Raw genomic sequence first — 65,989 nt, 5'->3', positions numbered from 1 at the left:
CAGTTGTCTATGCGAGAAATTACTAGAAACAATAAACGGCAGAAACGGTCAAACTACTACTACTCTAAACAAGTGTTTGAATGACTATACAGACAAAGCAGAATAATATAATAAGAAATCCTCAATCAGCAGAACGAGCTGTTTTTAATGTCTAAAAATTAATGTAAGTAAATGAGACTGGAAGTCTCAAGCCAAAAAATTCAAATGGTTGCACCCCCTTATACACGAAGAATAAGGTCAATAGACAGCACTGACAGAGCCCTACCTGCTGTTCTCCAGTATTTTTTAGAAAAATGTCCACCAAGGCTCTTGTGAGTCTCCCTCTTCTGCCTGCTCTCTCTCCATTACCTGAAAAAAAAACCTGACACAGACAAGGCCTAATTGCTATCTATACCAACCACCACTCCTGTATCTTGGAAGGACGTCTATACATGCACCTGTCCATCTGATTTAAAAAAAAGAAATTCCTGACCATCCAGTCATTGCTGAGGTGTGTGATTCTCTTCCTTTCTCCATGTGGTCCATTCCAATCTGCAAAATACAATAGAAAGATGTCAAGACATTAATTTATCTTAATAGCATTCTTTGGAAGTTTCATCTGCCACTGTAGATATCAGTTTACTTGCGTCTCCTGTGTCTTCCATGTCTCTCCTAGTGTGGTGTCTCCTGGTTCCTCGTCTGGACTTCATCCTGTTTGCCATCTTTGGTAACCGTCTCCAGTCTCCAAGCCTGCGCAGTCAAATATCCAGTTTATGTTTATAGACTATTATCATCTGCATCAATATACTCACCTGCTTATACTCACCTGCCATCCTGTAAATAAGCATTGTTTATATTACTCAGCTGAATCCCGTCTCTTCTGTGACACTTTGTAAAAATTTAAATATATAATTTTCATTCTTTTATAAAGTAAATTTGATTCAACTTAAAAAGTTAAGGGTGTATCTATTTTATTACGATGCACTTGTCATTACTGATGTGTGTTTCCCTGTTTCTCCACATCCTCCATGCCAATCTGTCAAAGAGAAAGATATCAGGTCTTCAATTAATCTTAATACATTTCTTTGTAAACTAACTCCATTGTTCAGTCTGTTCAAGAAGTTCTACCTGCTTCCTCAGCTCCAGGTCTTCCAGTACGGTCCCCCTTTGAGTCTCCTTCTTCTGCTCCACTCCAACCTGCAAAAGACAAAGACAGCCCCAACAAAACCCTCCCTGCTGTTCTCCAGCATTTTTTAGATAAATGTCCACCAATTCTCTTGTGCGTCTCCCTCTTCTGCCTGCTCTCCATTAGCTGAAAAAGGAAAAACCTGACACAGACAAGGCCTATTTAACTATCTGTACTAGTAGTTCTCAATATGTGGTACGTTGGCTTCCTTCTAGTGGTACGCGGAGGAATCACTGAATAATATTTAAAGATATATGATCACTCTGTTAACCTTTGACGCATACAATAACACCAATGTGATCAGCATTGGCTGCCCTCTGCACTGTATGATCACACCGTTGTGATTAGAATGTTTAGAGCATCACGTCATCAAAAATTGTGGAGCTCTTGAGCAGATACGTGCTTTGCAGACCAGTCCTGTTGGCATTTCAGTTACTGCAAACTCAGGAATTTCCCCACGCTGCATCATTGGTAAAATAATCATCACAAATGTGTTAACGTGTGTTCATAGTTAAAATAATGCGTGTTTTCTATATATAGCCTAAAGTCATTTGTTTTGTAAATAGCCTAGCGGTGTTGCTTTCGATTTAGTTTGTCACCTCAGATTTAAATGAATCTGGATGTGATTCAAATGGTGCGGGCTGCTTTGCCATGTTTGAAGTTTGGAGAAACACAAAAATGAAAGTTAGTCTCTGTCCGCACAGACGGAGCACCCGCTACCCCCAAAAACGGTGGTCAGGTGCACAGTTTACTTAAACTCCATGGTTTACTTAAGACATGATCTCAACTCCACCAATCTCTCATTTAAATGTGTAATTGTGACTCATATATTTAAAATATAAGTTAATGTTTAGATTTCAAGGGGGGGAGCGGGGATAGTTGTAACACTTCCAATCTCTACAACCAGGAACTAGTTACAAATCAGTTGATTCACTTCTCATATGCTCATATTAGTCCTCCTATCACATACGGAAATGTAGAGTCCTGTGACAGACACAGCAAAAACTACATTTCAGCTAAGAAAGTCTTATTTTTTACTTTATTTTTGAGATAGCAATGCCTGATTTATAGTTAAACCCATGTAATTTGTCTGTGTGTGTATATTTAATCCACATTGTTGGTGATAATGTTTTAGCTGTTAGCTGTAAGGAGAACAGATTCATGGCCACATAACGCTGGGTCAGTTGTAAAGACAAAACTCTTGCTAGTAACATCAGTGAAATGTTTCCACCAACCCCAAGCAGATTTAAAACTCTATTTATATGATTTAATGTAAGTATTTCAATAGCTCTTGAAAGAGAAAGAAATCAAATTAGTTTGAGTTCAGTGTTTGGCCTCTGTGGGCTCTTGAAGCCTGCACACACAAACAGTGTTCAATTGTTGAAGCTGATGCACATTCGCACATTTTATTCAGCTTTGTAACACAGAGACACACAAATTATAATAAAGGTTCAATGTTGAATAAAAAGCTTTCAAATCCATTCTTATTTTATAATGTTACATCCCACCCCGATGGAAATCATCATTTACATCTCACCGCGAGGTGTGTTACAACTAACCCAGACTGTGGGGTAAACATTTAACTCCAACCTACATTTCCAGGTTTTGATGAATATGGCCTACTATATGCTAATACTTTACCTTTAAATACTGCATTTTATTTATTTATTTATTTTTGAATAAATCTGCCTTGTTTTTGAACTGTGCAGAGCTGTAGCTGATTAATTAGCCCTACTACGCTACTATATTTCGATGCTAGTCATTAGGTGGTACTTGAAGAGACAAATTCTTTCTGAGGTGAAAAAGTTTTAGAACCACTGATCTATACCAAACACCTCCCTTTCATCTTGGAAGGACGTCGATCGATGCACCCGTCCATCTGGTTATTTAAAAAAAAAATTCCTGACCATCAATTTCCAGTCATTGCTGAGGTGTGTGATTCCCTTTTTTTCTCCATGTGGTCCATTCCAATCTGCAAAATACAATAGAAAGATGTCAAGTCATTAATTTATCTTAATACCATTCTTTGGGAGTTTCATCTACCATTGTCTCCAGTCTGGTTCTGTTGTAACACTAACAAGTAAAATTTCGCAGCTATAAATAAATACTCTACAAGATGACAATATATAAACTTAGAATATTTAAATGTGTTACAATCATTAGTGAAACTGTCAATAGAACAAATAATAATCAAAAGCTAAAAATGTTGAACAAGATGACAACATAAACTACAAATAAATAATACAACAGCAAGACAATATATCCAACAATAGATGTGCAGTAATTTTCAATGTGTTAAAGCTGACAGCATTCAAATACATTATAACAAATCAATTTATCTTATGATATAACAAATAACAATCTGCAAATGTTAAACAAGATAGCAATATACAAAAGAAGCATACAAACAAATAAACAAAAATATTGTCTCTATACCAACCTGACAACATAAAAAATGGCACTATTCAATTATAAATGGGCTACTAAAGAAGATAACAGAATGCACAAACTAAAAAATATATAAATACATATTCAAAATCCTAAAGTTGACAAGTTGTCAATCCAGCAATCTCCAACTCCAACCAACATTCATTACAATCTACAGTCTAACGTTAACCGAAAAAGACGTGGAAAACTAATATAATCATCTGAAATGATATGACCGAGAGAAATACTAAAATCTTTAGTGTCCTTCAGCAAAAGCACATCGAAACAATCAAATACAATAACCTAAAATTAAATTTTTATAAAGATTTTTACATACCGCTAATGTCAGCGATGGCCAAACACTTAATGCAGGTCACACTAGTTTCTCAACGTCATCAACGTTCTTTTTTAGAACCACGGACTATGGTAACCACAGCAACGCCACCTCAAAGTGCAGTGCGCGTTTGTTTAAATACTATTTTCCGTCTTATTTTTCAGGCATATAGTAATTTAATCCGTATCTAACCTGTATGTAATCTCTAAAAAATAAAATATGGTTCAGTTTAAGCTAACAGCGAACAATGTAGTCACAATTTTGTGTCTCAATTCCGCTTGGGTCAGTTGCTCCGATACGTCAACGCGGCCGCCATCTTAATCCGGTCATCAAGCTACATGGAGCTGCTGTTTTCTCGGAAATAAAATACAATAACGCTTATATTTGTTAATTATTAATTTATAGTGTGAAAACACTCCAGTTACCTAGAAGTAAGAAAGCTTAAACTTCTAATGTATATTTTATGGTATAAAGAGAGATGAATTATCAATAAATGAATCTGCTTTATCAAAAATAGTGCTGGATCTTTTTTCTTAGTTTTATAACAGTTAACAAAAACAGTTGATAAAAAGTAATAAATCAAACATTATTATATTAATACAGATTCTATACAATAATGTAGAATAAAATTATACACTATATCTGAAAAGATTAATTTATAATAGCAAATAGAATATGAAATAATATGTGTGTGCTATGCATAATCATAGTTCAAGTATGAATAATACTAAAACACAACTGCATACTCCACTGGCTAAAAGGAATACATAAAAGGTCATTTATTCCATTGGCAGTAAATGTTTTGCAGGTTATGGGTGAGCACTGGCGTGAAATTACAATGATTATGTATATATATCTTTACTTATTTATTTTTTTTAGGTCCGGGTGTGAATGAGTAAGGTGGAGTAAAATGTAATATGTATTTAATGATATGTACGCGTATGTATGCTGTATTGTATGTTATGTCAGTGTCAAATATGAATTTGGGCTCAGAACCTCTGTGCAGACAATAAAGTAAAATAAAAGTAAAGTGAATTATCTTAATAGTAGTGTAATTACAACAAAAGAAAACAAGCAGATAAATATTATGCAGCAGAATATAGACAATAACCAAGATTTGTGTGTAGTGAGTAATAATATGATAAAATAACTACAATATGCAGGTAGCAGCTGCAATAATAATAATAATAATAATAATAATAATAATAATAATAATAATAATAATAATAATAATAATAATAATAATAATAATAATAATAGAGGAATAAAATGAAACCTTCAGAAAGAATAAAGGGAACGGCTTGCAGTCGGTCCTACCGCTGTGTGGTGGCGCTGCAGTTCTGACTCCTCCCAGTGTGCACTGCGCAGTAGAAGAGAAGCGGCGCTCTGTTTCCGGGAGGTGGATCGGCTGCTGGGTGAAGCGCAACAGCTACATCCCACAAAACCATTTTAGTGTCAAAACAGATCAAAACAGGTAAGAAATGATCACATGTCCAAAAGCTGCCATTGTTAGTCCGTTATTAAATAAAGCACCCTGAGTTTTTACTGCTGAACGGCCTCTGATTGTAGCGTTTTCATATAGCAGGGTTGTGCTCGGGATTACACCGGCTCGTCATAATTTAACAATAAATACACGTTCTTACATTAGCATTACTGTGCAGTGTATTAATGAAGCCTACGAGTGTGTCTACAAACAACAAAATAGCATTGAGTTACTCGTAATATCAGTAAATATGTAAACCATGTATTACCGTGGTATTTTTAAAGATACAATGGTATTATATGATCTTGTGCTTCGTTACTAGTACTTTTTGTATAGTCAGTTGTGTGAAGATACACTCAAGTTAAGTCCAATGATTAGTACTCCTGTACTATAATTTATAATAAACCACATCTATGGGCCGTTTAAATATAATTATTAATACTGTTAAAACACTTAAAACATAACAAAAGTGTACGGATACCTAAAATGTCAGCCATGCAGCCAATAAAACAATTATAATAACAAATAAATGGTTGTTGTTGTTGTTATTTTCATTAATAATTACCAAGTAATAACAGAACTCATTGTTATTGTACATAACATTTTGTTATAAAAATAAACAATAATATAAATTTTGATAGTAATAATTTGTGATGAGATGTGACTGTGATGATGTCTGTATCTCAGGCTCTTCTAGAAAGAGGTGGTGTTGACGGGAAGTGATGTCAGGTCAGAAGCGCCCCAGTGATGCCGGCAGCTCTGCCACCCTCGGTGCTCCTCCAGAGAAGAAGAAGGGAGGTGAGGATGGAGAGGGTATGAGCACGGGATCAGGAGGAAGCACCGCTGTGGAAACCGTCATCAAACTGGGAGGAGGGGCCAACTTGGTGAGATGTTTTTTTTTTGTTTGTGATTTGAGCATGCTGTAAAAATTGTTGCTTCCTTAAAGGCACTGTATATAATTTTTTTACAGTAAAGGGCGCATATTCACAACAAACAAAGGTATATTTCGATGTTGCTGAGACTAAGTGTGGAATCGTGGAAGTTTTCATCTTCATTGCATTCTGCGGGTCTCCTGCAGAAATCATGCAAAGTATTCAAAACTTATTATCATGGTAGTATGAAGCAGAGTAAAGCTGAAAGCAGTCGAAGTGAAAGTAGATGCTGTATCAATTGCTATTTAGAGATGAGTGCGACGTGGCATGAAAGCAGTGGAGCTTTATTATGCCACAGACTCTTCTGGTTTTTCTAGTCGAGATCAAATGTGGACGAAGAAGCTAGGCTGCTTGATCATACTAAAGACCTTTTAGGGTTCTGTTATAATGCTGCTCTGTGCAGTCTAATAAAACACACAGCATATTAAAGTGCCTTTGGTGTTTTCTGTTTTCTCTAAACCAAACTAGAACTTGAGGATGTGTTTTCTGATGTACGTTAAAACTGCTTATTTCTCTGGATTTCAGCATACTTTTAAACATTTAGGATAATGTCAGTACACAAGTCAACAAAGTATAGAACGCTGTTCAGTGCTGTCCACAGGTTTGAAATATACTTGTGGTCGTAGCCGGATTGATTTTTTTGAATTTTTAACAATAATGTATTTATTATGACACTGTTATACACTTTTTCATCTGTTAAAGTAAAACAAAAAAGTTAAAATAAAAAAAAGAAATCCATAATTTCTGTTAATTTTATGCTATTCAGAAGCCATGTGCACACACTGACAGGTCAAATCTGCTTCTCTCTTTTAAGTTTAAAGCAAACTTGAATGCCAAAGCATTTTAGATATTTATATAAAATAGACTTTGTAATATATTAACATCATCAAATTAATAAAATAATAAGTAAATGAGAAATAAATGACAAGGGAATAAAATATAATATAATGTTCTAATATAATGTAAATATAATAAAATAATATGAACATAAAAAATATGATTAATTACAAGATTAAGACTTGTAGATTATTTAAATGGTGTACAGAGGTTAATCAGGCTAGCTCCTGATTACATCTGTGATCTTGTGACACTTTCTACTCCTGCTCGCAGTCTTCACTCAGCTTCGGGCCTTACCTTGTTCCAGCCACGCTGCAGACTTAACACCATGGGTGGTCGGGCTTTTTCATACCATGTGCCAAAATTTGGAATGCATTACCCATTACCATTAGGAATGCCGTGTCTCTGGACTGTTTAAAGAAGCTTCTTAAGGCTCACCTTTTTAGTAGTTTTTAATGTGTGATCTATTGTTATCTTACTTATTGTTATACTTTCCTATTTATTGTTTTTACTGTTTTATTGTTTTTTGCCTTGTACGTGTTTTGAGCTTGAGAAAAGTGCTTTACAAATAAAATGTATCATCATCATTATTATTATTATTATATTTTGCAGCGAGTTTAGACCAGTCATTGCAGTCATTTAGACATCTCTGAGTATATAGTAACGTTTTTTTCTGAATCGTTTAGATTAAAGAATCTATTATTTACTTTTTCTCTTGGTCTTGTGGCTGTGCGCACTGTCAGCAAGATTGTCAGTGGAAAGTAGTCTTTAATAATAGAGTAATGCAAAAACCCATATGAGCTTTAGAAAGCAAAAGTTGAATCCTGGACATTTTAGGAGATTTAGAAACCCAGGCTGGATGAATTTTCTAATTCCAAAAAGGCACATCTCTGTGGGTCAGCAGAGCATGTGTGACTTTCTGTGTGAGTGTTGACAGGTCTTGCTCACACAGAACGAAACGGGTAAACGAAAGATGATTTTCCACTACTTAATCGATTGCGGATGTTTGGTTATTGGGCGGATATAAAAAAAAGGGTAAAAGGATGTTAATAACAGTAAAAAAATGTTGGCCGTTACTTTACCTGGGCGGCCCAAATGAAGTCTATGTGTGGGAAGCACTGCTGTTCTAGTGCTTTATTGGATATTTTATTGAAAACATGTAACACATTGTGCCTTCCAATTTTACAAGTCGTTTCAACTTGCCTCACATTAAACTGACCTAAAATGCCAAGTTAAGTCTTATAACTAAAACTCCTTGTGAAATTTAAATTTGCTATGTTTATTTTGCTGGCACACATTGTTATTCTTTAGTTAATCCACTGCAAAAAAAGTTTTATCTTTAAGCAAAGTCTGAGCATTTGCTGCCATGTTTGGAGTGGCGGCCCTTCTCTGTTGACATCTTCAGCTACAATATTCTTAACCATGACCCTCTTACCGTTAGTTTTCCCTACTCAATAATCCATATAAGTTGGAAGAACATCAACATGTTGAAATAAAAGTCTTAGCAAATTTTTTAAAAATTACAATTATTTTTTAATCTATTAAGTATTTTTAGAAAGTTAAAATATTATAACATGTTATTTTATTATGACATGTTGTTATTATTAGTATTATTAGTATTATTATTATTATTATATATTATTTGAATTTTTATAATATAAAATTTGGTATAATTTTAATATTATTTTGCATAGCCATGTAATTATGTTATATTATTACATGTAGGGCTAGGCAATTAATTGAAAAGTAATCGAAATCGACATTCAGAACTTGAATGGTAATCCAGGTAGATTTTTCCAATTACTTTCCCTACCATGAATAGAGTCACATGACCCTGCTCTGCTAAGGCTGATATATACTTCCGCACCAAACGGACGGGTATGGTCCGGCGCAGCCTTCGCATACCCATTCACCTCTCAAAAAACATTACTACATGTCGAGCAAGTTCTGGTATTGGTTGTTTTGGTAGTAGTGACGAGCGTGGGCCGCATTACTTTGCACTACATTGAGGTTGATTGGAAGCTGCGCCAGAGATGCATTGAGACGGTTTATTTTCCAGTACATTCAAATGATTATTTACATTAAATTATTTGTTTACAGAAGATGGAAGTAATGCACCGTTTAAAATATTATTTACAGGACATACAAGAGTTATTCTATTTAGAAGGGATACTGCTTATTTTCTACTGTTAATATGAAAAACATTGAAAATAATTTATTTTGTTTCCAAAAGTGCAAGTTATTTGTTTTCAATGTATTTATTTACTTATTATAATAAGAAAAGTTCATTTTAGGCAGTGTGTGTTAATTTCAGGTGTTTAATGTTGACGTTCAATAAATAATCATAGATAGATAGTGTGTTTTTCCTTTATTTTAAAATCAAGTAATGCACCCTTCATGCAAAAATCTCCCACTAAATATGTGAGCATATTTACTGTACAAAACTTCTCTGTGAACTATGAGGGCAAAAAAATTAAATAAATCAATAAAATAATCGTTCATTAGTTGTAATCGAGGTAAAATGTTCAATTAATTGAGATTTTGATTTTAGGGATTTTCAGCCCTAATTACTTGGCTTATATGGGATTGTTTTAGGTCAGTTTAATGTAAATTGAAATGACTAGACTAGTAAAGTCAGTGTCTGGATTGTGGTTGTTAGTTCCTGCCTTTTGTTTTTGTTTTTTTCAACCCCTCATTGTTGGTCTTTGTATATTTCTCTCTAATGAATGTCTGTGTGAAAAATTCTAACTCTGTGGATTTCTGCATCCTGAATCTAGAAACGGATTCTTGAATCTAATTTCCACTGACAGTATGTTTTGTTTTTACAGGAAGAACAAGATATCAAAGCACTCCAGATTAAAAACAGGAAGTTGGGAGAGGCTCTGGACCAAAGACAGGTAATTACATTAAATATTCATTTAGTTCTGGCAAATTAAATGCAGTCTTGGTGAACATTAGAGGATTCTTTCTAAAATGTTAAAATATGTTATAGGTCCTGCAAAACATTACAAAGCATTACATGAAATTAAAGTGTACCATCTATATTTTATGGTCGCTATATTTACATGCAACCAAAAAACATTTTGTAATCGGGTTGATGGATCATTCAGGCTAATAATTATTAGGGATGCACTGAATTTTCAGTGAATCCCTAACTGTGCGTTCACACGGAAGGCGGCTAGAGTGTCAAAGTAGCCGGAAGTCATTCATATTTAATGAGAGCCAGCGAGGCGTGGCTTTAAAGTAAGTCAACCTTAAAAGTAATGAGCTATGACGTGGTTTGGTGGCAATCAATCGGAACATAGAAGTCCACCGCTTGAAAGGATTCCAGAGGACACAGTCCTGTGAACTTTGGTTCCGACCACAGTTGTTCCCAAGGGTTTTAGTGTTGCAGTCGCCAGATTTCTAATTATTTATGATGTTTTCTTACAGGGACTTTATTGTTTTTTTTTTATTTTTTATCGGGAATCTTATGCTAACTAACGACAGTACAAAACAGTGTTGCTGCTTCAGAATATTTCAGACATATGGACGTATTGGACAAGTGGAACAAAGCCACAGCACATGCAACAACTGGATTTTTTGTAGTTAAATAAATTTGATAAAAGGTGTGCAACATTTTCACACTAGAAAGCACGTTTATTATGTGGGAATATAAGTGATTTGCTGATATGCTGCAATGGCTCCTTTAAATACAAGATCAATGTAGCGAATTTTGATGCTGTCGGAGCTGTGAAACCAGACAGCGTTGTTGCCAGGGTGGCTAGAGCAAACTAGGACTTCAGATCCTTTGCGCTTCAATTGATAACCCATTGTTGCAGTGTGCTAAATACATATTTTTTTAGTTTGTAATTGATTTATTCTTTGAAACTGTAATATTAATTGATGCAATTGCAATACCTTGATTATAGTAAGGTTAGTACACAGTCATAGCCATAAATGCAATGTTACTAATAACTGCCATAATTTATTTCTGTGTTTCGTTTTTCCTCTTTTTCGATTTCAGCCAAGAATTTTCATTTCGGTGCTTCCCAAAAAATCATTCATGTAAGCACCTTAATTAAGCCGATTGAGCTTAATCCGAATGAAAATTGGACTGAATTGGAACTGGTGGTGTAGACAAAAAACATGGGACTCATTTAGAGTTTTTTTTTTCTGAGCATTTCAGTATCTGTACAGACTGTCAATCTAAATCTTAGCAATTAATGTAATTAAGTACATTAAATACTTGATTATGTTTATAATATTAGGTATTGAGGTACATGTGTATTCTGTTCAGGCTTTTATTTTTTAATTTATGTATTTAAAATATATATATATTTTTTTCTTTTCTCACTTAGATAAATGTAATTTCATCTTGTTTAGAGGGTAGGGGTGGGAATAATATTTGTTTTTAAATTTCTCTGAAAAATCACTTTGTCATCTGTAAAAGTTAAATAAACGGATTTAAAAAAAGATCACATCCTTTTTGAAGCTTGTGAGATGTAAATCTGGACATCAACCCAACCTATTTAATGTTTATGTGAATACTACGTTTACATTCAAAAATGGTTCTAGAAGCACTTGTACATGCACAAACTGTAATGTTTACATTTGTTGTTAATGTAGGTGATTGAGGATGAACTGAGGGAGCGAGTTGAGACATTGGAGACTCGACAGGCGACAGATGATGCAAGTTTGTTGATTCTAAACCGATACTGGAACCAGGTGAAAGTTTTTTTTTGTTATACACAGCTGACATGAAATACATTTCTATTTCTCTCAAACGATATGATTATTTGTTCCATCCTGCTTTTCCAGTTTGATGAAAACGTGCGATTATTCATACGTCGCTGTGACCAATCAGGAAGTGAGCCTGTGGAAAGCCAACCTCCTGAGGGGCGGAGCTTAAAACCTGGAACCCCAGAACCAGATGGAGACTCAAACCAGGAGCGAGCAAAAGACAGAGGTACTGACTTGTAGATGGAAATCAATTTATTGCACGAATCTGTCCGGCATTTTAAATTTATTGTATTTAAAGTGCTTTATTGAGCCCAGCTTTCCACATGGTAGAGTTTATTTGCTCAATTTCTCAAGTTTGTCTTGATTTCAGTATTGGCTTGTGGCTTCGAATAGGGCTGTGCAATTGATCTAAATTAAATTTCGATTATGATTTTGGTCTCCAACGATTATGAAATGCCATTGGTTATTGCGTCATATCCTGCTCCATTTCCAGCAGTCTATATTCCTGCTGCTGATTGCTTATAGTTATTATTCAATTCAAGCTTTTTTTACTTTGTTTTTGGTTATTCATTCTGCTATGGAAATGTATAGGTGTTATAGCAACCTTAAAAGTTATAGAAGAAGAAAAAAAATTATATCAGTTTTGTACTAATTGGCTTGCCTACTTATAATAGTGATTTACAATGTTGACTAAAATAATTGTGATCTATGTTTTATTTACATAATCAAGCAGTCCCAACACCGCAATCCATTAAAATAAGTCCTGATAGCCTCAACAAACTAACGAAGACTAACCATGTACCTTACACTTTTCGCTATTCAACGCACTCAAACGACCACTCCTCTGTCATTAAAAGCCAGATAAGCATGTTTGTGTGATCATTCTCTGGGTGAATACCTATTACACTATCCAAATTTTGATTGATGTCATATGGACTCGTAGTTTTTGAGAAAAGATGGGAAAAGTTCCGCATACGCATGAGTACGGAAGATGATAGGTATTAACGGTGTTCCGTACACTATTAAAATAATGTTCTGTACAGGGGGCATAACTTCAGTTCACTGCAAAAATGGACAGTGCTTTAAAGGACACCTATGGTGAAAAATCTAATTTTCAAGCCGTTTGGACAGACGTGTGTGTAGGTATAGTGCATAGATCATCAAATTGGGGTGATATAAACACACCCAGTCTTTTTTTTTTTTTCAATTCAACAATATAAAAACGGTGGACCATTTGGAGCGTTTTTTAGATCGACCGCAACTTGACGTAGGAGTGCGGTCCCCCCGCCCACCAATATTGTTCGACAGGCACACATTACCATATGCTCAGTTTGTTGTTTCACGTCCACCATTTTCAGCGTGTGAGTCAGCGTGTCACCAAAGGGACACACCCTTGCTCGATTTTTGAGCCCAACACAAGATCAACATTCACCACATGATCGCTCTCATCGGAATTATTGTTTGTAACTTTAGGTGGGTTTGTGAACGTGTACTTTTCATTACGTCTACTTTAAACTACAGCCGTTTGCGTTTCTCGCGGTCACAGAAGCTCCCTGTGATCTTAACTATGTGCAGCTGGAAAGTGCGAGCGCATTGCCTTATGTGTGGTTCCCTCCATTGGAAATAAAATAACGAACTTGCCTGCAGGTCGCACACCATAAGCGCCGCTCGGCGACGCACAGCATCGCGCCACTCAGCTCCATGCATTTTAGAATTCTAAACAGGTTTCAATCAGGGTACACACAACGGCGCTTCAAGTCAGCAGCTGTTCGCTGAGCCCAGCCACGACTCAGGACACTTCATATTTCTGCCGCGCCACAGAGTGCCATCTGAATAGTTTCAGTTTAAATAACATGCGAATGTGCGTGTTTGGTGTGCCGTATCGCGGCTCTGAGCAGCGCATCCGGTGCCTCAGTCAAAGTTAATTCATTGTGCGTGGTTATTAGTCTCGGTGTACAAGCTCTGCACTTTAAACTAGCACACAGTTGGCTGTAAAACTATATAAAGATACAAATGATTTTGTACTCTCTGCTTGGTCTGTGTCCAAGTCGTATCGTATGGCTGATTGCTGGTCCTCTCACTGATTTTGCTTCTCTCTGTCTGCCTGTCTGTTGCCAAACACAAAACGGGGGAGCTCTTGGCTCCGCCCCCTTGTTACGTTGGGCGGGAAGTCGAAACTAATTTTCATGTGAAGCAACACACCTCTAAAACAGCGACCTGTGTACATTCCCCCAAAATGACACTTTTTAACACATTATAATAAAAAAATCTGAATTGTGTTTTTTTACCGCACCTAAACTGGCACACTCAGAAGAGCCATAATATTAATATTAACTCTTAAAAAAGGGCTAAACTAGGTGCCCTTTAAGTCTTATTAAAAACCAATGTCAGAATATACTATTATTGTGTTTAACTTAAAGTTAATGTTATATTTAATAACTTCTTTTATGAAAGTTTGAAGTGATATAACTTTACAATAATACAATTTTTATTTCATGTTTATTTTATTACAGCATGAGAATTTAAAATATTAAAGCATTAAATTGATGCAAATTAACGCTAACTTGACTGACCTTTTATGAATATAAACATTCTTACTGCACAAAGATTATCCAAACAGGGTTTGCAGCCTGTCTCTCAGGCTCTCTCAGACAGAGAGTTGCGCCATGCAGTCATCACCCACAACTCATGATTAAATATCCCCATTTTAAAGCTTTTATTCAACAAAAGATCATTTATTTAGCAATTTGTGATAACATAATATTCATTTCATAAAGACTGTAATATTGTGTGTTTTGCATAAATTAAATGCAAATGCATGTTGTCGTTGCTCTAAATGTCTCCCTTCCTAAGCGACACTTGCCCCTTTAGCTTGACCACTGTCTATTTTCAAGCGCATTAGGTGGACGTAGCAAACTTACTGAATTTTTTCTGGAAACATATGGTAGGAGCGTCTCTTTTGTGCTCGGGGGTGAAAGAGTGAGAAATGAAGATTACACCGAAATATAGCTTTTCTATGATCCTTAAGTATTTGTCAGGGGTGTCAAACTCGGCTCCTGGAGGGCCGCAGCACTGCACAGTTTAAACCCAACCCTAGTCCAACATACATAGCTGTAGGTTTCAAACAAGACTGAAGGACTCAATTAGTTTGATTAGGTGTGTTTAATTAGGGTTGGAACCAAACTGTGCAGAGCTGCGGCTCTCCAGGAACTCAGTTTGATACTTGTGTTCTGTGTACAAAATGTTACTCATGACAGTATTTTACTAATAAGAAATAATATGCATTTTGTATAACCTCATCATAGAAACACACATTGTTACCAATTCTGCACAATCTTTGTGAAGCATACTAGAACAGCCCATGACTGTAATAAAACTTTTTCTTTTGTAATGTTTAATCCAGGCCAGCAGGGGGAGGGAGTTAGCTCTTTTCTGGCTATACTGGCCAGCAGCACCAGTGAGGAGATTGACGCAGAGCTGCAGGAGCGAGTGGAGTCCAGCTGCAAACAGGCCAGTCGCGTGGTGGAAATCTATGAGAATCTGAAGAACATGGTGGATCAGCTAAAGAAGGATCTGGAGTCTGGAACAGGTGACACTAACTAAGAACATCTACCACCATAGGGTAATCCAAAGCCTGCATTCTTCCCTCCTTACTGTGCGTTCACACCGAAGGCAGTGAGAGCGGCACAGGTCGCTCTGGCTGCCCTGGCGACAACGCAGTCTGCCTTCAGCTCCGGCAACGAGAGCATCAAAATGTACTACATTGATCTCGTATTTACAGGGACCATTGCAGCATATCAGTTACATTCCTGCATAAAACATCTTATCAAATTAACATCTTAAAAAAAACTTATCAAATTCATTTAACAATTGAAGATCAAGTTACATATGGTGTGGATTTGCTCCACTTGATTATATAATATGTCCATATGTCTGAAATATCCTGAAGCAGCAATACTGTTTTATACTGTCGCATGAGATTCCAGCTTAAATAAAATATATACAACATTAATGCTCATCAGTAACTCACCAGTAACTTATTTAATGCATGTTCCTATAAGAAAACATTGCAAATAATTGGAAATCCGGCGACTGCAATAATCCAACCCTTGGGAACAACTGTGGTTGGAACCAAAGTTCACAGTGACTGTGTTCTCTGGACTCCTCTGAAGCGGTGGACTTCTTCATTCTGATTGCTTGCCGCCAAACTGCATCATATCTCATTACCATAAAGTTAACTTGATTTCAACTTTCCTCTATGCCCACACCGGCGAAGACACGCCGCGCTGCTCCTCGCCACTTATCGCTGCCGGCTCTCATTGAAAATGAATGACTTCCGACTACTTTGACGCTCTCGCCGCTTTTGGTGCAAACGTACGGTTAGAGGAGTTGTTTAAGGCCTGCTGCTATAGCAAAGCATGCAGCATCCTGAAGGACTCATCCCATCCAGCATACCATCTATTTCAAAAGTTACCTTCGGGGAGACGAAACAGGACCATAAAAGCCAAAAACAAACAGACTAAAAAATAGTACATATCCAAGGGCTGTTGCAATAATGAATGGACATTAAATTGAGGGTGTTTCTGGCCAAATAATTTTACTCACTTTTTAACTTGCTGCTAGGAAATGCCCTTGCCACTTTATACGCACCTCATACGCATTTGTAGTATTGGATTGTTACTCCTTTTATAATTAATTATTGTTGCTATTTAATTTTTATCTCTTGTTATTGTTGTTGTTTTAGATAAATAGGACTGCACTGAAGGGAAGGGCAAACGTAAATTTCGTTGTATTTTGTACAATGACAATAAAGATTCTGATTCTAATTCTGAAATAATCTAAAATAAACAATTATTCAATATTTAATTCACATGTCCTGCAGATGGCGGTCTCTGGGACGTTGCCGTCCGCCTCAACACCCTCCTCACCAGTGTGAATGAGCGTCTCTGCCAGCTGACCGATGGCCTCCAGCAGAAACACAGTCACATGACCAGCGAGGTTGGTGGTGGTTGATTTGTTGACGTGTTTATGTGTTAACCTTGTTACTTTGAGTGCTCACAGTACATGTGTGTGTGTGTGTGTGTGTGTTTAGTCTCGTTCACTGGGCCGGGCGGCTAATCGTGCTGATAACAGGATCAGTGAACTGCAAGGGCTCATTGAGGAGCTGCAGTGGGACATGGAGAAGATCAGACGCCGCGAGAATCGGCTCAACACACACCTGGTGGAGGTGCTGGAAAGGGTAAGTGCGTTTTGCCCTACAAGGTCTATATGAAATGAAAATGGACCCTATTTAGCATCTTTAAGTGGGTGTTAAATGAAAATTCGAAAAAGTAAATAGGAAATTTGGTTATTTTTGTGTGTATTTTTGGTTTTCATGTGAACAATATATAGTTATATATGTTGTTATTTCTATAATAACTAGAGGTGTCAAAATAAAATGTTTCTTCGGGGCACCACAATGCAGACATGGACAATTTAATATCAGTTCAGTAATAGATTATAACCGGTACGGACATAATTTATCTCCTATGTTGCGGTATAATACTATAACAAAGGAGACGAGGGCGTGTAAATAAAACGCTCCAACTACTTAAAAAAAGCAGATAATTGTACACAATTCACTGTGTGTGAGTTTGCTGGACAGTCTTTTACTGACACTAAAGAAGGTACAGCACACAAGCCACTATTTACATTATGCAGGCCATTATGAAGGCAATGACCAATCATAGGAGTGTAAAAACTCACTTGACTATGCTCAAAAAGCAAACGGGATAATATTTACATTACTTTATTTGCTATAAATGCTTATGTTGTCTTTACATGTATTTGAGTTTTGTTTAAAACATTTAAAAAAGTGTTTTCTTTGAGCAGGTAAAATTAAAGGTATAGTTCATATATCTTACTGCTTGTATTAAATGACAAAATTGTATATACAAATAAATATATTTCTAGAGTTTAATACATTTTTTGTCTTGTGTTGTGAAAAAAAAAAAAAAAAAAAATTGTTTATGAAAAGCATCATCAATGCACCGTGATACACCGAAATATCGAATTGAACCGAACTGAACCATGAGACCCGTGTAGGTTCACACCCCTAATAATAATTATTTAAAAATAGTAATAATAATAATAATAATATATTTATATATTGGCCTGATCTGCGCTTGATGTTGGACTTGCATTCAAATTTCTCTATTTAGTCAACAACTGATGACTCAAACCAAATTCTTGTCCAGTTTGTTTTTGTAAATAATCAATTTGACTCATATATGCATTACAGTATAAAAATGTTGAATAGCCAAAAATATATTGTATCAGTCAGAATTTCTCTTTTATGGCAAAAATCATTAGAATGTTAAGATAATCTTCCCTGATTACACTTTGTTAATTTTCTTCTGTAAATATTACAAAACATAATTTTTTGATTTATGATGTTCATTGCTGAGTACATAATTTAGACAACTTTAAAGGTCATTTTTCTCAGTGTTCAGATTTTTCGAACCCTCAGATTACAGGTAGTTCATCATCTCGACACTATAAAGGATAGGATATTATCCTAACAAACCACATTAAAAGCTTGTACAGTATATTCAGACTCCAGATGTTGTATAAATCTCAATTTGTACAAATTTACCCGTATGACTGTTTTTTTAGTCCCAAGTGTCACTTATTTCCATTGAACTTATTTTGAAATTGGCTTGCTGCTACTCAAGGAAAAAAATAAATGTGAAGTGGTCCCTCGCTGTAACGTGGTTCACCTTTCACAGCCTTGCAGTTTCATAGATTTTTTTTTTGTGCAATTTGACATGCTTATTTTTATTTATTTTTTTTACAGCACATTGTGTTCTGATTGGCTGTAGATCTTTCTCAATCAATCTCCTATGTGTCTCCTGTACAGTACAGAATACGTTCAGCTTGCCAAATTAACATTAATCGTTGATCGCTAGCAGTGTAAGTTTCAACAAGGATGCATGCAACATCGGTTGTAACTGTCCGCAGCAAGAAAGCACCACGCCACAGAGCACCATCTGAATAATTTCATTTTAAATAGCATACGAATGTGAGCGTCTGTTGTGTGTCACTTCCAGCTGTGATGTGCGTGATGCATCTCTTAAGGATGGAGTCTGCTTTAGTTTTGTAGAGCAGTGACTGCAGGAAAAAGAACATTATGCTATATGCCAACATTTATCCGCACAAAAGCTAAAAAGCTTTATGAACCTTTTACTTACAGTGATGAATGTTTGCTCCTGACAACAGGTTTTGATCTTTGGTTTCGTTCTATTATACTGGACTTATTTTTCTACAAAAGTTTGAACTTTGAGAGCGTTTAAACAAGAGAGAAAAGTGTGAAAATGTTAATGCTTGTCTGAGAAAAGTGCATAAAGTGTGTAGTGAGGGGTTTTACAGCCTTAAAACATCTTTAATAATTGTAAAAAATAAAGCTAAAATAAAAATAAAGACTACTTCGTTGATTTTGCCTATCGTGGCTTATTTTTAGAACATAACTAATGCGAATAACGAGGAACCACTGTAAGTAAAAATCTTGTCTAATTAACAAAAGACTCTTCAAGTTTCTGTCTATACCATTATGCCAATAGTTCTCCAATAAAGCAGTAAAATGCTGGTGAAGTGACTTTGGAGATGCTGCTCAAATAGTGAGAAGGCAGAAACTGAAGATACCACACGCGTCAACGTGTTTAAGTGTGTAATAAAAAAATAAAATCAATTTTATTTTCAAGAAACATGTAAAACACAAATTTCATTGGATATTTCTTAACTTTTTAGGATTTTGCAAGTCCAATGGTTTATGAGATAAAAAAATAATAAATCTTTTACAAGATTTTTATGTATTTTCACAGTAAAAAAAGGAATTTAAGCTAACGGTGTGATAAGGAACAACATGTTCTAAGATGCTCAAGGGTGAACCTTCATTATAGTTTTGGTTGACTCTGACAGACATTTGTAATGGTAAACCTAAGATCTAAAATCTAATATCTAAAATCTAGAATTTTATTGTTTTATGATGTGTCAGAACTAATATTGTGCTTTTCTGTCATAACCAGGTGAACAGTAAAGGATACAAGGTGTGTGGTGAAGCAAGCAGTGTATGTGGAACCATCACTATCAACAAAAGAAAGGTAAATGAAACATTTGACATCAATGTTTGCTCTTAGTGGCAATGAATCTCACTGTAGTCACAAAGCAAGCAGCTTTATGTACACTTCTCTACGTCAGTACTAATAAAGTGTTTTATACTTTATGTAAACTCATCACAGCTACATTTATCTGTTTAAAAAGATGTAATAAAAGAGCGAAACTGAAATAATTGTTTTTGGAAACATTATCAGTGTTTCCACGGGTCTTGCCATTTTAAAAGGTCTATTCCAGAAATTGAATGTCAGGGAATTTGTAGATTTTTTTTTTTTTTTTTTTTGTCCAAGACATTGAATATCAATAGTGGTTGTCATGCACAATACTATTCATGTTTAAATCATTTTAATATTATACAAAGTGGCCTGTTTTTCGGTTCATTAGATGTCATGGAAAATCTAATTCTTAGTCAGTGAAAGTCAGGGATTTTTATATTTGGCTAAGATTGGGAACAGTCTCATATTTTTTGTTAACATTTTAAATAATTAATTTTATTTTATGGTTTATTTCTGAATTTTCAGATCTTTAAAAACTATTTTAATTTGCTTCATCATGCAAAAAATATATCTTATTATTATTATTATTATTATTATTAATTATATTATTAATTGAGCAGTTTAATATTTTATTAGAAATGTTGACGCCTTTTTCCCAGAAATGTTTGGTCGATGTAAAGTTCCAAAAACAGCATAAAGTAATTCTTAAATTGAAATATAGATCAACATAAAATCTTTAAAATGTATTGTTTCCTTGATGAATAGATGAATTATTATTATTTTTTAAGTGAATGATTTAAGCATGGTGTTTAATGATCTAAGCATGGTGTTTAAGCTTTTGATGTATAAAAATATAATGCATATCATGTAAAATATGTTTTGTTACATACATACTGTTTTTTTGCATATTTTATATGTCATCAAAGTTAAATAACATACTTTTGCAATATTTATTTAGATTGTTACCTTAAATAATAATACACAATAAATCCACTAAATCCTTTGGTCTCTTGTTAGTTTGAAGAGATGAACAGCGAATTGGAGGAAAACAGGGAGCTGGCCGAGAATCGGCTCAGTGAACTCCAGAAACTCCAGCAGGACCTGCAGACAGTTTACCAGGAGAATACTAACATGAAGGTAAAGTCTTTGGTAGCATATGCACCAATTGCTTTCACATCCATCTTTTGTTTTGGCAATAGCAGATTAAATCTGATATTTGGAATGGAAAATTACAAACCGAGCTGTCATATCTTGTCCTTGAAAGATCGCTTCTTGTCAGCTACTACTTGAGGGCACAAACACTCTGGAACAGAGAAAAAAACTCCCTTAGATTCAGGGAATGTACCACACATTATCCTAAAATGATTATTATTATCCTAAATGTATTATTAAAAAGAAATGAGAATTTGCATTATATTATTGAAATGAATGTATGTGAATGCAATAATGTAGATAACTAGATAGTAGCAAGTTACTAGCATGCTTTTAAATGTTGTTAGCCTGTTTCTAGCGTTAATTAGCATGTTAAATTGGATTAGCATTTTGCTTTTCAAGGATTTCTAACATGACTTAACCTGTTGCTAGCATGTTTTAAGAATTACGATTTTGTTAACATGATTTGTCACATTACTAAACAGTTTCTAGCTAAAATAAGTATGTTGTTGCCATGTTACTAGCAGTATTAGATTAGTGCACCAAGAATGAAGTCATTGCTAGCTTGTTTATATTATAGGGCGATTGCTTTAGTTTTATTGTGTATTATTTTGATTATTATGAGTCTCAATCTCAAACTAAGTTTAGCCGCACTGGTTGTCAAAAAGGTTGCAAAATGTGACCATTTGCTCAGTTTTGAGCCCTGAGTCTGACATGAATTAAGTGATTGTAGTTCTTTCTTTCTTTCTGTCAGGTGGAGCTGTTGTCTAGAGCTGAAGAAGTGGCCAGAGACAGTGCAGAGTATCGCTGTCTGCAGTCTCAGTTTTCTGTGCTCTACAATGAATCTCTGGTGCTGAAATCTCAGCTGGACGAGACCAAAGCAAGACTCAACACGACCAGGACTGCACGTCTGCGCCAACTGGACCACATGGAGGTATGTCAAGGACCAGCGAATATAATAATCCAGTCCCTGCAGTGATGGGTAACATTATGTAGATGAAGTGAAGCGATAATGCCCGTGTTCATTACAGAATGATGAGGTCTCCTTGCAGCGTAAGGTCCGCACTGAAGTCATTCAGCTGGAAGACACATTAGCACAAGTGCGCAAGGAGTACGAGATGCTCAGGATTGAATTTGAACAGACATTAGCTGCTAATGAACAAGCAGGTAAGCTTCTTCTGTTCTCTTTGTAGTGATGTAGCAGTTATGCTTTTATATATTTTTTTAATAGTTTGTGGACAGTTGAAGTATATCTCAAGATTTAATGAGACACGTTTGTAAACATATTTTTGCAGAAACGGTTTTAATCATAGGGAATGAACGGCAGCTTGACTCAATAGAGTTGTCAGATCTTGCTAGAATAAAAACAAAAAAATAAGTCAAGGCAGCATGTTTAATCAAAGGTGATTCCGCAAAGTCGTTTTTGTGAAGAGTAGTAAATCTCCAGCATGTGCTTTCAGATGGAGCAGCATTTACGACATAGCCATAGTTCACTGACAAGCTATGCAATATCACCTTTATTATCCCAGATGATTTACTTGTACGATAATTCTGTGATATGATAATGAATGTTTGCATATCTTCACAGTGCACTACGCCTATGTGTAGTACATACTGCTACAACTGAAAACACCACATTTAATCACATTCTTTTACTCCAAAATCACTTTATAACTTAATCTAGTGTTTGAAATAAACCCTTCTGTGAGATAATGTGGCTTCTTAGACAGAATAAGGCATCAATATATTTCTTAGTATTAGGACTGCACAATATATTGTTTCAGCATCCATATCGCAATGTTGAGTCTGAATTACAGTTGACAAGGAGCTACAGGGTTGTATTTATTAATTGTTTTTAACTACGGTAATTGCACGATTTATGCTAAAAAAAGTTTTTCTTTTTGCCTTGTCTCTAGTTAGGGTTGGGCTATGTCAACCAATTTGGCATTGTACATTTACATCATTGTACATCTAATGTGAAACATTGCGATTGATGATGATGATGTCGTCATAGGTGGCGGTGAATAAGTTATTTATGAATACTTAATTAATTCATAATGAATTAATTATTTGTAGCCACCCGTTTCAACTACCTGACCCGTATGGTCTTTGTTTTACCCATAACCAAATCATAAATAAATAAAAAGAAGTTACACACATAATTACCACCTGTCAATCACTCTTTCCATGGGACTCTGGCATGAATAGGCATAGTGATCTGTGTCGGTATAATGGCGTCAACAAACTTGGTTTGTAAAAAGATGCACAACCTACAGGAACCAACCAACAGCATCTGAGGTTTTCACTAAAATTACTAAGTACAAGTATATAAGCGAAAGATTGAAGCAGTGTACTGACGCTGTGACACGTTACCTGATAGTTTCAAAAGACAGAAGAGTCGTTAGATAGAGACAAGATTAATTAAATATCACGTTTAACAACTATAGTGAGACGCGATACAGCGGTACATCCTTGATAAACTGTCCGACGTGCACAGCTCTCTGGGGTTTTGTGCTCAGCACCTGCTGACTGCTCGAGCTCAGACACGCACGTATGCTGCAGCGCATGACAGAGTGTCTGTGTGTGTGTGGTCACGTGATGTGCGTTTTCAGCTGCATAGTGTAGACTGAGATCTCTTTAGAAATGCTAGATGAAATGCCAGTGTGGACGTGGATCGTTTTGTTCTAAAATGGCATTTTAAAACTAAGATGCATTAGTGTAAACGGGGCTGTGTGTATTTTTTGCGAGAGGGTTGCTGCTGCAACGGGGCGGAGGATCGCGATGCTGGCTCGGCCAATACTTACCCCACTGAACATAATTTAGCTTGTTTAGGAAAAACTTAATCTTCACTTATTTCTTCTAAATGTGTAAACAAAAACATTTTGCTTTTTACTTGATCTAAGAATTTTTAGATCTTTAGACTAAAAACGAGACAAAGTAAGAAATGCATTTTTGCATTGTGATTATTTAATTTCTGCCCAGGAATATTCTGTTTATTCAGCACCTGCTATAGGGTTTTTCTGGGTTTCTTCTTTGGGGTGTATTTGGAGTTTTCAGACTAGAGCAACTGTTGATGACAGCACTGTGCTTCCTTGACATGTTTTGTGTGAGAATTGCAGATTTGCTAAACTGTGTATTTTGATTTTGTTTTATTTATGGTGCTGATGTAAACCTGTGTGTAACGCATTTGAATTTACTCTGAAATCCAGGTGATGAACAGACAACTTGCTATGTTCATTTTGGACACTGACCATTCTTTGGCGACAATAAACCTCTTCTTTTTTAATTATTATTATTAATATTATTATTTTAATTGTGATGCATTGAACATTAAAGTGTGCAAAAATTCTCACCATGTAACCCCTTGAAATATTGTGGGGAAACTCTAACTCTGCATTGTCAATTTCTTTTTTCAGGCCCCATAAACCGAGAGATGAGACATTTGATCAGTACACTGCAGACCCATAACCAGCAGATGAAGGGTGAGGTGGTCAAATATAAAATCAGATTGAGAGAGGCTCAGCAAGAGCTCAGCCAAGTAAGAACAAAGATTTATTGCCTCTAACATATTTCGCAGGAGATAATAGAAAACTAGTGGTTTCTAAATTTCCTGTCATTTCTTCTAGCTCCGGGCTGCCAAGGCAATGCTGCTGTCCAGTCTCAGTCCAGCACGGAGATGGATGTAAAGGAGAGACGGTCTCTCCACTTACCCCTGCCCCGACCACTGACGTTACTGTGAAGGCGGAGCCTGACAGCGGCTCTGCTACACCCAGCACCACTGGTACACATTCCCATTGTTATTTTTAAATCTGGGTCAAGTGATATTAAAATATGTGTTCTGGGTTTCTCACACAACAGAAAAATGTGTTATGAACCACCCAGCCAAATTTGAATGATAAAAACAAACACCAAGTAACTAAATAAGTTATTAAAATCTTTTTTTTAAATAATATAAATAGGCTCTGCTCTCAAATGCGGGGTGCATGTCCACTGTGGCACTGAAACCATGCCAGTTGACAGGAAAACATTCATCTCTCAACAGTCAAACAATGCTACAATCGGATGCTACTAATGCTACCTCTAGTAATGTTAGCTTAATTGCTTTTATACAGCCTGAACAGTTCATGTTTGATTGTGTTTTTAGTTGCGAGTTGTGGACGTACTTTATGTATTCTGATAGCTAGTAAAAAGTATACAGTAGTACTAACAGCGGTAAAAAACTAATCATGCAAATAGTGCTGGGCGATAAAATCATTATTGGTATATATTGACGGAACACCATTGTCAATAACGATTAAGTTTGTTATGAAGGCTATAGTTTTTTTTATATTGAGGCTGCTGATTGTGTCGTTGGAAGCAATGCCAATAAGCTTAGGATGTAAGTGTGTCCATTTCCAATGGAGGGGCTCGACTTGCACAGTACGCACATGAAAGCAACGCACGCAAGTGGGCACACATGACGCCCACGCATTTTCCAGGTACACATAGTTGAAAAGCATCTGAACTTTTCCGAATGCTGTGAGAGCACCACGAATCAAAAAGGTAGAACTAACCAATCTGCTTCACTCTTTGTATGGAATATGCACATTTCAGTAATAACTGCAGACTGATTACCTCAGACAAACACAGTGCATCTAAAACATTGCATTGCATTTAACTTTTTTCCATAAACTTGTATCAGAGCTGCAGCAATGGTTTGTCTGTTTGTCATCTCTGAGAAAACGATTGATGGTCACCTAGTTACGAGAGACGTCAGGGCGAAAAGCACATTGTAAATGGTGAAGGAAACCACGCACTCGTGCTTGTCACTTCAGGTCAGAATAAGAACACTTGGCAAAATGAGGGGTGTGGCCTGCAGCAGTGAAGATATTGTAAATAAAAAAGGATGCAAGGATGTTGTCAGTGGCTTTTTGGTTCCTTTTATTGTGTATCCCAGCCTCTAGCACGTTTTTAGCACTGAGGTAGTCATCCAACTTCACATTTGTAATGTTGCAATATGTACTTGAATAATGATGGTTAAATCCTTTACTTGAGAGCTCAGATTTGATTATCATAATTTGTGTTGTTGACAGAGTTTGAGGTTTGCTGTTTGAAGATTGCTCAGCATTTACCATTGCACACACTTTGTAACATTTTATTTATCAAGTTTAAGAGTCTCTTTAACACATGTTTATTTTATTATAAAGAGATCAGATATTTAATTTAAATATTTTTGTTTTTGACTGTTAAATCTATTTCCCTTAGTAATGTTAGTAAAATTAAAATTAAGCGGTTTAAATAATAAAAAAATCCTAATATTCCTAAATGGATTGTTAAAAATATTTAATAATTATTGATACCGAATGAAACATAATATTGTTATTTATTTTATTTATTTATTTATTTATTTTTCTCGCCCAGCCCTAGATGCTTATTCGTAGCATTATATATTATAGTGTTACTCTGGGTTCACATCAGTCACAAAGCATCACGATTTTTTGCCTGACACGAATTTTCCCCTTGAGTTTAATTTTTTTGAACTTGCACAGAAGACACGATTGAGGGGAATTCTGCATGTTCTTTACAAATGCGTCATGTTCTTTGGGAATTCTGCGTCCCACATTCTGCATCATTCACGCCACCAGGAAGAAATCTGCCACTTTTTGCTTGTTTACATTGACTTTTGTATGTAATTTACTCTCACGAATACTTTAATTCTTAAATATAATCTAGCATTAGGGGTGGGGCCACACTCTCCACTGAGCCACCATCTTGGTTCCGCCAAAAAAATTCTGAACACAAAATTGGTGAAAACTTTTTAGCAATGTGTCTCCATACTTCAGTACTATATACTTCTACATACATCAGAGTCTTTGTAATGTTTAAGCACTAACATTTAAAATGCGTTTAAAAAATAATTCTCAGAATTCTCTTTACCCAGACTTCAGTGGTGTTTGCTAAGGTATTGCTATTGATTGCACTTAAGGTTAGAACACATTAGCAGGCATTACATTTCTGTGTGTATTTTGTCCTGCATCCTTTATGTTAAGGATTTGAGTAATGACTCGCATTGTGTGGCTTATTCAATATTGAGATGTTATGGAAAACTTGATATATGACATATTGCAATGGTATTGAAAGCATGTATGTTTTTTACTTTGCTTTTAAATTTGCAGCCACACACCACTTTGTGTATAGGGCAAACACAGCAAGCTTACTTTGGTAAAGGTGTAAGTAGTATGTCATGGTAAATCTAAATAAAAATGAGTTGGTAAAGTGGCTTAATCTGTTAATCAATTTACAAAAGCTTCAGTTTATTGGAGCAAAGCGCAAAGCAGTGTATATTTACAAGCTGAAACTGGGTAGATTTGTTTTGTGCATATGTTTATTAGCTGACAAACTTTCCAAATAAAGGCTTGATGGGGTTAATGTTTGAAAATAAAGGAATGAATAAAAAAAAAAAATTATAATACACTGTAAAATGACAACCAAGAATTACATTTAACTTCAAGTATTCAGTTTTTAGAACAAAAGTTTATTTGCAATGTTTTTCATTTATTATTATTATTATTATTATTGTTGTTGTTGTTGTTGTTGTTATTATTTTATTATTATTGTTGTTGTTGCTGTTGTTGTTATTATTATTATCATTATTTTTTTATGTAGTAATAATTTTTCATATTTACTAGCTCAAAAAAAAAGAGTATATAAAACTTGTGATTAATATGTTTACTGCTTATAGTACCTGCTTTTACCATTTTATTTTTTTTTATAATTATTATTTTTATGTTGGTGGTTGTTTTTTTTTTTGTTACATTTGTTTCTTTTTTTTTCAATCTCTAATTGTTAAAATGTAAGTTTTATGTTTATATTTTAAAAAAGTGTATTTACAAGTGAATGTCTGCTAAAATTTCTAATAATAAAATATATATATAAAATAAATGAATGAATGAATGAATGAATGAATGAATGAATGAATGAATGAATGAATGAATGAATGGAGTATAAATAGAGTAAACATGGTAGAATAAACTCAAAAGAACTCCCCTATTTTTTAATGTTTTTCAAAACTAGTATAGCCTAAGAAGATACTCTTTTCAGGGCTAGACTATCTGTCCCAGAAAAAAAATGTTTAAATGATTAAAATTTTCTATGGAGATGCACTTCTAAAAATCAACCAAATCATTTTAGAATTCTTTAAGTAATGCTATATTTTATTTTAAATATTACTCGGTCCTAATAAAATGCACTTTCTTTTAACCCTTTCTTTTAATGCCACTGTTGAGTTTATCTTTTGCATTTATTTTTAATTCGCATATTTTCTCTTTAGGCGTAACGGTCAAGACTGAACCAGGTACAGATGCAGAGACTGTGGTGAAAGAGGAGGAAAAGGAGAAAGAAAAAGATAAAGAAAAAGAAAAGGAAAAGGACAAAGAGAAGGAGCAAAGAGAAGAGAGCGGGTGACGCGTGGCAGCACCGGAAGCTTAGGGGTGAAAGAAGAGAGAGACAAAGCTGGCGCCAGCAGCAGCCAATCAGAAGACATCGCAGTTGAACGCTGTGCTGTAATTGGAGGGCCTAAACGCAAGGAGATGGAGCAGCTGAAAATAGTGCGGGTGGAGCTGAAGTAAGCAATTCTGCTCTAAATGATGATGATTATGATCATGAAAATGACTTTGAGAAGAGCTAATATCGTTATAGAGAAGCTGATGGAAATAATATGATTATGATTCAGGAAAGCTCAAGAGTCCCAGAGGGAGATGAAGCTGTTGTGGACATGTACCGCTCAGCACCGAAAGAACAGAGGGATAAAGTGCAGCTGATGGCAGCTGAGAAGAAGACTAAGTCAGAGGTACATAACTGAAATGTACAAGAAATTGCTGTAAATTAGCAATTTTGTCAGCCATTTTTTTCTATATTGGTTTGTTTTTGAGAGAACTCTCTTATATTCATAAAGACAGCATTTGATCGAAATTACAGTAAATACACAAATAACAATGATTTTTGAATTTATAAATATGAATTGTTATTAATAATTTAGAACCAGTATTAGAGTGACACTGATGATCATGTGAAACTGAAGACAAAGCCTGTCACAATAAGCAATATATCGACTTGTCATACAAACTTAGACATGACCTTAATAGTTATTGGTGTTTAAATATATATTTGTGACAACAACAACAAAAATTCTTATCTCGACAGGCCTATCAATGACTGGAGTAATGATTCTAAAAATAAATGAAAACGTTTTAAATATCAATGTTTTATTTAATACTATTTTTAATAAATAGTATAATAAGTTATACCAGTAAATGATAATAATACATTTTTTGAAGCTTCAGAAAGCACACAAAATCATTTGTAGAACTAATCTATATGCCACTATGGTGTTAATGCATGTCTTATGAGGTGGATTGATTGTGTTTTTGTAACAAAAATATAGATATTTTTTTTTAATTGAGTATTTGAGTGTACGGTTAAAACTAGCTAAAGCACGGTTTACTGTTAAAAACAGATTCCTCGAAATCAATTTCTTGAAGGATTTTTCATCACAACTGTTTTCTGAGCTCACTGGCAGATATTTGTTACTGTTTTAATCATATTTGTTGATACATTTTAACTAAAAAATGATGTTTCTTCCAGAATAAAGATTTTATTTGAATAATCTTTAGACATTTGTAATTGAAAACAATACAGAAACTGTATTAGGGAACATCACTTTTTGCAGTGTGTGATCAGTAGGTACAGCAAAAGTTATTTCTATATTCCATTAATTTACATTTAAAGAACAATCTGTGAGTTGCTTTTGTGCTTTAAATTGTTCTACGTTCTTTTCATGGTCATACAAAGGTCTTAAAGTTCTAAACTTGCTCTTATAAAACTTGTGTGCGTGTTTTGTAGGCCGAGGAGCTCCGTCAGCGGGTGCGAGAGCTGGAGGAGAGGGAGAGGAGAGAAGGAAAGAAGATGGCAGATGAAGAAGCTCTCAGAAAGATCCGCTCTGTGGAGGAGCAGATCGATATTCTCAATAAGAAACTCTCTCTTGCCAAGCAGGTAGAGCTCTGATTCACACAAAAGTGTCAGACTAAAGGTTATTGCACACTGAATCCGAATTTTTTGTTTGTAATTTTTCGCACGTTAAAAGATAAATTCGACCTTGTATTGACAAACTGCATCTGAAACGTTCATAAAAAAAACCATCCGAAAATGCGCCCTGAGAGGTGTTTTGACAGTTCAGAGCCACCCTACAAGCGAAAAGCAAAGTACAGAATCCCATCACTTCAGCCACAGATAGCTTTATGACAAACATGCTGGATTCAGTGACTGCACCTCTCCCCTGCTGCTGTTTGGTGAATGAATGAAAAAAAACGCATACGAAAATTTCAGTGCAAAGACACTAACACAGAGCAATGAATGACACCCACTTTACTGCAAAAGTCAATGGAAATTCCAAATTAGTCAATCTTTGTCTCTCAGGAGGAAGATGCTTGCTGAGTGAAATGGACGTGACGGGCCAGGCGTTTGAAGACATGCAGGAGCAGAACATTCGTCTGATGCAGCAGCTCAGAGAGAAGGATGATGCCAACTTCAAACTCATGAGCGAGCGCATCAAATCCAACCAGATCCACAAACTCCTCAAAGAGGAGAAAGAGGAGCTCGCTGACCAGCTGCTCACACTTAAAACACAGGTGGGTGAGCTTCATGTGTAGTGCTGATGTCATCTTCTGGAATAAGTTCTGGAGTCAGCTGACCTTTTGCCAGGAGTTTGATTGACAGGCAATCTGACCAGTCATAGCACTAGTTGTGGGCTCACCATTGCTGCCTGCTAATAAACAAGCTATACAAGGTCTATTATTTTTATATTATAAAATAAGCTATTTATTTAAGGGGTGAAATTTGCTGCTTGAAATTTAAATTCCAGAAACAGAATAATATTATAATTTTTTTATATTAATAATATTTTTGTCATTAGGCCTACTTTTGTTCATATTACTACAACACACTGGGTAGGGTATCTTTGTTTTTTATTTTATTTTAATAAATACTGTGTCAGTGCCGACAATGAGGCATTTGGCGCTGACACCTGGTATATTGTTTTTACTGTGTTTTGGTATATTTAATCTAGTCAATTGGAATGAGAAAAAAAATATTTTGTTAACTAGTGTTAACTAGTATGATTTTTTTTATCAATTTTTTTCTCAACCACCTATTAGTATAGCTGGGTACTGCACAAGTAGTTACTACATTTGAATGTACTTCATGACACTTGTGTGTTCTATATAGTATGAATTTCAGTAGATTGAATGGAATTTAGATGTACTGCATCCGCCATTTGACGCTATCACATGACCTACCCATGTCAGTTGTATCACTTCACTCCCATTTCTTCATATGTAATAGCCTTCTCATGTTACAATCAGATTCAGTCCTATTATTGCATTAATCTCTCACTTCAAATCTCATTTAAATCACTGAATAACATTACAATACTAAACGATAACGGGACATTACAATAATAAACAAAACTGGTCTGCAATTTCTCCAGCATCCAGCAATTTTTTTGTCTTTTTGTTATGGTAAATTGTGTATTTTGTTATGAAAAACCATATTATTTTTATTCCATGTGAACTGCAAAGATGGTAACACTAACAGTTTTCTTCTGTTGCGCAATTTTTTTGTTTTCCCCTTTTTTGTTGTACAACACCATAATTGATTCATTTTTTAAGAATTCTGTATGGAACAAAATCAATGCCAAATGTATTGAATTAAAAAGCTTGTTGAATAGCACAAACTGAAAAAAATAATACACCGTATTAACAAGTTCTTGCATTTTAATGACTTGAATTGCAGGGTTTGTATTTTTAGGTCCTGAAATTTAACATAGCTGTTTATTTTAGCTGTGAATAGTTCAACTAAAAATATTTCAAACATGTTTTCGTACTTATAAATTCAATAATTCATTTTCAATTTCCAGGATTCACTTACAAAATATTCAATACCCTTTAAAAATACGATGTATAATATTCAAAAGGTAATTTTCAGTTCATTTTATTTCAGTTCAAATATTCGCTTCCATAAATTCAGTGGCTCAAATTCGACTGTCAAAATTCAACATTACATCCGGGAACTGCAGGAAAAGCAATAGATTGCAGATTGAAGATCGCCAGCTGCTCTTCCACCAGCAGGTGGAGATGGAATAATTTAAGATTTTTTACCCAGTAAATAGACGAGAAAAAAGCGAATAAAGGCACAAAAGTAGCATTTAATATTAATATCAGTGTCTTGGACATTATAAGTAATAAAATGAGTATGAATAAAATAAGTAAATGATCTTTTGGTCATTTATATTTGCCCTTATGTAACAGAAGCCAGTTGGTGATCGCGTAAACCTCACTCCTCGGATTCAGCGACAGACGTTGTTCTGCAGTGCCATTCACAGACTCTTAAATGGGCAGGTGCTCAGATATCATCTGAAACTTCAGAGGTGTTCCCATCAAATATTGGCAGCCATCTAGCATCTCTCAACCAGTATTTGACGTGCGGTGCTGGCTCTGACCGTGACCGGCCACCAGAGCTCGCGGCCACTCGTTTGCGTTTGCCGCGTACAAGCCGCACAGGTATAAAAAAAACGCCAAATATTTTATTCATTCATCAATTCATTCATTCTCCTTCGTCTTAGTCTATATTTTAGAGGTCGCCAATCATTTTAAATAATAAAGTAAAAAAAATATATATATATATTTTTTTTCGTTCATATAAAAATAAAGGCGTGCCGTAAGCCTATAGCTAGTACATAACAATAAAAACAATTAATCTGGACAAACGCATGGCACCATGGCAGAACCCCAAAATTAGAAAAATGAAAGGCAGGCAGAGTGTTAAAAAGTAATACTAATTTAGAACCACGGATGACTTATTCAAGCGCAGTAGCCTAAATAAATGTTATAAAATAATAATAATAACAACAATAATAATAAAATAATAACAACAACAATAATAATTTAAATAATGAAACTATAGCCTACCCCAATCCTGAAAAAAAAGCTGCGTTTAAACAGCGCAAACACTTCTAGTAACCCCTTAATGCTTATGCCATATATTAGACGGTTCTGTATTAATAACTGAAGACGCTCTTTTAATGCATTAGCTCGCTATGTTAAATTATTTTAAATTACACGTCCCATCCATACCCAACCTTAAATCGTACCTGAACACTGTCTTTATCTAACACTATCTGTCCAACAGTTGCAAGTAAACTGTTTTGTGTGACATTCTCATAAAATCTCTCTGGTTTTGAATTTTGTATGATTATTTTATTTCCTTTCTCTTACGTTTATATTCTTTAGCAGTCAGTCAATATTATACTTTACATCTATGGAAGAATGAGTTAATAAAGATAGAGAATGTAACATCATATTTATCAAAAGACGGTTTATGCATTAGAGATGCGCGGTTGGCAGTTTCAGCCGCGGACTCCGCGGATAAACCGCGGATCGGGCGGATGACGTGACGAAAAATAATATTTTAATTAAATTCGGGCGGGTGGCGGGCGGTTGTACCAATCAAATAAAAAAAATATATGTATAAATTGTTAAATATGATCTGACCATACCTACATCCAAAAAATCGAGCACACTTTGAAATAGTCAAATTTTCATCAGGTAGTATGTCTAGTCGAGTCTATGAGCAACAAGTGCTGTGAGCCAGCGCTCCTTCAGTGCAGGGCGCGTTATAGAGGCCAGGCGCTCTCGTCTGAATCCGGACACAGTAGATGCTATTTTATTCCTGCATAGTGCCAAGAAAATTCAAACTAGACCTAAGGTCAGGCATATTAAACCAATTAGCCTATGTTATCTAGACTACACATAGCCCATGTTTAATATAAACTTTTAAGTTCGGTCAGCTGATAATTTTACGTTCATATTGGTTTAGCCTGTTCTATTCTAGACATGTTGTGTATTAGTTATTTGGCCTCGCTTTTATGTTCTGAGGCTTAAGGTTATTTTGCCAGAATTTCTTTGTCGCAAGCGTAGTATTTTTTTATTATGCTTCAAGTTTGTGGGGATGATCGTAAGTTCATGTGTTATTGGGGCATAGACTTGTCATACAGGCAATTTAGCCTGGTCAGACTTCATGTTCGCTCAAAGAGGGATAGTATATATATATATATATATATATATATATATATATATATATATATATATATATATATATATATTTGTTAATTGAATTTCTAATTGTGGGGGTGACTGAGCCTATAAGGCTTAACTACGATAGGACGTTTTATTATTTTTTTTTTTTTCAAATGTTTGCCAAAGCATGCGACTATAGCCTATGCCTACATTAAGATATTTATTTTAATATTTTTTTACTGCCTGTTGTTTCTTTTGGCATATAAAATAGGCATTGTCTGATAGAGATATCAATAGAGGTTCATCTGTGTCGCAGAATTGGTGTTGTTTCCGATTTCTACAAGCTCAATAACTTCCACAGCAAAAAAAATAAAAATAAAGTAAATTAAAAAAAATAGTCGAAAAACTGTGCCCATTAATTAGATGTGCAAGACAAGCAGATAAGTTTTTGGGGTTGCTATGGACAACTACAAATGTGAACATTATTAGGCTATAATGTAAATGACTTATTATTCTATCTATTTGCTAAAATATAAAGTGAAATAGGCATTTAGTAATAGGCTAAATAGTAGCATGTTGAAATGATGTGTCAAAATGCGTTTTCTATTAGGCTACTATAAAAAAATGTACAGTACAGTGAGTTTAATTTAGACTATTTATTTTTGTCCCTGTGTGCCGATCGGAGACGGAGTTCACTGCTGATATTCGTGTTGGATATTTTGAGAGCTTTATAGGGTGCTTCTCATTTTTCATTTGTGCATCCTCGTTTCCTTTCCTTGCTTTTTTTCCTCGTGTCTTAGCTCCACCCCTCCGGGATGCGAGGGAAGGACGCAAGGAAAAGACCCGAGGACCAAAGACACGTCCTCGTATCGTTTAGCGTCACTTCAAAGCGTCGTCAATTAATGCTGAATTTGGCTTGCACGTTTGGATTAACTACATGTCTACATTAAAGTCATTTTCTATTCTCTAATAATCAATAAAGAAACATTCATTTAATAATAAAAATGATTAAGCCATTCAAATAAAGAGCCCAATCAGCAGATGGCGGGCGGGTGCGGTTTTAAAAATTGGTCAGAAATATTGGTGCGGATGGATGGCGGACGGATGATGAGTTTTGTGATGCGGTTGCGGATGAAATAAAAGCCCATCCGCGCATCTCTAATGTGCATGTAACGCCACTGGTCTGAGCAGGGCGCGAGCTGGCGATACCGGTATGGGAGACAAATGCTGTGAGGAGATTAAAGATGGTAAAGTCTAGCTCAGATATGTTGCCAGCCGGAAGTGCGATATGCACATTAATAAAGCAGCATTTTTTAATGAAACTGTGTAACAATAATTAATATTTTTACAGTACTGTGATGGTTGGGTTTAGGGTTGGGGTGGGAGTAGTTAAAAATACAATTTATTGGGAAATTTAACAGATAACATAAATAATACTCTGTACAACAACTGTTTTTACGGTACTGTGATGGTTGGGTTTAGGGTTGGGGTGGAGGTAGAGTTAATAAAATACAATAAATGGGAAATTTTATAAATAATAGAAATAATTGTCATTAACTTCCGGCCGCAAACGTATCCGATCTAGCAACAACCGGCTAAATATTGCAGAACAACATCTGTCGCTGAATCCTAGGAGTGTATAATATAAATGACCAAAAGACCATTTACTTATTTTACTCATACTCATTTTATTACTTATAATGTCCAAGACACTGATATTAATATGAAATGCTACTTTTGTGCCTTTATTAGCTTTTTTCTCGTCTATTTACTGGGTAAAAAATCTTAAATTATTCCATCTCCACCTGCTGGTGAAGAGCAGCTGGCGATCTTCAATCTGCAATCTATTGCTTTTCCTGCAGTTCCCGGATGTAATGTTGAATTTTAACAGTCGAATTGAGCCACTGAATTTATGGAAGCGAATATTTGAACTGAAATAAAATGAACTGAAAATTACCTTTTGAATATTATACATCGTATTTTTAAAGGGTATTGAATATTTTGTAAGTGAATCCTGGAAATTGAAAATGAATTAATGAATTTATAAGTACGAAAACATGTTTGAAATATTTTTAGTTGAACTATTCACAGCTGAAATAAACAGCTATGTTAAATTTCAGGACCTAAAAATACAAACCCTGCAATTCAAGTCATTAAAATGCAAGAACTTGTTAATACGGTGTATTATTTTTTTCAGTTGTGCTATTCAACAAGCTTTTTAATTCAATACATTTGGCATTGATTTTGTTCCATATTTCTGTCAACGTTATCTGCATTGTAATTTACTGCATTCGAAAATCAAAATTATCTGATTTTTAGTCAATATGTATTTGAAAGTCTGATATAAATGTGCATATCCAAAATCACCAAACTTCTGAATACAATGAAAGACTGAAATCCTAGATGTATGCTGCTTGTTCCTGCGCTTCACATGTGCAACTCCACAGACAATATGATTGGTCACACTTTACAATAAGGATTAATCAGTTAATGTTAGTTTATGTATTAACTAAAATGAACTAGTAATGAACAATTCTTGTAAAGCATTTATTAATCATTTATTACTAATGACTAATGCATTATTAACGTCTAAATTCATGCGTGTTAACATTAATTATTGCACTGTGAGTTAACATGAACTAACAACAATTTACATTAAAGATGAATAAACACTGTAATGTATCGTTCATTGTTTATAAATACTTCAGCAATAACTAATACATTCATACCATAATATATCTTTCTGTTCTTCTCTCAGGTGGATGCTCAGCTACAGGTGGTTCGGAAGCTGGAGGAGAAAGAGCGCCTCCTGCAGGGCACCATCAGCGCAGCAGAGAGAGAGCTGGGGCTTCGCACGCAGGCATTAGAGATGAACAAACGCAAGGTACTGCAACAAACAGTAAATGTCATGGAGGTTATCTACAGATTCATAACAACACATATCTCGCTGTCTGTCGGTTGCAGGCGCAGGAGTCCGTGCTGCTGTCGGAGGAGGTGAGGACTCAGCTGGAGGGGGTGCAGCAGAGATTGCGTTCAGTCAGAGAAGAGGTGATTGAGAACAGCATCTCACGAGAGAAGGAGTCTTTCAATGCCAGACGTGCACAGGTGAGTATTCTGAGATATGTCATATGCATAACAGAGCTGCGATCACACTAGGCATTAAGCATTACGTTTCTGAACATAATAATTCTGTGTAGCAGTATTTTGGCTAATAAAGTGGGTTGGGCGTCAGGGGTTATAAAAACCCCACCACAGTTTCTCAAATAATTCAATTGAATAAAAAATTGAGCTTCAACAAATGCATGGTTTAATCACTTAAACCAAATCAAATATTCAATCAAACAAGCAAAACAATATATTAATAAAGAAAACAAAACAAGCTTTAACTTCAACACATTTTAGTTGAACTCATCATAGAGCAAACAACTTAAATTTCCAGGACCAGGCACAATACCTATTAACTACCTTTTTACAAAAACAATCAACGGGTGATAAATCAACAAACCATAAAGATATAAATCAAATAAACCACTTCTGAATATACAAAAATCAATATTAAATCAATATTAAACTTGTGTTAAAATCGCAAGTTAGACTTCACCAAGCTAGAATTTTGGAATGCAGTGAAATGCAAATCTATTCACACAATCGGATGCATTCGCATGCATGTGAATGGAAGTCGATGCAAAATGTGCAGTGTGACTATGCGTATGAAGCACATTTATTTAATAACTGGAACCTAACAAAATAAAAGATCATGAATATAAAGTATTATTATTGCAACATATATCTTTTTTATTTAGTTTAACCATTTAACAGGCATCATAATGGCCTGACTGAGATTTTGACAATTAATTATCATTAAACCATTATCAGGAACACAATTTAACCCATGAAACTGATTTAAAAAATAGATATGCTGGGTCCACACCAAATGCAAATTTAAGCGAAGTAGATTAATTCCTTACATTTATAAAGCGCTTTTCTGAACACTCAAAGCGATTTGCACATTGGGGGGAATCTCCTCATCTCCTGTAGCCAAGACGGCACTCACTGAACAGTATAGAGTCCCCTTTACTATACTGGGGTGTTAGGACCCACACAGACTGCAGGTTGAGTGCCCCCTGCTGGTGTCACTAACACCACTTCCAGCAGCAACCCAGCTTTCCCATGTGGTCTCCCATCCAGGTACTGACTAGGAGCAGTCCTGCTTGGCTTAAGTGGGCGACCATGTGAGAGTTGCAGAGAGCTAGCTGCCGGCTAGCAGAGTACATATTACAAAGTCAATGCAAATGCATGAACTGAGTCAAATTTCAACCAGGGGACACAGATGAAGCGGAATAAGCAATGTGTTTGCCATGAACTTGCAAAATTTGCCTCAAAAAATGAAATATTTCAAATACAGCAGACAATATCCTGCGAGTAATCTAGAACTAGTGACATGATGCTTCGCGTCTGGTATGAACACGGCATTGGAATGCAAGTTAAAGAGTTTTTAATAATGATCATAATAAATTCTATCAAGTTTATATTAGTATTATTTTGTAGTGATAGTAAGTAAAGTTTATTATAAAGCACATTTAACTTCAGTTTGGCACTGACCAAAGTGCTGAACAAAACCATAACACACATTCTAAACCGTAAAATAACAATAAAAATAATAATAAGAATAATAGTATTACAGCAACAATGCACAGTAAACATTAAAAGCCTGGGACGGCAATAGAATAAAATGTGTCTTAAGTCTGAACTTAAAAATAGAGAGAGAAGAAGCACTCGTAATGTCCGGTAGCAGCTGGTTCCACAAATGTGTGTAGCGACTGCAAAGCTCTATCTCCTTTAGTTTAAGTCGTGGTCGAGGAATTTGCTGTGTAATTTTATTTGATGACCTAAGGGACCGAGGAGTTGACTTAGGTTAATAAGTTCAGATAAATAAGGTGTTGCCCATTCAGTGCTTTGAAAACAATAAGTCAAATCTTGAACTGAATTCTAAAAATTAACAGGAAGCCAATGAAGGGATGCTAAAACTGGCATGTTTTTTGGTTGCACCATTTTGAACCAACTGCAGCCGTGCCAATGAAGATTGAGGGAGGACCAATATATAAGGAATTACAATAGTCTAGGTGAGATGTGACAAAAGCATGTATGACTTTGTCCAGATCTTGAAAGGAAAGAATGCATTTGAGTCTGGAGATGATCCTCAGCTGATAGCAACTATTCTACCACTGAGCTAATTTGTTTTATAGACAAAGCTCCGAATCAAAGATAATTCCTAGATTTTTACTTGAGATTTAACATATGGTGTAAGACTTCCCAAGCCCCCAAAAAAGACATTCTTGTTTTTGAGGGGCAGACGAGGATAACCTCAGTTTTGTTGTTATTAAGTTGAAGTTTTTGCCATCCAACATTTAATATCCTCAAGGCAATCAATTAAAAACTGCAGAGAGTTCTGAGATATCGAATTAGTTTAAAACTGTGCATTTTTATGGAAACAAACTATACTATAGGTTAGCTGTATATTGTAACTATTAACTATAGTTTAGGCATCTTCTTGCTATGTAATTTTGTAGGTCAATCAAATTTCGATATCATTAACAAATTTGGGAAATTTATGAAAAGAGACAGACTATTTTGTGAATTTATTTTAACATGATGCCATTATTAATTTGTCTATTTTAGGAGGACATATCCAAACTCCGCAGGAAGATCGAGAAGGCCAAGAAACCGGCAGAGAACATTCGAAATGGAGATGAGATCCTGAATGAAGAAATAAACGAATACAAGGTCATTCATATTCATTTTTATGGAGGATCTGAAATAGTTTTGTGTCCATAGCTTTAAATAATCTTTTTTTTTCTGTACTCTAGGCCCGATTGACGTGTCCATGCTGCAATTCACCGCGTAAAGGACGCAGTTCTGACAAAGTGCTTCCACGTATTCTGTTTCGAGTGCGTGAAGACAACGTTACGACACCCGTCAGAGAAAGTGCCCAAAGTGCAATGCTGCATTTGGTGCCAACGACTTCCACCGCATATACATCGGTTGAAGCTTGTGAATCACAGCACCTGCATCTGTTTGGTCCAGTTTCTCAGCGTTGTTCTGCGGTTGGAGCGTGTCCGGTATTGGGCGAGCATCAAGTGTTTTACATTCCATTTGATTCGCTCTTCAGAAAACAACCGACATGTTGATTAGACGTCCCAGCATCGGTTTAGCAGAACTAACCTGGTCACATTCCACAGGTCTGTCTTAGCCAACGTTTTCTCACAAAAGCTGCTGCTTGCCTCAAAGACTGTCCTCAAGGTTTGTTGACTTCTTTGAGTTAAAACTGCCTCGACCAGATCTCCCATTCCAGCTTAACATTAACTTACTACCCAGAACCAATGTGAACCCATGAACACGAGTGAGCCTACAGACCTGTTTTTGAAAACAAGCTGTCTAGTCAACTGGGCAGTGGTTCGTTTGCTGAAAAGCTTGCATTGTAATTTTTGTATTGTCTGCTTTTTCTTTGACTGCCTGTAGTGATGTTTGTGCAACTGCTTCATTGAAATACATTAAAAGTCTATTGATGTAAATTCATTACGGCTCCTTATTAAAGTTTTCACAGATATTATTTTTAATATGTTTATATGTGATTTGAAAAAGCACATTTCATGGCCTGATAACCTCCCCTTTTAAGTTTCAATGTCTCTGTTTTGGAATAATGTTATATTAAGATCTTTGTACTGTGGTGCTATGGTTTTAAATCTACAACTTGTGTAAATGAAATTAGTTATCATTTAGCAAAAAAAAAAAAAAAAATCTTGATGTTTATCAATTTCTTTTTATTCCAATCTCTCTTTTTATTAATGTATTGATGAGTGATTGTGTAATTGTCTTCTGTTCAACAGTAAAGAAATATTTTGAAAGCTTAACCTGTGAATGTTGACATGCGTAGTAGGAAAAACCAAATACTGTGGCAGTCAATAGTTAAAGGTTTTCAGCTTTCTTCAAAATGCATTCTTTTGTGGTCAACAGCAGGAAGAAAGGTAAACAGGTTTGGAACAAGTTAAGAGACAGTAAATGATGAAAGAATACATTCTTTTGGGTGATCTTCTTTTGCTCTTTAAAGAGTGCATGCAGTTGTAAAAGCTTGTCTCCAAAAAGTGGTAGTTGCAGTTATATCTTGCCCTTGAGATATTTAAGTTTGAGTTTAAATCTCTGTTTTTACTTAAAAAAAAAACTAAGATAGCTTGAATTTTTATAGAATGACTGTTAAAACTCAGGATTAGTCAAAAAGTGTGCAAGCCTTTGACCTCAATAGACCCTTTTCACACTTCCATGTCTCTCAGTAGCGAAAGTCATCATAGTTGGGAAAACTAGAGTGCAGTGAATGGGAGTACACAATAACAAAGAAAAACTCCACAATGTTAAAAAGACATTCAGAAAAAGGAAAATAAAATTGTGTGAGACTGATGACAGCAGCCAGAGGAGAGAATAACCTCAAATTTGCTGTCCTGTCCCATAGACGCTGCATTAAAAAAAACACCTCGCATAAGCGGTAATTCACTTTTTGTAATTTGAAGCAAAGATGGTATAATACATACATAAATGTTCATAGGTTAAGAAATAAAAATATTAAAAACTTTAAAGGATTTAAGATGCTGATGACAGTTAAACCCGCCATAACAGGCTTGTGAAAAGGGTCCATGTAAATTTATAGATTTTCTTATCCCAGAATCTTTTAAACGCACACGCATACATATAGGCTACACACGATGGGTATGGAAAGTTATAGACCCCCTTACATTTTTTTTTTAGTCTGTTATATTGCAGCCACTTGCTAAAAGCATTTGTTCATTTTTTTCTCATTAATGAGGATAGCACCCCATACTGACAGAGGAACACAGAATTGTTCACATTTTGCAGATTTATTAAAAATGAAAAAACTGAAATATCACATGGTCCTAATTATAGAATATAAAAACAATTTAGTAGAAGCACCCTTTGATCTAATGCAGCCATGAGTCTTTTTGAGAAAGATGCAACAAGTTTTTCACACCTGGATTAGGGGATTCTCTGCCATTTCTTCTTGCATATCCTCTCCAGTTGTTGGTGGACAGCAATTTTTAGGTCTCCCCAGAGTTCAAATGGGTTTAAGTCAGGGCTCTGGCTGGGCCATTCAAGACCAGTCACAGAGTTGTTGTGAAGCTCTACTCCGTTATTTTAGCTGTGTGCTTAGGGTCACGGTCTTGTTGGAAGGTAAACCTTCAGCCCAGTCTGAGGTCCTGAGCACTCTGGAGGAGGTTTTCATCCATGATATCCTGTACTTGGCCGCAATCATCTTTCTCTTGATGGCAACCAGTCGTTCTGTGCCTGCAGCTGAAAAAACATCCCACTGCATGATGCTGCCACCATTATGCTTCACTGCTGGGAGTGTATTGAACATGTGATTAGCAGTGCCTGGTTTTCCTTCAAACATACCGCTTAGAAAAAAAAAGTTCTCATTTCTCACAATCTCTGAGTCCTTCAGGTGTTTTTAGCAAACTCCATGCGGGTTTCATTTGTATTGCACTGATCAGAGGCTTCTGTCGGCCACTCTACATAAAGCCCCAACTGGTGGAGGGCTGCACTGATGGTTGACTTTCTACAGCTTTTTCTCATCTCCCGCCTGAATCTCTGGAGCTCAGCCACAGTGATATTTGGGTTCTTCTTTACCTCTCTCACCAAGGCTCTTCTCCCCCGATAGCTCAGTTTGGCTTGATGGCCGGGTCTAGGAGGGGTTCTGGTCATCCTAAACATCTTTCATTAAAATATTATGGAGGCCACTGTGCCTAAGAAACTTTAGTGCAGCAGAATTTTTTGTAACCTAGGTCACAGTTATGTCTCTGAGCTCTTCAGGCAGTTCCTTTGACCTCATGATTCTCATTTGCTCTGACATGCATTGTGAGCTGTAAGGTCTTTTAGACAGGCACGTGGCTTTCCTAATCAAGTCCAATCAGCATAGTCAAACCCAGATGGACTCAAATGAACAGTGTTGCCAACTTAACAATTTTGTTGCTAGATTTAGCAACTTTTTTTCAAAAGCACCTAGCAACAAATTTAGCAATTTTTAACATTCATTTGGCTACATTTAGCAATTTTTAAAAAGTGACTCAAAAGAGCAGTGGCTGCAGGCTTCACTCAACACACACATATCAGATTTAAGTTAAATGAAGATGACTAGCTCAGATTGTTTTTTTTATTACTGTTAATTTACTGATATTTGTTAAAATGTATAGTTGTTGGTAATTTAGGTTGCAATAAATTCCAATAGTGCTAGAATTGTTGTCACTTTCACAAATGTGTTAATTTCACAAGCTAAAAAGTGTAAGTACACAAGCTGTGATTGTTTAAAAGAACGTAACAGTTCATTATCAGTGTTATATATATATATATATATATATATATATATATATATAAAAAAAAATCTTATCAAAAAGTGTTTGTATTTTACAAATAGTCAACGATATTTTTCATACAAATCTAAATGGACGTATTTAAAAAATATTTTTGCTGAGATGGCCAGTCAATTTGAGAAAACATTAATTATTTTGTATTTTTAAAGATGTCGTTTTGAGTTGCGATTACGCAATGACATCATTACGTAAAGTAATATGTTAATAAGAACCTATTGTGCATCTGGATGTAATGTTTTAATATAATATAATACACGAAGCCTCAGATATTTGCTTGCGCTTGTCATATACCACGTGCTGACGTCACTGATATGCAAATTAGTGTGTGACGTCTTCTGGCAACATTTAGCTACTTTTCGGGTAGGCTTTAGCTACTTTTCATTGAAAATAGTTGGCAACACTGCAAATGAAGGTGTAGAACCATCTCAAGGATGATCAGAAGAAATGTACTGCAGAGTTAAATAGTGTCACAGCAAAGAGTCTGAATACTTAGACCCATGTGATATTTCAGTTTTTCTTTTTAAATTAATCAGCAAAAATGTCAACAATTCTGTGTGTTTTAATACGGGGTGCTGTGTGTACATCAATGAGGAAAAATTAACTTAAATGATTTTTTTTGCAAATGGCTGCAATATAACAAAGAGTGAAAATTTTAAGGGGGTCTGAATATTTTCCATACCCACTGTACATACATACATACATACAAATTTCAAGATACAAACATTCATCACAGTAAGAATTGTGATTTAAGGGGGAACACTTCCTCGCTTTCATTTGGCTTAGTCCTGGTTTATCAGGGAATGCCACAGCGGAACGAACCATTAAAAATGATAATTATATTTTTAAATACATGACGTACCTTTAGAAACTCATTTGTTTGACTTTTTTTTCAATCATACATATTCCGCTTTTTTGGTTCTCATATTCACTCCTCATAACCCCATGTAAACAGAACGAAACGCACGTCCCAGCCTGCAGATCTGCTCTCACCTCCGGCCAAATTGATCTTCCAACGCCTGTGTCCCGGAGCGAGCCGTGCTGTCGCTGAACAACTGTGTGAACGGGCTTCTTCATGGCACAGGAATGCAGGAGGCGGAGGCATAACAGTATTATGTCTGCAGTCACACAACACAAAAGTATTCAAACTTCAGTCCGCGGTCCCCGACTGAGCTCCTCGGACACCGTTTCACAAATCCTCACAAACAGGATTGATTTAGGATTAACACTCAAACGCACTGGTTTTGTCAGAAAAAACACCGCGTTTAAAACCAATTGTTTTTATTTAGAGAGAGGCAAATTTTTAACTAGAGCTTATTTTTATATTTATCGTCTTAACGCTTTGTTCTACGATACCATATACAGTCATCTAGGCGCTATTTTTAAGTGCCCTTGGCAAGCGCGTGCCCGGCTACTTCAGCGACTGCCTCAGTGAACTTTTTAGTTACAAGCGGAGCCTGTGCCAACTAATGGTGTGCGTGTTTGCCTATTGTTTTTTTAAAAGCTTCACGTCTTAACATAGCCATGAACTAGGTATAGAAGAAGAATTGTGTTTAAACCTGCTGTTTTTATTCGAACATCTTTTCAAAGTGAATAAAATAAAAACAAGGGCGACTACAGCTGGACAAAGCTGACGTGCTATTATTTCTGCACTTTGATTATTTGGTTTCTGAGAGTCGTGTGTTGATCCGGGTTTTAAGGATGGCTGTTCACAACGCCGTATCGAGAATTTCGGAAAAGCTGCTGTTCTTTATGTTTTTGGTTCTGGTTCGTTCAGTTTTGTGCCATGCTTTTGCTGAAGAGTTCACCTCAGGATCTGTTATTCTGGAGCCTCTGGACGCATTGAGAAGATACGTGGAGTCCATTGTTGGCACACATGCAATTAAGATGTGTCTTGAGGTAAAACTGTTTTTATTTTAGTATTTATGAATTATTCTTATGACTTTTATCCTCCACAGGAAAATATTGTTAATATTGGGCCATACAAACCGCATAGTGGTTGGCTTAAGTAGGCTAACTTTGTTTTAGATGTTTCTACTACAAATAGACACAACTTCAATATTTGCTAAATATAGAAAACGTAAGTTCATATTGAATTTATCATATTGCACAATGCAGTGTGTGAGTTTATACATCCACACGCACAAAAACATTTAGCACACTTTGAAACCAGAGACAATTATAACATAAGGCTTTTGCCTCAAAAGAAAATCTGAGAAACCTGAGACTCAATTCAAACCAAAGACATATAGGATAAACTTCCTCTGTGATGGTTTAAAACTGTTTTGAATAAGGAATACATTAAACCTTTTTTTCATTCTGATCACCTTCTAACAGGACCTTCCCTAACAAATGCTAAAACCTTTGGTATGTGGTATTCATGGTTCTCACCCCACTTTTATCCCTCTGTCATGTTGCTTTAATCCCTTTTAACCCCTCATCTCCTTCACTCATCCTTTGTCCTAATTTACTCTGCTTATGTCCCCCTCACCCACCTCTCTTTGACTCAGAATGCTGTCTTGTACCTTGACTCAGTGTTTGGCCCAGAGAACATCTATTCCTTTGCTATGGTAAGAACAAGTAAAAGTGAGCTCATGTCAAACCGGTCGCATTAACTGATCTGTACACAAGTTTTGAAGCACACTGCCCATCTTTGTCTGTGAAATTGACAACTGCTACCAAGAAAAAACAAATGCCAGAACAGGTGTGCAAGTGCTTGGTGGCTTACGCCCAGAATGGCAAACAATGCTGCTTTGTATAGTGATTATCCGGCCATTAACTCCCTTCATGAATCCATGCGCTCTCTTTCTGTTTGTTTACGTTTGTCCTTCACCAAATAAGATGACCTTTTTGTCTGAGAGTGTGTATATTTGATCAGAAGTAATGTATGTGTGGTAGTGGTAGAAGGTGCATGTGTTTGATAATGTTAAGAGGGGTGTCCAGCTGTCACTCTGACAGCTTTGCCTGCATGCACACTTTGACAAGTAGCTCTATTTGTGTTGTGGTGTCCTGACACACAAATATCATTAAAGATTATAACCTACATAATTAGCATTTCATACACTATTAAAAATGTTCTGTATTGACATCTGTTGGCTTCCTTGACTGACCTTGCTTCAATATCTACACTAAAAAAATCCTGGTTGCCTTCAATTTTTAAGCTGAATCAAATTAACCGCATGAGTCCATTGAACTTATATTATGTTAAACTGATTTAAAACTGCTTGCATAGCTTATAAAATTAAGTTAGGAGTGTTAAAAATGAGTAACTTTCATAAGTTAATAAGTTACAATGAACTAAAAACATTTGCTGTCATGACTGTTCATATATGAGCATTTCCAGCATTATGGATGTGACATTTGCAGTAAAAACTCAAAAAATAAACTCATATAGAAAGAATATGTTAACATTATATTGAAACATCTGTTTATATTTTACAGAACAACTGACCACAGAGTTAAGGGACCAGAAAAATATCAATTTGTAAACCTTTTTTATAGTTTAATTGAGGAAAATAAACATGCGTTATGGATGTGACCAAAAACCAAAAAAGTTAGTGAGTTTGCAGTAAATACAACATACTTTGTAGAAATTCTGTGAATTAAACTGCACAACCCCCCAAAAATAATGATAATCAAAAGGATACGAGTTTGGCTCTCTATAAAACAAAAAATTATTGATATTTTTTTTTATATGTACTATGTTTTTAATGAGGAAAAAGTGTTACTTGAATGGGACATCTCTGTTATGGATGTGACCGATGTGAAATTGCCACTTGTGTGACTGGTAAATCAAATCTAATAGTTTAAAGACATTGACACAAACATTTTTGAGCATTTCTAAAGTACTGTAAAATACTTGATCACACAAAAAAAAAAATTGTGAAACAATTTCCGTACTTTGGTGAAAACTTTTTTATGGCAAGATTGACATTTGCATGGAATTGCTTATAATTTTTTACAGTGTAGAGAACCTTTTATTCTGTTTCTCATAAATGTTATTTTAGGAAGCAAAAATACCATTGCACTATAGTAATTTTTCACATAAATACTATTGAAGAAAGTTTCTGTTCTTTCTGCAATGGAATGAACTGGGAATGGTTTAAGCTATGGGAACACATTTTGGGTGACTAAATTAGCTCTACTTCAGATTAGGATTAATGCTGCATTCCAGACAACTCAGATTTTTCCTCACATATTTTTAAGATTGCAGGCGACTGAATGAGCATGGCATGAAACTGGGTTATGTGAAATCTTTATCGTCCTGCACAAATTGTATGAAAGTGCAATTTGCAATAAATATATAATTTGTGTGTATATGTATGAACGACTATAGCTGCTTTTTGACTATTGGGCCAAATGGTTCTAAGTAGGGGTGCGTAAAGGTTTGTTTCGATACAACATGACATATTGGTGTTCATTGCATTTCAATACATCAAAAAAGAATGAAATTTCCTTTGATTTATTATTATTTTTTAATTTATTAAAACTAAAATCATAATCTACGATGGTTGCTTTACTTTGAACATTAATGGAGCTACTTGAGCCATCTTCTGTGGTGTCTTCTTGTCAGCATATAAAACAAAAACAGCACTTTATATAAAAAAATGTAATGCTGTAGTAGTTCTAAACAAATATATCCGTGGGGTCTTAAAAAGTCTTAATTTTCAAAAACAAAATTTTAGGCCTTAACAAGTCTTAAATTCACTGAAATATTGTCTTTTAAGTCTGAAATCATTTTAAAAGGGTCTTAATTTTCCTCAATTTATCTAAAGCTACCCAGTCGATCAAATCAAACTATTTTCAATGAAGAGGCGCTAAGCCCTTGCCCGAAAAGTGCATTTGCATATTAGTGACGTCATACGTCCAACTGTTTCTGTTTGTTTAATAGAATGGTTAATAAATGGGTATTTATATTTGCACTACACTTTATGTATCCATGTAAGAGGACTGGGCTGCGAGCGCTCTGAGGCGGAGGAGGGGCTGACAGCATCACCTGCAGCTCGTTGAGAGGAGTAATACCGGTACAGTATGGGCACACAAGAGTCTATAAAAATCTTCAGTAACACCAAAAAAAAGTCACTAGATTTGTCGCTAGTCACTTTTTGAAAATTTGTCACTAAGGGGGTCTAAAAAGTCACTAAATATAACAAAAAAGTCGCTAAGTTGGCAACACTGATTACCAGCAATACATCTTAATAAAACTTTTAGCAAAACTATATTCATTACTAATATTCCAACAGTCTGTTGTGCATACATTTATTTTTTTAAAGAGTTTTTTTAAAGTTATGTTGAGAGTTATGTATACAACTACAGTATGGTCTCCTTGTTTTGACACATTATTTAAAATATGTGGCTAAGAAATAACTATTAAGAATTAGTTTTTTTTTTGATGGGGCAAGTAATTTTTTTCTGCCGGGCCATTAAAAAAATCCTCAGTGTTTAGCCCTACATAAGTCTGAAATTTTATTCCTCGTAGTCTTAAAAAGTCTTTAATTTGACTTGGTGAAACCTGCAGAACCCTGATATATGGAACTAAGTTTTTTTACTCTTTGTCCACATTTTCTGTGAAAAGAACATCTGCTGGATTCAACAATACTATTTATTTAGGTAGTAACTAAGTAGTGACTAACTAGTGTCACCTAAATTGGAAAATGCTTATTGACTATCAGGACAGAGGTTGCAGGCACAGCCAGGAATTAATAGTGTAACTGTGCTCCATTAATTTAAACAGTGAATAATTCCTGGATGTGACTGGAACTTCTGTTTTTCTCCATTATATACTTTGCTTGCCAGCAGTGTTGGCAAGGTGCTGAGCGTCTGTTTCACATGAAGCACAGAACACTGTGTGATTTTTTTCGAAAAAGTTGAGTCTCAATGTTAAAGAAGCTCTCAGCACTCACAGCTTAGCATTTTTGAAAGGCTGCTGAGATTTTCAGCTGTGCAAATTGTACACTTTGGTCGACACATGACCTAAACCATTAGTACGATGGCTGAGAGAGCTGAACGCGCTGCAATTTAAGAAAACACGTGCAATTACAAAAAATAAAATAAAAACGCCAGCAAATTGACCAAAGATCTTCATCAGTTTGACAGCACGCATGCTTCAAATCCTCACAATGTAAACATATAAAAAAACACGCTGCACTTTCACACAAAGCAAACAATTAATAGAACACACTGCATTTTCTCACAACACAAACATTTTACGAAAACATGCTGCATTTTCTCACAACACAACGGAAATGTTTCAAGGAGACCCTAAAACGTAATGGACTCGGCTATTTAGGTTATGGTTATTTAGGCTAATAAATACTAGACACATGAATTTGGATATTAAAATTAACAAACAAAAAACTCACCTTTCAAAGATCACCTACAACTTCACTAAGCAATAGTCGCGGCACAATGGCGTCCGTCATGTTTTTGGTTCCCCTTGAAACATTTCCAATGTGTTCCTTTTTGTGCTGTGAGAAAATGCATTGCATTTCCGTAAATTGTTTGTGCTGTGAGAAAATGCAGAGGATTTTTTAAAAATATGTATGCATTGTGAGGATTTGCAGCATGTGTCACCTGTCGAGTAGTTCCAGCTGTATTCTCATGTGAGCCTGGTATGGCGTGGCATGATTACAAACTGCTCTGGGTCTATGCTGATCTACAGGCTATAGGTTTCTAGCTGGCTTAAGCGTGGTATTTGGGGACTGGAATGGTTAAGAAAAGAGAATAGTTTGGCCCAACAGTTGAAAAGCAGCTTATGTTTTCATCTGTTTGACTTGTTTTTATTTTTTGACAGTAGATAGCTGACATTTTGTATAATTGTTGAATAGCGAATAACAAACTGATTTTGGGAGAGCCTGAATATTATTTTAAATGAAGATTTTAGCACATGTTTCTGCATTATTTTGTAGTTTGATTGACTGAAATCGTCTCCTGTAAATCAAGTAAAAATTATTTGATAGTCATTTCTTTAATCAGAAAGTATTAGTGTGGAAAAAAAGTATGTTGCATTTTACATTATTGTTTTGATTCTTATAAAGCACATAAATGTTGTTGTTTGTGGTCTGGGATCAGAACAGGACTGTGACGGTCTACTTACCAAATATCTTATATTACTGTTCTAGGTGAAAAAAACAGTGCAATGTTTTACCTACATAGATACACTGTGCTTTATAATGCAAACACAATTTAGTTTGTTCAAGTTGTTTTTTCTGAAATCAACAGGATGGCATATTCTGTCTACAAACCCTCCTTTAATTAAATCACATGTGCATTGTGTCACTGTGTCAGTCAGAGTGTTGGTTAATGATCAGCTATGGCCAGTGATCTCTGAGACGAGTTCAGATAAAGACTTCCCTTCATATGGAAACCAACAATGCACACTACGTAGAGCCTTCTGACATTGCTTTTTTTCCCCTCAATTTTGATTTAGTTTGTCGAAATGGTGCTGCAGTTTGTAGCAGAAGGAGCCGCCAGTGGACTGAATGTCATTGCTGTGTATGTGTCTGAGATCCTCCGAGCTACTGGAGCGAATGGTGAGTACAAGTCACCTCTCAGGGTGTAGACAGTGCATATTTAAATATTTAAACAAAACACTGTTTGGCTTGAATATGGGTAACATTATTCATAGATAAAGTAGTTGAGTGTATTGATAACTAAAATTCAAGTCACATGAAGTGCCTCCATTATCTGGCAAGCTCCAGCTATTACCCTGAATACTGAATTATTACTACTGCATAATAGAGAAAGATTTACTGCTGCTGCCTTAGGCAGTCATAATGCTGACGTTAATGACTGTGACTTCGGATATGTGGAATGATAGTTTTTTGGGAAAGTTGCTAGAAAGCATTTTTAAAAAGACCTTTAAAGGTACAGCATGTTTGAAATGATGTAGAATAAATATACTACCTAATTAAGCAACATTTACCTTGATTTTTCTTCTTGTGTTGTTGATGAAAATTTAAATTCCCTCCATCTTGAACATGTGCTCTGATGTCACTATTCAATTTCATAGAAACCACCTAAACAATCTTTCACACAAACGTTTTAAAGGAACATTACAGTGTTGTGGTGGAAATTACACTGATACTGTGTGACAGCTAGTTTTTGTATAAAATTTATATTGATAGTAGTCTCACATTAATAACTATAAAATATTTAAAGAGCCCATATTTTGCATTATAAAAGGTCATATTTTGGTCTTGGGGGTTTCCAACACCAGACTGATATGCATGCAAGGTCAAAACACATTCATTGTCTTAAAATATGCATTTATTTTCACCTAATGACTCCCAGATGATTCATTTAGCAATTAATTTGTTCCCAAACCCCTCCTTTGCGTGAGGCTAAACTGCTGTGATTGGTCTGATAAACCAGTCTGTTATTATAAGTCAACTGTGTTCAACGCGAGACAGAGAGAAATGGCCACCAAGGCTATGAAGTAGCAGAGAGTATGTGAGAGCCCAATGCAGAAATGCAATAAAGCAACACAGTTAAACACCAGCAAATACTCTACTCTTAACCCTTCCCTAAGTAATAACAACAACACACATTCAGTATTAATCCACAAAGTGGCAAAAGTTGAACTATTTCAAAAATTGACCATGTGTGAGGAACAGCTGATGGTGGCCATACTAAAGACAAACGGCAGAGGATTGCGAGTTTAGAAACACATTTAAATCGGTAAAGGAAAAAGCACACGTAGCAGTTTTTAACGTGGTTTTATAGGGTCAGCCCTATAAAGATTTAAGCTGAGAGATACATTATAAGCACTGATCTATAAAAGACAAGTGATCTCAAGCCGCGCAGAGTGATTACAACTTATAACACACAATTAAACACTTATTTTACAAACTACACAAAACGAGACAACAATTTTAATTACACTTACATGTTATGATCAGGAGGAAGAAGAAACTGGTCCATATGAACTGTAACAGTTCCTGAAAAAGTCCCTGTCAAAGTCTGATAACATCTCAAACATAATAGTCTCTACTGCTGCTTGCTTTAATAGCAAACGGTCGATGAATCCCGCGATGCAGCGTAGGTTATTGTATCAAAATACAGAAAAATTACAGGAACAAATGACAGGCTCTTTAAATGATTTCACTAGTGCTTAATTAAGATACATTAATAGTTACCAGACAGATAATATTTTAAAATGTTATTTTCATTGTTGAAGTTTAAAGTCTGGGTGTGCAACAAGGAGAAACAGTGATTTTGGCACCTAAAAGGTGGTTGAATAATATGAAAAAATGTAGTAATTTTTTTAAAGTAAGTTTTATTATTAGTTTGACAAAGAAAGAGGAATTTGAATAAAATTATATACAAGCCCATGGCCAGCCTGGTGAAAGGGGTGTTTCTTTTTGCAGCTATACTCCTCATTTTCTATAAATTATGAGATTTAAAAACTGCATTTTAGTGGCATTTTAAGCACTATTTGAGCTGGCCATCATAACTACACTTTTTGATACATCAAAAATATTTTCTAAAGATAAATAATAAAGAAATATGAAATAATACTTCTTTTTAAAATACATATTTTTATTACATCATATATCATTAGAAAAAAAGGAATCTTACAGTTATAAATTAAAAAGTATAGTCTATTGTCATTTATTAGGAAAATAACAAACTAGCCAGCACATTCAACAGTCCTCAGTCAGAATTTGGCCCTTTGAGTAAAAAAATTATTAAAACATATTAATAAAAAAATAAAATAATATAATAATAATAACAATGTAGAGATTCACCATTTTTCTAGCCAAAATAGTATTCAAATCAATTTCAACATGAGCTGCTTTTGGTGAGTCAAAACAAATTTTTTGTTTCAAGAATAAGGTCAAGGATTTAGAATAAAAGTTACCTGTAAAATGTTTTCTCTGTTTAAAAACAATGCAGTAGTAAAAGAAGACTTCTCTTACGTCATAATGTAAAATGAAAATATTTGTTAGCACTGGCCAAAACTGACTAAAGTCACACAGACATGTCAGCCAATTCGGCTTGGTCTTAAAACCTTTTTCGATGGGTTATTTTCACTATTTATGATGGCATAGCAGTCAAAATAGGACAAATGAGCTCATTTATTGGGCAAATTTTGAACCTTTGTCAGTGAGGGGTGCGTCTTCCGAACCACCTGAAGCCCCATTCATCCCCATTGAATTCAGTCCCATTGCATCGTGTCTGAATCCAGACCTATCCAGACCCTTCTCGAGAAAGAAACTGGAGTTTAATTTTAGATGGGACTCTACACAAAACATACAAATGTCCAACATGTTAGTTTATGCATTGCCTGTACTGTATGTGTTATTTTAAAGGCCTGTTCACACCAAAAACAATCTCTCTCATTCTCTCTCAAATATAGCAACGCTTTAGTTTATTACCAATTCACTTCTAACTATACTGTCTTATTACCATCTTATTAAGATACTGTCTGTTTATTAGTACTTGTGTAGTATCAGCTTACTCTACATCCCAATCTTAACTAATACCTAAACCAAACTACTACCTTACTAATATTAATACACAGTTAATTAGTAGTTTATTGAGCTAAAAGTCTTAGTTAATGGTTGGTTAATAGTGAGAATTGTATTCCTTAAAAACAAAGTGTTACTATACAAGAGGAGTTGGGTGAATATGCTTTGGATAAAATTAATAAATGTAAAACAAATAAAGGATCATTTCAGATTTTTGCTGTTGCAGTTTCATTGCTGTAACTAACAAATATATTATGCATTTCTAGCACATTTGAATGAAAATGAAAGTTATACCATGATTTACTCACTCTCATTTCATTCTAGGTATACATGACTTTATTCTTTCAGTCAAATTCAAACAGAGAAAAAAAAAATATTTGCCTTTTATAATTATAATGATGTTTTTTTATCGTGTAGTTTAAATGAAGTCCAATAAAGTTAATCAAGCCATAAGAAATAGCCACATATGGCTCCATGAGGGTGAATAAAGGTCTACTTTAGTGAATCCTTTCATATGAAAAAAATCCATATTTATTTATAAACCATTTTGTACCATTTTTTTTGTAATTACTCTAAGATGGTACACTAAAATCCTACCTCTTCTTTTGAGGTGCATTTTTTGGTGCATTAGTGCCATCAGCTAGACAAGATGTGCAAACCCTTTTATACTCAAATAATTGTCGACTAGCTTACAGTGTTTTATTGTTTATCAGCGAAAAAATGTTCTGAAAGGGATTCCAACGATATATCATTATTCTCTATATCATTATAACTGCTGCTATTGCTTTATATTGAAAAGTAATTTTAGAGCTACAGTTTATATATATATTAATATTTATATATACAGTGTACAGTTGAAGTCAGCACTATTAGCCCCCCTTGAATTTTTTTAGCTTTTTAAAATATTTCCCAAATGATGTTTAACAGAGCAAGGAAATGTTCACTGTATGTATGATAATATTAATAAAAAGTCTTATTGCTTTTAATTTTTCAAAAAACATTTTCAGGTCAAAATTATTGGCCCCTTTAAGCTATATATTTTTGCTATTTTCCCCTTTAAGCTTTATAATTTTGTTTATTTTCTACAGAACAAACCATCGTTATACCATAACTTGCCTAATTACCCTAACCTGCCTAGTTAACCTAATTAACCTAGTTAACTCTTTCAATGTCAATTTAAGCTGTATAGAAGTGTCTAGTAAAATATCTAGTATAATATTATTTACTGTCATCATGGCAAAGGTAAAATAAATCAGTTATTAGAAATGAGTTATTAAAACTATTATCTTTAGAAATGTATTGAAAAAACCTCTCCGTTAAACAGAAATTGGGGAAAAAAATAAACAGGCGGGCTAATAATTTAGGGGGCTAATAATTATGACTTCAGCTGTACACACACACACGCACGCACGCACGCACGCACACGCACGCACGCACACACACACACACACATACATATATATATATATACATTTATTATTGCATTCGTTATTGTTCATTTCAGCTTATGAATTATAAAATCATTCAGGGCCAATCAGGGTTCACTTGAGCATTTTAAAGTGGCATAAGAAATCTGTAATCAGCAGAATGTGGTACTAGTTATCTGTATACTTGTTTATTTATAGTATAGTTGTTTTGTTTAGTGTGTAAATATGCCTAAATATTACGTTTTAGATTGAGGCCCCACGTACACCTGCTTTTAATCAACCTGATTACAATTGGATGATGCTGAATAATACTAATATGGTAACCTTGAACAATGCTTTAGTGATCACATTAAAACCAAGTGCACCCTAGAAACCAACTACTTAGCAGTCAACCAGAGCACATTAGCAAACTTGATAGAATTGCCCAAACTACCTATAGCAGACACCATGCCCTAGCAACCAACTAAAGCAGTTAACCAAGTTACTCAGAAATTCTTTACAAACTTTGTAGCTACCTCCTAAAACCACCCTAGCAACCAAAAACTAGCAGTCTTATGGCAATCACCTGAAAACCCTACCAATCACCTACATTACAAAGTACGCCTTACCATCATAAATACAGTGATAATCTGCCTGAACACATCTACAAACTGGCAACCTAACAACCTAATTTTAGCAATCACTCTGGACAACCTTAAACTTAACAACAATGTCTAGCCACCTCCTAGAACACAATGACAATGACCTTTACACTACCAAGTACACTACCAACCAACTAGATCCACAAAAATTCCCTAGCACAATTGTAGTTATGTTTTTTCTTAGCAATGTTCTAGCAACCACTCAGAACATCCTCGCAACAATCTACCAACCAACAAATATGCACTAACAACCAACTACTGTACCAGTCACCCAGAAGAATTAAGCAACTGCAAAGCTATGATGCAACAACCATGAAGAACACCCTAGCAACCACCATTATGTCACACAAGTACACACCCTGCCATCTACTGTAATAGTCAGCCAGAATACCATAACAACCACATATCAACACCCTTACAGCCACTTAAATAAACCCTTAACAACCATTGAAAAAACCTTAAGGTTGTGAGGGACGCACAGGAAGATTGTGAGTTTGTTGACAAAATTGTCAAGCTAATTTTGACAAAACTGTGTTGATTTTGCTCAGGAAAACACGGTTCTCGTTAACCCAAGAAAATACATCCAATTAAACATTGTTTTTTTTGTTTGTTTGTTTTTCTTTCTCAAAGAGATAGTATCGATCCCTCATTTCACCGCTGAGGGTGTATCTGCGGTGACCAAGTGGGCTCTGCTGGCTCTGCTTGGCTACTATCTGCTGTACTTCCTGCTGCGGATCACCGTGGGCCTCGTAAGGCGAGTGTTTTGGCTTGTCAAGCCAGTCGTGGTAGCGTGGGTGTTTGTGCGGATCGTCAGTGACCCCATCGCCTCACCTGAAGTCACCACAATGAGACTGATTCTGCTGGTGCTCATCTGCGCCGTGTTCGCAGTCGCAACGAGCAGCGGTGGAGGCAGAAACGGGAGCCTAGAGAGCCGAATCAGCAAACTGGAGGGACAAGTCAATGGGACGGAAAAGAAAACAAGGCAGTGACGAGCAGCTCATATCAAGTAGGCTATATATATATATATATATATATATATATATATATATATATATATATATATTTATATATATGGACTCACAATAACAGAAAGATGAGGACTCAGGGATGACATGCTAAGCGTTTGATGCAACTCTGAACAGCCTTAAGAGAATTTCTGTCTGATTTCGACCAGTTCTCTCCTGCTTTGAGTGTATTTGATATCTCATATTTTGTTTTTACTAAATGTCAAGTATGAAAACGAAACCTCATCTGACAGCTCTGTGAATGTCATGTGGTACAATTAAAGTTATCCTTGAGTGTTTTCTGTTGCCCGTTTCATACATGAACACACTGGTTAATTCATTTTCACTGTGGTCAGCCAGAGGTCGCTGTGTATGCTTTTCGAGATCTCAAATTTCCCTCGCGAGTGCCATTCGCGCCTGCTGTTCTTGCGTAAACCAACCAGAGGCCGCTGTTGACTCACTTTTGAACAGACTTTCTGACTGACTGAGCGAGCGATCGGCTGACCCACCCTCCCCCTTCCCTAAACCCAACCAATTTTATTGATTGTCCCGCCCACCCGCTTCCCTAAACCCAGCCAACACATTTCAAAAGCAATCCAAAAAAATAAAAGCCCTCGTCTGACTTTTTTTTTTTTACCACATCCTCACCCTGCTATTCCCTTGTTTGTTTTATATTTTGGATGCTGTTTTTGTCTTACCTGCTTTCTGGAACCGCTCTTCACCAGACTCGAACCCTGGTCTTCGTGGTCAACTCCTCTCTGCATCTCAAATCCGCCGACGGACGTGGCACGCTAACGGGACAAACTGGTTGCAGCCGGAATGCCGTCCATACGGAGGTAAGCGGTCAGCTGGTAAGCGCGAAAAGGAATGGCGTCACACCACTCCATAGCATTCGTTTAAAGAAATTAAATTCAGCCAGATGTACCTCCGCCTACGTAATTCGCTGTGTTCAGAAACGTCCGCAGGGCTACGTTTTCACAATGAGCCTGTGTTGTCTGGATTTGCTGAAATACTCCTCTACAAAATAAAATCCTCTTATGCAACGACCCTAATTATTTTGATCCCTGGGCAACTACCTATGTCACCTATGCCAAGGCCCTGGTTGTTAGGATGAGAAAAGGTTTTATAAATGATTTCTGACAGCACTCGTCAATAGCCACTTTGTACATACAGACTTTGGAAAATGAAACAAAAGTCAAGCAAAGGGGCGTGGCCATAAGCGCTGTAATGTTATAGCAGAGAAAGCTAAAATGCCGTCCAAACGCTGCTTTTCTACAGAGCTTCTGTTTTAGAATTCGGGTTTCCAAAAGACACGACACAAAGAGAGAAGTGCTTACAGTTTAATTTGAATTATGTTCCAGAGAATTATAAAAAAATATATAACAAGCATTTGACAAAGGACAGAAAACTAACTCAAAGTAGGAGCAGCTCCAACCATAATAGAAGAAGCTGTGGATTGTGAGCCACAACCTGTAAGTGTTTTTATTTGTTCAAATTGATCTATTACATGCATAGTTTCTAGTGTTACAGTATGTTGTAGCAAGGATGTAAACAAGGATGTAAACAACAGGAAATGCTGTTTGGCATCATTAACAATTTAGCTACAAATTCAAATTTATCAGTCAAACCCTTGTAAACACCCACAATCGTCACTCCTGCGCTGCAGTGTTTCTCTATGCGGATGCTTTCCCTGCATTCTACATCTCAAATAACCAACTCGCAAAAGATGTGTGAACGTTTCAAATTACTTACACATGCTTATAATTCGAATATGTATGAAAGACACTTGTCAGGTTGTATTTTCAAGAGTTCACACTTAGCTGATGATCAATTATAAGCTTGTTTGGCATGCTGTCCCGGGAGAGAGCCCTGAGCTCATAAAATCCTCGAGCCCGGGGCTCCCTCCCGTTGCAAGGCGAGAGGGGAGTTTGAGCTCAGGTAGATCTCGAGAACTCCCCTGTTGTAATAACCAATGAACAGCCAGTGATTGCTCTTGAGAGATAACCATTTACCAGGAGCATGTCTATAGTGCCGGTTTGGATTAGTCAATTAACTTATGTTGCATGTTTTTTGGACGGTGGGAGGAAACCGGGGAACCCAGGGAAAACCCACGTTAGCACAGGGAGAAAATGCAAACTCCGCACAGAAATGTCTACTGGTTTGGTAAAGCCTGGAACCAGAGACATTCTTGCTGTGAGTCAACAGTGCTAAGCACTGGGCCACCGTGTCACCCATCTAGGAAGAAGGAGGAGTAGGGGTGGATGGGGGAATTCTTCAAAACGAAGATAGCGGTGGTACGTAACCCAGGGTATTTGTATTAGCTTAGGAGTTGTCTGATTGGTGCATTGAGAATTGGATAATGCGGATCCAGCCGCTAGCAATTCTAAGCACGTGATCCTCTCGAAATTAGTTTATAAATAAACTTCACTTAGAGAGCAGGAGTGAGGTTCAGCTGTGTCCTTTTCATTTTTTGTCTGATTCAGACTCAAACTGATACGGCTAACAGCTACTCTGACCGGCAGTATTTACACAAGAGAGGCAAAGTGTTTAGGTAGAGGCGTGATGCTTTTCCTGGTGACGTGGAGCAGATCTGCGAATCACAGCACATTATGTTAGCTGACCAATCAGAGCCTCTTGAGAGCGGGCCTTTCTGAGGAACTAGGAAATTTGATTGTTGTTTTCATGTTAGCTGAGTAGCAGTATATAATTAAAGTAGGCTAATTGAAAAAAAAAAAAAAAAACATGTTTTTTTTTTTTTTTTTTTTTACAAATGAAGTGCACCCTACATACACAACCAAGCCTTAAAATTATACTCTGGGCCACCCCTTCAATATTTGCCAACAGTTTTAACAGAAATGTTAAATTACCTAAATATGAAGGGGGACAAAAGGATCACTTAAAGGTCCGGACACTCTGAGGGCAGGGAGGATCTGTGGGCCTCTCAAGATCATTACAACAAGGACCTTTCTGCCAATCAATCAACCAAAATACTGCCAAATTACTTTAAGTGTGAATGGGGCATGGCCCTTATTCAATAGCTTATGAAAAAATGTCTACATGGTCGCCCACTAAAGCTAAGCAGGGCTGCGTCCGGTCAGTACTTGGATGGGAGACCACATGGGGAAGCAAGGTTGCTGCCGGAAGTGGTGTTAGTGAGACCAGCAGGTTTGTGTGGGTCCTAATGCCCCAGTATATTGATGAGGACTCTATACTGCTCAGTGAGTGGCGTCTTTCGGATGAGACGTTAAACCGAGATCCCGACTCTCTGTGATTAAAATCCCAGGATGTCTTTAACCCCAACATCCTGGCCAAATTTGCCCACTGGCCTCTGTCCATTATGGCCTCCTAACCATCTCCATATCATAAATGGCTTCATCACTCTGTCTCCTCACCACTAATCAGCCGGTGTGTGGTCTGGCGTAATATGGCTGCCGTCATGCATCCAGGTGGATGCTGCACACTGGTGATGGATGAGGAGATTCTCCCTAAAAATGTGTAAAGTGCTTATGATATTTTCTTGGCATACTTTGGGCCCATTAGTACCAATTGAGCTATGGCCTACCCGAGTAATTTTGCCGACCATGTCCATCTGTGTCATGTCCAAACTGTAAAAAATAATGTAGGCTACTGCATGCATTTTTAATCACTTTATAATATTTTACATGTTTTTGTAACAATACAAAAATGTTACACTATGTAATTTAAACTGGCAAAGAAGTCATCTGGCACACTACAATCTAGAGTAATAATAGTGGTGAACTTCTGTTTTGTCTGAATTTAATAGAAGAAATTTGTTGGTCATCCAGTCTTTAACATATTTAATACACTCATTATGTGGACGTTTCTCGTGTGGACGTCACCACTATGACGTCTATCAGATGTTGGATTTTGGTTGCCATACCTGACAAATAAATGTCAGTATTCAACGTCAATATGCCTTTGGTTTAAAAGGTTGACTCAACGTTGGATTTTGGTCACTTTCTAACACAATCTAAAATCAACCAAATATAAACGTCATTTAGCATCGTTATTGGACATCAAAATAATGTCCTTAGATGCTGGCTAGACATTGAATTTTGGTCACCTGATGTCACAACCTAAATCTAACCTAATTTTAACATCTTATAATGTTGTGTGCCTGCTGGGAAATAACTAAAGGCACTACAGAATGTTACGTTTACACACATCCACAAATGACATGTAAATGCATCAGCTTTTTACAGCGTAATACTCACTACTCTTGAGTACTTTTAAAAGGCCTAGTTTTTACTCATACTTTGAGTAATATTTACAACAGATATTTTTACACGCACTACATTTTTAGGCAAGTAATGGTACTTTTACTTGAGTATGATTTTTCAGTACTCTTTACACCATTCACAGTAGGTAACAAAGTTTCAGAAGTTTAGGTCAGATTTTAGTTGTGTGAGAAGTTTGTAAGTGTTAAAAGAATGACACAGAAACACAGTAAGAAAGGTTTATTCACAAAAAAAAAAAAAACACACAACAAAACAAAAAACTCATTCATAATAGTCTGGAAAGGTAAGTCCAGGCAATCCATGATTCAGAAAAGTTGGCCAGCCCTCTTGAGATTGCCATGCTAGTCTCTGTATACTGTTTCCTGCTTCCCGTTAGTTTACTGGTCTTCCTCCACAATATTCCTAAAGAGGAATAAACTGAACTGACAGTGGTAAAATGTCTCTCATGTGACAAAATCAGTCATATGAAAGGCCTTTATGCAGACCATTGAGGGGAGGGACCATTTCAAATCTTCAATTGGGGGTTGACCATGCAGGGGCAGTTTGGGTTAATGAGGGCTCCTGGGGGCTAGGTGAGGACCGCTCATGCAGAGTTAACACTAATGGGCCAACTCTCAAGGGCCCTGAGCTCCCAGCCAGCTCTGGGCCTGAATGAGCTAGACCACACCAGGCCTTCATGGGATTAATGCAGGCCGTCCACTAGTGTAGGCTACTCACACTGAGCCCGCAGTGAGCCTACTGCTGCCTAACATTTCTAGACAGTGGATTTTCCTTTGTCTAGACTCACCTTTCCGGAATGTCTTTATACAGGCAGTCTACAGTCGTTTTTCTGAAAGTGTAAAGTGCAATGTGCTATATACAGATTGTAAATGATGGCTATTCCTCTTCTGACTCCAGAGGAACTCTTGATTTTTGTTCCTGCTGAAACCATTCATGTTGCAGGACCTCCTCTATTGTGGCTCTCTCGGATGGTTCATAAGCCAGGCAGTGTTTTATCAAATCCTGGAATTCTGTAAGGTTCATAAGAGCGCTGGTTAGTCATATTTCTCTTGATGTCCATGTGACTAACTCATTGTCAAGATTAAGAAATATTTAACATGTTGTGCAAAGGATTGTGCTGATCTTGTACAACAATATTATCGCCATTATGTCATTGGTACTCACCTGCGGATACTTTGGAGTGAAAAGGCAGATTGTGCACTTCAGCTGTAGTGGCTGGATATTTGCACACCATCCCGTACATCATTATGCCCAGAGACCAGACGGTTAATAATTCTGCATCATATTTTAAATCCACGAAGAATTCAGGTGGGCAGGCAAATCCTGTTCATTAAAAATATATTCAGATTAGGCAAAGACATCATTTACAAAAGTCACCAGTCTCTTTTCCAAATGAAGCTCACATATCATTAGGGGAATGGTAACACAAAAGCCAACTCACCTATAAATTGACCATTATAGTCATCTTTGACTATGTCACCGCAGCCAAAGTCGATTAGTTTGACTTGGTTTGTCTCAGTGTTGATCACGTAGTTGTCCAGCTTGATGTCACGGTGTAAGACACCTCTGTCTAGACAGTGCTTTGCTCCAAGCACCGCTTGGTACATCAAGCTACGTGCCTGAGATTCACTAGGCTTTTCTTTAACGAAAAACTTGAAGAGCTCTTTGGAAGGTTGAGAGTATTCCATGACGAGGATGAATTGATCTGGCTCTTCAAACCAGTCCAGCATGTGCACGATGTATGGACTCAGAGGAGGTTGATTTAGCAGCAGGTTTAGAGCCACTTCCACAAACAGTGGCTTGGAAACCCCGGGCTGAAGAAAACAGGTCAACAAACGATTAGCATCATATTCACTTGTATTTAGGATATATTATTTGGATTTAAATATTTCATCATATGTGCATTGCCAACTTACAACTATGATATACCGATCTGTTTCCCTCTTCATTATAAATTTGATGGCGACCTGCAAAAAAAAGAGAAAAATATATATTTTTATTATAATATATTGATGGGAAATTTTTTTAAATGGAAAAATGAAACCTTCATTGACTCCGGAAATGACCAAATGGCTAAAATGAAAGCACTGGTCAACATTGTACACAGTTGGTGAACACAGCAAGAGAGATTCTACCTGTTTGCCATCAGATTTCCGGATCCCTTTGCACACTCTGCCGAAGAATCCTTTTCCAATTTCCTCTTCCACTTCATAAAGCTCAGAAAATGGAACTGCAAAAATGTGCCAAAAGAAAATGTTAGTACACTAGATACAAGGGTGTCAGTTCCTCCAAAGTCTGCTTTGCCTTATAGACCATTTCAATAGCCCCTTTCACACAGTGATACCGGAAAATATCCGGAAAATTGCCGGAACGACTTTACCGGTAAATTCAAAAAAGCGCTGTTCACACAAGCGGGGACGTTACGGAATTTTTTCGGAAAAGACCATTCACACATCCATTCCAAAATACTGGTAAATTCTGTTATCTTTAAGCAGAAATGACCTCTAAACGGCAGGGCTTGTGTTTGTAAACATTCGACTACATTACAAACTCTTTGGATGGATCAGTGTTGTGAAAAACTTTGATGAAAGCATAAAGAAAAACTTTCTCATGTCGAGATGTTCATAATATGTGTGTATGCTGGCGCTCACCAGCTGCTATACCTGCACACGCGTCGGAGCATGAAGGTAAACAAACAACGGCTTATCATAAGCCTTTTTTATCGATAATTAATTACACAGTTGGCATTAAGAAGGAACATAGAAATGTTATCTGACTAACATCTAAATTTGTCTGGGAAAACATTCACAGGCTTTATTCTCACAAACCGCGCGAACATGAATGCGTCTGAGTGTTCTGATTGGCTAAAGTAGACGTCTTGCGTCAGCATGTTCTAGACGTGAACGCACTCTTTCCGGCAGTCTTCCTTCTGCATTTAACAGCGCAGCATTCCGGCAAATTACCGGTAATGTTACAACTTCTCTTTCCGGAAAATAGCCGGAACGAATTTACTGGTATTTTCAAAAAGGGCCTGTTCACACATATAGACCTTTCCGGAAAATTGCCGGTAATTTTCCGCAAAGGTCTTTATGTGTGAAAGGGACCAATGTGGTGATGTCATCGACCCGGGAACATTTCCTGCTTACTATCAAACTACTTCATAACTGTAACAAGAGGCAATTCAATCATAACTTAATGTTGAAACAGCTGTCAAATTATTGATCAATATGTGGCTCTTTTTGGATTCTCAGAAGCTATAGAAATTAAAAATGTAAAACAGGAAATACATTGGGACCATTATTTTTGATTACATCCCTCAAAATGGTCTATACGTCATATCACCTGTCTTCGGTGTTGTTCCTGGAATTTGTTCCTGCTGAAACCATTCATGCTGCAGGACCTCCTCTATTGTTGCTCTCCCAGATGGTTCATAAGCCAGGCAGCGTTTTATCAAATCCTGGAATTCTGTAAGGTGTCACAAGAGTGCTGGTTAGTCACATATGTCTTACTGACAAACTGTCATAAAATGTGTAGCATGTGTTTTGCAAATGATTGTACTGTATGTGTTCAATAATATTAGTACAGTTCACTCACCTGCGGATACTTTGCCATCAAAAGTCAGATTGCGGACTTCAGCTGTAGTGGCCGGATATTTGCACACCATCCCGTACATCATTATGCCCAGAGACCAGACGGTTAATGATTCCGCATCATACTTTAAATCCACAAAGTATTCAGGTGGGCAGGCAAATCCTGTTCATTAAAAGTATATTCAGATTAGGCAAAGACATCATTCGCAAAAGTCAACGGTCACTTTCTTAGATGAAATACTAAAATCGTATCTCACTAACATGTCATGAGCCCAATAGTAACGCAAAAAATCCAACTCACCTATAAATTGACCATTATAGTCATCTTTGACTATGTCACCGCAGCCAAAGTCGATTAGTTTGACTTGGTTTGTCTCAGTGTTGATCACGTAGTTGTCCAGCTTGATGTCACGGTGTAAGACACCTCTGTCTAGACAGTGCTTTGCTCCAAGCACCGCTTGGTACATCAAGCTACGTGCCTGAGATTCACTAGGCTTTTCTTTAACGAAAAACTTGAAGAGCTCTTTGGAAGGTTGAGAGTATTCCAGGATGAGGATGAATTGATCTGGCTCTTCAAACCAGTCCAGCATGTGCACAATGTATGGACTCAGAGGAGGTTGATTTAGCAGCAGGTTTAGAGCCACTTCCATGAACAGTGGCTTGGAAACCCCGGGCTGAAAAAACAGGTCAACAAATGATTAGCTTTATTTCTGTTTGACATTCTTGTATTTGGAATATATTCTGTATCATGTGCATTGCCAACTTACAATTGTGATATACCGGTCTGTCTCCCGCTTCGCTGTAAACTTGATGGCGACCTGCAAGAAAAAAGCAACAATGACATTTTTAAGCCCACT

At 36.1% G+C, this 65,989-nt stretch overlaps 2 protein-coding genes across 3 annotated transcripts; both read left to right on the top strand.

The window, feature by feature from the left end:
* The first annotated feature begins 5,313 nt into the window (after positions 1-5,313).
* rnf20 (ring finger protein 20, E3 ubiquitin protein ligase) lies at positions 5,314-40,560 on the top strand. Its single transcript, XM_056472611.1, is given in 27 exon segments — positions 5,314-5,400; positions 6,097-6,293; positions 10,007-10,075; positions 11,787-11,885; positions 11,979-12,126; positions 15,304-15,489; positions 16,783-16,898; positions 16,993-17,139; positions 19,964-20,038; positions 21,065-21,184; positions 21,954-22,133; positions 22,231-22,366; positions 24,616-24,750; positions 24,838-24,885; positions 24,888-24,980; positions 28,509-28,625; positions 28,628-28,802; positions 28,911-28,945; positions 28,948-29,027; positions 30,080-30,252; positions 30,660-30,864; positions 37,067-37,192; positions 37,273-37,413; positions 39,988-40,092; positions 40,176-40,205; positions 40,207-40,269; positions 40,271-40,560. Coding segments are annotated over 26 exon segments (3,048 nt in total). The 5' UTR covers positions 5,314-5,400; positions 6,097-6,131; the 3' UTR covers positions 40,355-40,560.
* A 4,311-nt stretch (positions 40,561-44,871) lies between these two features.
* On the top strand, positions 44,872-57,304 carry LOC130241107 (uncharacterized). 2 transcript variants are annotated; one of them, XM_056472834.1, is made up of 4 exons: positions 44,872-45,638; positions 46,250-46,309; positions 51,169-51,271; positions 56,910-57,304. In XM_056472834.1, exons 1-4 carry the CDS (start codon positions 45,441-45,443, stop codon positions 57,266-57,268), a joined length of 720 nt encoding a protein of 239 aa, XP_056328809.1. In that variant the 5' UTR covers positions 44,872-45,440; the 3' UTR covers positions 57,269-57,304. The 2 variants fall into 2 exon arrangements, with proteins under 2 accessions (XP_056328809.1, XP_056328810.1); XM_056472835.1 differs by lacking the exon at positions 46,250-46,309 and having other exon boundaries at positions 44,874-45,638.
* Positions 57,305-65,989: the final 8,685 nt, after the last annotated feature.

Source organism: Danio aesculapii, chromosome 14 (genome assembly GCF_903798145.1).
Source record: "Danio aesculapii chromosome 14, fDanAes4.1, whole genome shotgun sequence".
Lineage (NCBI taxonomy): Eukaryota > Metazoa > Chordata > Actinopteri > Cypriniformes > Danionidae > Danio > Danio aesculapii.
The sequence above is the reverse complement of the archived record's forward strand: the minus strand, read 5'-3'. Positions and strand labels throughout refer to the sequence as shown.

Coding starts and splice junctions, on each gene's coding strand:
- LOC130241107 (XM_056472834.1), top strand. CDS start 45,441: ATGGCTGTTCACAACGCCGTATCGAGAATTTCGGAAAAGCTGCTGTTC. Junction 45,639..46,249: donor CAATTAAGATGTGTCTTGAG/GTAAAACTGTTT, acceptor TCTTTGACTCAG/AATGCTGTCTTGTACCTTGA. Junction 46,310..51,168: donor ACATCTATTCCTTTGCTATG/GTAAGAACAAGT, acceptor ATTTTGATTTAG/TTTGTCGAAATGGTGCTGCA.